At 45.9% G+C, this 63,169-nt stretch overlaps 2 protein-coding genes across 6 annotated transcripts; both read right to left on the reverse strand.

Annotated features, from left to right (window-relative positions):
• Positions 1 to 5,820: 5,820 nt before the first annotated feature.
• Positions 5,821 to 27,660, reverse strand: LOC134390215 (mitochondrial amidoxime-reducing component 1-like). The gene is made up of 8 exons (XM_063113448.1): positions 27,585 to 27,660; positions 27,032 to 27,500; positions 23,591 to 23,764; positions 22,323 to 22,339; positions 19,143 to 19,282; positions 12,683 to 12,744; positions 12,522 to 12,593; positions 5,821 to 5,947 (listed from the first exon to the last, which is right to left on the reverse strand). The coding sequence occupies exons 1-8, from the start codon at positions 27,658 to 27,660 to the stop codon at positions 5,821 to 5,823; spliced, it is 1,137 nt and encodes a 378-aa protein (XP_062969518.1).
• Positions 27,661 to 29,997: 2,337 nt separating this feature from the next.
• On the reverse strand, positions 29,998 to 60,168 carry MTARC2 (mitochondrial amidoxime reducing component 2). Of its 5 annotated transcripts, XM_063114288.1 has the most exons (9): positions 59,856 to 60,161; positions 54,699 to 54,872; positions 50,507 to 50,669; positions 49,939 to 49,956; positions 49,422 to 49,562; positions 35,473 to 35,534; positions 35,313 to 35,384; positions 33,940 to 34,087; positions 29,998 to 30,915 (listed from the first exon to the last, which is right to left on the reverse strand). In XM_063114288.1, exons 1-8 carry the CDS (start codon positions 60,125 to 60,127, stop codon positions 33,964 to 33,966), a joined length of 1,026 nt encoding a protein of 341 aa, XP_062970358.1. In that variant the 5' UTR covers positions 60,128 to 60,161; the 3' UTR covers positions 29,998 to 30,915; positions 33,940 to 33,963. The 5 variants fall into 5 exon arrangements, with proteins under 5 accessions (XP_062970358.1, XP_062970359.1, XP_062970360.1 ...); XM_063114289.1 differs by lacking the exon at positions 49,939 to 49,956 and having other exon boundaries at positions 59,856 to 60,160; XM_063114290.1 differs by lacking the exons at positions 29,998 to 30,915; positions 33,940 to 34,087 and adding an exon at positions 45,758 to 45,909 and having other exon boundaries at positions 59,856 to 60,168.
• Positions 60,169 to 63,169: the final 3,001 nt, after the last annotated feature.

Raw genomic sequence — 63,169 nt, forward strand, 5'->3', positions numbered from 1 at the left:
AAATAGAAAACAATCCAATCCCCAGTCACAGAGAAGTTATTCAGGCAAAATCACATTCCTAAAGTCCAGTACTCGGTGTTGCCAAAAACCATAGCAGATTCAGATGGGAAGTTCCTCTCAGAATAGTCTTCGAAGGAAAAAAAAGGAAAATGGTTTTAATTGAAGTGTTCATCATTTAATTCCAGGTGACCACAATCCATGAGGCACTTAATTATGGCATCATATTTACTGTAGCTGGGGGAGAGGAGCTCACCCCTGTAAACAGTCTGCTCTTTCAGAGAGTAGCATTTGAGACATTATTGTCTTAAACACTTTTCCATGGTTCAAACTAAAAACGTTATTAAGAGGTGTTTCTTAAGCAAGGATTTCATTTTCTGCAAGAGAAGCTTAAAATGTGGACACCGCTAATAAAGACCCACACTCCTGAGTGTGGCGTAACAAAGAGAAAAACAAAGGTGTTCATTCCATCTTGCAGATCATACCCAGAACATCGTCCGCCGGCACGCAGATTGCTGTCTGGAATAATGTAAAATGTCAGGCACACATCTGCAGAAAAGGCACTTGTCCCACAAGAAGCAAGATACTGGGGAGTGGGAAACTAACACAATTAAAAATGTAAAATACAGTATAACTCAGAAAAAATGTTAGTGGGACAGTGCCTTGCTAAGACTTGAAATCTTTCTTTTGCTTTCTTTTGAAAAGTCCCGTGAGCATAATGAGAAGCATACAGCTTTAAGAACTAAGATTCACCCCATCAGGCATTAAGGGTGTCCAGAAACTATGTGAACAATCTTACGAGACATCCCCAAGACGTTTATATCTGTCCAACTCAAAACCAGAGGGGGGAACATGTTAATTTTCTCAGCCTTTTGATAACACATATACAAGACCTCTCAGCCCCACAGAAAGCTCCAAATATATTCACTAGGACTTCAACTGCCTTAAAATATAGACTTGCATTTATCTTGGCCACATTAACGAGATCTGTTTGACCAATACATTTATATTTATGATGACTAAGGGCAGATTATGGTTGTTAAAATTTGTCCCTGGGACATGAAAACACTCCTCTGTCATTAATATATTTTGTAATATAAACTATGATGTCAGGTCAACGTAAAGGGTAAAAACGTTCCTAAAGTATGCACACATCATTTTTTAAAGCAATTGAGCCTAATGGAATAACAAAGGTCATCATAACAAACCATTACAGCCTTGGTCTTGGCAACTCTGGCCACAGAAGAACCTCCAAGAAACGATCATCATTCCTCCAATGTTATGGCATCCAGACGACAGGAATGGCTCGCAGATGAGTCATACGGGCTCAGATCCGCGGTAGCTGTGTGAGCGCTGGACAATCAATTATTCATGTGTTTACAAAGAGCTTTCCCCGTTGATGTTAACCAGAGCTGCTTGCAAAGAAGAGCTCTCCAGCTGTCCCCGGCCATCCTGGGCCCCCAGCTAACAAGCTGCTTTAATTGCTGAGCAAGTCATCTGGAAGGTGCTCCTCCCCAGACCAAGTAAACTCAAACTCTCTGAGACTTTATTAGGTGTAAAAATATCAGTCAAAAATAATTATGGCAACAATACTTTATTTACAGTACTCCCAGCAAACTCTAAAGAAGGAGAGAGAAGTTAAACTTGACTTAGATCTGCTAGGGCTCCACCAGGACTGGAGATGGGACTATTGAAGACACAGGCCAAGGACTGGTAGGAGCGTAAGGGAAAAGAACGGACAGGAAGGAACAGGGGCTGTGGGTTTCACCAGGGAGGTGTGAGGTGAACCATCTAGAATGCTCTGTGAAGGTAAGGGAGCATGACTGGGGACCACCCAGGGTGAATGCATCAGATTGGTCAATAGCCAAATGTGAGTGAACTTGACCCACCCATCAAAAATGGCCTTGGAAGAAGTTGGACGGGAAGTCGCTTCTCAGCCCGGTTTGTTACTTAACACAACCTACAGCCTGTCCAGAGACTACTAAAGTAATTAACGCAGGTCCCCTCTCTTAGCTGGGCACAGAGCCTGGGACCAGGTCCCCACCCCCAGCCCTCATCAGCTGTGTTTTGAGGGAGAGCAGGGTTATAGTCAAAGCTGCGGCCTGGGCCTCTTCCTCCAAGAGAGTACAGTCGGAGCAGACAAAGAGACACCTCGGGAACATTTTTATTACCCCAGCTCCCAGAGCGATGATGGTACTGAGCCAGATTCTTCCCCTTGTTTGAAACTGGGTAACGTTGGATACTGTAGCTCACTCGTCCATCTCTAAGAAAGTAAGAAAGTGACAGAAACAAACAATGTCTGTTTTTGCTGATATGAGAGCACAGTATAAAGTGCATAGGTATGTATGGTTGGGCAGTAGGACCCTGGGGTAATTCTGCTTCATGGGATGGGAGTTGCGGTAGAAAGGTCACGCCAGCAGACAGAAAGAGGGTGCCCTTTCCTGGTGCATGAAGCGTCCTGCAGCACTTTCATCACGTGGCATTGCTGTACATCCGGACTAGAGAGAGTCACCCTGGCCCACCCGACCCATCCATGAATGCGTGCCTGCGAAATGAGCCTGATGAAAGGGAACACTTCTCCCTAAGGCCTGCAGCAGGAGAGCTGGTCTAACACACCTCTGCCTGCCTCCTTTAACCTTTCAAGCCCCCGTCCCATCCTTATGCTCAGCTGAAGGGATGAGGGAGAAGACAAGATAGCATCTGAGAGAGGCCTCCTCCCTGGGGCACAGGGCACCCTTAACTTCTCCAGTCTTCCCACAAATGCACCACTCCTGCTAACTGGGATTCCTTGCCCTTGGATGGCATGCCATCTAGAGATCAGAGCAGCGTTAGCCAAAAGTTGGTCAAAAACAGACCCGAGGGAAGGGTGGTATTCAACACAAACAGAGGTCTGCATGCCAGTCTACCCAGAAACCTTCAAAGGGCTGTGCTGGCTTTGAAGAGGAGTGAGGCATGCAGGACTTCCCAAACTTAGTGGTTGGTGGAATTCTTTTTTAGGAGCATCCCTCCAGGCAAACTGTCATAATTCCATAGACCAATAAAACTTGGGGAAGTGCAGGGTTAGGGTGTGGTCTGGTCTGAAAGACACACTGCACCTTCCAGGGACTCAAATAGATCTGTTCTCTGCCATCATGGATTGCTTTCACCTGTCACACACCTGGAGTTCCGGGAGCACTTGCTTGGAGCTCCAGCCTACCACCACTGCTGGTGACAGCCTCCTAGATGGTTTCCCAATGTCACATTTGGCTAGTCTAGCTCTCCAGATCTGAACACATACTTTCACCAGATTGGCATCCCTCCTGCAAGCTCATCTCCTCCCTTGCCCCATCGTCAGTGAGGGCAGAAAGAGAACAAAGCATTTCTCATGGGTATTGCGTTATCGGACAACTGCCTGATTCCCGTCGGGCCCACCCTGATTTCTTTCTGCCCTTGTGTATGTAAGTTGCTGCTCTGATCTCCTGGTTGCCGATTTCAAGCTTTTTCTGTGGAATCGCCACGAAAGCAAGTCTTTAAGGCAGCCTCTCCTTCCCCCACCCCCCACCCCAACACACACCAAGTCTTCCCCAAGACCTTTCCAAGGTCTTTTCCAAGACCTCTGGCTCTGGGTTTGAAACTCTTCACTGTGGTCGCAGTATGAAGCTGCCACACAGAATGAAACGACCACTGGGAGTGGGAGCTCTGGCCTGACAGTGAATGTCCCACACCCGCTGTTGTAAGGAGATCTTTCTGAGGGTCTGTGATGGCCTGCATTCCTGACCCTATATTTCAAGGGCAATTGTGTGCAAATGTTCAGTATCCAAAATAAATGGGACATGAGCTTTGACTTTGGCATTAACCAACTCATTAAATATAAAATAAACACAAGTAAACGGCTTTTAAATCTCACTGACAGAAAGCTTGGCAACTACTCTAAGATTCTAGAGGTCATTGGAACCTCTCTGTTCAAACAGGAATCCTCCTCACACTCTGAGGAGCAGAAAAGACTCCCCACCCCTAAGTGAGAAGGGCATCTGGGTGTCCCCTTCCCTTGAGGGCTTCCCTGCAAGGGAGCAGCCTGAGGCCCTGTCCACAGAGAATGACAGGATCTGCCTGCCGTGTGGCTTTCGACACAGACTGGGCATGGAGAAGTGGATGCTACTTCTTACAAGTGGTTAGAAATTCAGGTCTAGGGCTTGCCAGTGATTATACATACCTAGGAATGGCCACCAAACCCAACCTGGAGTTTCTGATCGGTCCCTATTGGCTGTTCTCAAAGAGCCAATATTCACATGGCTTCTAAAATCCTGTGTGCATTCATTCTGCCACAGGTCCTGGAGGTCCCATAGGTAATGCCACTTGCCCAACCTTTCTTTTCATCTCAATCTATCTGTAGTTTCAGCATAAAGGAGCTTTACTGGGAAAGGTGATGGCCCAGGTTATCTGGATAATTATTTTGATTCTCCACTTTGTGCCAAGCGTGCAGAAAGCAAATCACAATAATTCACCAATCAGAAAGCACATGGACACGCACCTCTTACCTTCTAACCGCACCTTAGAGCTCAGCTAGGTTTCAGCGGCTACTGACCTCTTTTATAAAAACAAATTGAAAAGTGCACACAGACTTTAGTTTGAAAAAACATGTTTACTTGGCAGCCTTTCAAGATATGTATGCTTGTGGGATGCTGTGAGTGAGAGGGTCCATTTTGCAGGACCCCAGCTCTGGTCAGGCGTGAGGATTGTTGGCTCTGCGTATTCACCTCAGGCAGCTTTCAAAGTCTGACTTTGCGCCAAGAGTTAGTAAGATCTGAAACTAGTCAAAGTTGCTTCTGTTTATTTACAGTTTTTGAAACATTTTTTATGATTTAGTCAACTTCCTAATATAATCAAAGGACAAAACGGTGATGAAAGACAGATTTCATCAGATCTTAGAGTTACAGAATTCAATCAGTAGAAAAATTAGATATGGGATTTTAAACAAACTGACATGTTTTCCTCTTCTCCTTTTAAGGGTTTTCAGTGGTCTATTTCAAATCACACAGTCACTTTCCTCATCCTCCGTGGACTTCAGAACTTTTTCACCCTGAATTTGAGAAGCACCCTGTCACGAGTTGAGGGGACCAGCAAGGACCCAGGATGCCTCCGTGACTGCACAACCACCTTCCTGAGCGCTTTTAGGAAATCAAATGCCTATGGCAGAGAAGCAGAGAGAACCTGGAGACTGCCCGACTCCCTTTTAAAAGAAAATTTTCTGGGATAGAACTAAACCCACCCACAGTATTTTTTCCCAACAGCATGAGCTGAGCTGTCACCCAGCGCCACTGGGCAGCACCGTCTCTCTTCAGGACCATTTCCTCACGTGTTGACACTAAGAAGGGCACGAACACTTCCTTGAACAACATCAAGCAGCAGCTTAGACAACACTGCACCTGAATGTCCAATGCACAGGGGTAGTAAAAAATTCCAGAACATTCTTTTGGCTCACCCACTCTTCCTCTTCTCTTTCCCTGAAGAGTGGTAGTGAGATGATGAAGGTTAGCCCTCTGGGTGGGTGGATGGACAAAGAATTACTCTACTATCATAATTAAGCAGAGGTTTTCAGAGTCCTGCCTTGTCATTTAAGTGACTTATTGAAGTCCTACTAAGTTAGCAAGACCATATTTCTTTGCTTTGTTCACTGAGACCCTGAAAACATTGAGACACAAGAAGTCCCAGAGAGGAAAAGCTTAGAAATCACAGATCTAAAGAAAAGGCTGAGGTATCCATTCAGAAACACCATGCTTCAAGTGTTGTCATTTTTGTGGACATATTTCAAAGGCAACTGACATCCCAGGACATATGGTTCCATTACTGGCCCAGCAGGTACATGGGGTCTCCCACTTTCACTGTCTCTGGGCTTTCCAGAACAAAATACTGTCCAAAGAGAGGCGATTTGCCATACAACTTTTGCTCACAAGGGCCACACTGGAGATAACTGCAACAGGAGAAAGACTGTGATGAGTCACGGCCGAACAAGCAAGAGCTCAAACACCACAGGCAGGGCCACCATGTCACATACTTGAGGAGCATCATTCCCACCAAAGTCCAACAGAGCAACGCCTCCTGGAGCTGGGTAGGGAACAGCAGGAGCATGACCACAGCCGTGTCCCCACATCTCTTCGCTACATCAGTGTCCCCTTTCCTGCATTGAGAAATTAAATTTTCAACATATCTGGACATACTTGTCCCCTTCCTTTTCCCTAGGCACCTTTCCTCCCGACTCTTCCAGGCCTGTCATTTGAATGACCGTCCTACCAGCCCCTACCAGGGCTTGGAGCCCTGGAGTCCCCCTTCCCGCTTTCCTCCCCATCGTTCCGTCCGGAGGCTCCTCCTGTGCAGCATCACGTGACTGTAACGGCCTTCCCGCATTTCTGCTGTCAGAATCTTGCTTCCAGCATGCTCTGACCACTGCAATAACTCCATGACCAACCTCTCCCCCTCATTCTCCACCAGATAAATATATTGGTGGATGAAATCTTATACTAGAAACAGCATAAACATCTTGGTCAGGCAGAAAATTCGAGAAGCCTCAGGAAGAGCACACCTGAGCAGATGTGTTCGAATAACACAGCAAGATTCTGCCGCCCACCCCCCACCACCAGGAAAACGTTTTCCTTCAGTTTCTTATTTAAGGTAACCCCTATTTCACATCATTTTAAAATTTTAAACATTTTTTTAGAAAGCATTAATTTCATTCTGCCTTGCTTTAAAAAGATCTATGGCAACAACTTGGTTGTAATTTTGTTCTTCAAATCAGAAATGGCTAGTGGGAGAACAGAGACAGTCAAATCTAGAAACTCCTACTGGAGACGCTTAGCTCCTCATCCAGCCTGTAAACACCATGTTGGCAGGCCCTGCATCCAGCTGGTTCTCTGTTATGTCCCCACAGCCTGGCACAGTGCCTGGTACACTGTAGCCACTCTAAAACACGTTGATTGAACAACTGAATGAATAAATAAATAAATGAACACGGCGAGCTGCTTGTCCAAGTCACCTGCCTTGCCGAGAGCATTGCCTTAGTCCCTAATCAGGCTTCTGCAATGACCTTGGACCCATGAGCCCAGGCACCTCTCCTGGCCTGCCTCTCCTCTGTCAGCATGCAATACCAGGGACATTTGGGGATCTGTGTCTGTCGGAGGGTGGCCTCGTCAGGATCAGGCACCACCTTTATAGCTTGGGGTTTCTTGTTGCTGCCAAGCTCTGCCATCTGGGGTCCCGGCCTGCGATTATCTCAGGGAGGGAACTGAGAGTGGGACTTCCAAGCATGACACATCGACAGCACATAAAGAACTTCACACACGTTCTCTCTTAATCCTTACAACATGCGTATGCGGGAATTTGAATTATCCCCATTTCACAGGTGACTCTCAGAGGAGTAAGACGGCGCGCACTGTCACAGGTCTCAGCGGTCAGGCTGGGCGAGAGCCGGGTCTGGTGACTCCGGGTGAGGTCTCTTCCCAGCAGGATCATGTCCTCCTGAGTACAGCACAGGCTGAGAAGGACCGAGGGCTCTGACAGTGTATGTCTCCACGTAAAGGCTGAGCCACTCGGCAAACCCTGAGTCTCCTGCCCCTTCCCAGAAACCACATACACTGTCACTCCCCGCCAGGTGGCTGAGGAGTGGAGGACCCAGGACAGCAGCCGGCCCTCCCAGCCCAGCCCTGGAAGCTGCGCGGTCACCTGCCTCCCAGGTGGCAGTCCATTCTGCCGTCTAGGATGGGCAGAGCTAGGGGTGGAGAACTGGTTCCCGGCTGGCCTAGCCTGCCAGGGCGTCCCTGCTGCCAGCCCTCTCCAGCCCCCCTCCAGCCCCCCGCTCCCCTCCAGCGCTGCGAAAGCCGCCCTCGGGCTGTGCGGAGACTAAACGAGGTCACCAGCGACCCCTTGTGGGCATAAGGAGGGACTGCACGCGACCTATGAATGCATGTGCGCGCCAGTCTTTGTTCAACAGACTGAAAACACAGTATTGTCTCATACATGGATCTCCTATGACTTTTCCAAATATACACGTATATTTCCAAATACATATCTCCATATATTTCCAAATATATATCTCCATATATATCCAAATATATATTTTCATATATACACATATGTATCCAAATATATATATTTCCAAATATATGTAACTCCAAATATATATGTATTTCCAAATATATGCATTTTTTTTTCTGTTGGAATAAATTACAATATCATTTAACAATTCTTTTCTTAGTGCATTTTCTATTTCAATGAACACAAAACATACAATTGCTTTTGAGCAAGAAGCCCAAGACATTTATTCAGTGTAAATAGAGGTCTCCATAGTTACAGGGTGTAGTGTGAATGGAAGCTTTTGTTACCTGTTAAGTACTGTGCACCAGTGGGGGCTGCTCATTATTCACACTGCCTGGTTTATGCATGTATTGATCGATGTCCAGGCCATGCCTACAGGCAGGGTCTCTGGTCACTGCTCAGTCTCCACTGCTGGAGATCATGAGGCCACCCAGGGCCTAGGCCACTCCTGAAGCCTCACAACCTACTAACCCTATGGCCAGGTTAGGAATTAAACAGCATTGTGAAAGCCTGGAGAGGTGCCACATGGATACCAGCATCCCAGAGGCTGGCCGATGAGCAGGTTTAGGTTAGGTTTCATTTAAAACAGCCTCAGAGAATGGAAAGAAGTATCCCTGGCTTCTTGTCTCAGAAGGTGTGAAGTTTATAAACTGAGGCTATCAATGACCTTAGCTTACATGGTCATTGTGTACAGTATTTTCTCATCAACTTGAAAAAATCATACTTATTGCCTTATTCTGGTCCACCAGAAGAGGTATTTTAGGTCCAGTTTTTACAAATAAAGAACTGAGACCTCAAGAACCTAAGTGACTTGCCAATGTCTCACAAATAGTAGATGACAGAGCCAGATGGGGGGGGGGGAAGAAGTCTTCTCCTATGGAGTTTCCATCCTTCTGCCTTTAGCTCACGTAAGTCCAGCCTAACACAAGTGGCTAGTGCCAAGTATTCATGCATCCAGCAAAACTTTTTTCCAGCATCTATGCTGGAAAATGTTCTATATTCTTTCTATTAGGAGCAAGATGTTGTAGAAACCACAATGACTGACTCCAGCCACATCTTAAGCCGTGAGAATCAGCGTATGCATCACTCTCCCTTCAGAAAGAAGAGTAATTCCATCTTCATACGTTCCTGTGAGCAGACAGGCCTCCACTGCATTGCCTGCTGTGAGCATTTCACAGGCAAGGCTCCCCTGGGCCTCCGTCCTCCAGAGGTCCAGCAACGCTGGGTGTATTTCTCGTTTTTGTGTTGCTCTGTCACCCTGGCTCTGCCTGCGGGTGACAGGTATCAGCAGGAAAGGCCAGGTGCACAGAGAGGTCTCCCTGCGGAGCATTCCAGAAGCAAGCTGGCCCTTGGGTACCACAAGCAGGCAGAGACAGAAAGCAGCGTGGCTCCGAGCAGCCTGCCCAGGAGCAGAGAGGCCGTGTTGACCCCGCTGTGTGCTTCCTTCCCATGATTTATGTGATGCGGCCGGGCCTTTCTCTTCCCGATTTATGACCACCTGTCCTGGGAAGAACATGAATTACCACCTTCCTGGTAATTTAAACCTCAGTAAGAGATAGAAGAAGACACCTGGGCTGCTGCACTGTCTCCCGGGGTATTAGAAGCAATTAGGGCCAGATCGCTGGGCTGCACAAAGCCTGCAGACGACCGCCCTCTCACCTCCCTCTGTGTTGGGGTCCATTATCCTCCTTCTCTAAACACTGGCTCCCCGTGGAGGAGGGGGCGCTGGAGATTCAGAGAACCAGCCCAAACACACGGAGAGCTTTGAGGAGGTCATTTCTGCAAGCATGCAAACTTTCTAAATCCAGAAAGGATGTCCAACGCCAAGCACCATGCTGGGGGGAGAGAGAGAACAAGATGCGTAAGAAAGGATGACAGCCAGCTCCCCAGATCATGTGGCTGATTTGCACACAGCACCACCGGGAGGTGCCCGGTCCCCTCACTTGATAAGGAAGGAGGCGGGGCCTGAAGGAGGGACTTGCTGACGTCACAGCAGCTGGTGTGAGGCCTGGGCTCCGTCCCCTGCCCCCCCCCACCCCGCGGCCTTGCTCCTCCTTGCAGCTCCTCCTTGCAGCTCCTCCTTGCAGCTCCTCCTTGCAGCTCCTCCTTGCAGTTCCTCCTTGCAGCTAGCTCCTCCTTGCAGCTCCTCCTTGCAGCTCCTCCTTGCAGCTCCTCCTTGCAGCTCCTCGAGGCCCTGGACGACAGGAAGACTGCGCTCTGCCAGCAGTGAGCACGTGCACGGAACAGTGGCAGCCCACCCCTGCTGCTTCTCACAGGCCCACTCCTCTCACAGCGCCCCGTCACACACAGTGACATTCCCCAACGTTCCAGTATGAACATTCTCAAACAGGCAAACAAGGTAAAAGAATTGTACACCCATTTACCATCACTTGGCTTCTACACTTAACGCTGCCTTTATCACGTATTTATGCATCCACTAACCATTGTATTTTCTTTTTGTGTGCCTTTCCAAATATGAGGGTACTTCAAAAAGTTTGCAGGAAAATGGAATTGAAAGATAACACGAATCTTTAGACAAACTTTTTGAAGACCTCGCGTGACTTGCAGACATCCGGTACACTCCGCCTCTACACAGCTCCGCTTGCACGTTATTACCCAGTTAAAAATGTATTTTCTATTTTTAAAGTAAAATTTACATGGAGTGAAATGTACCCATCTTCAATGCCCCGCAGTATTAACTTTTCACAGAATAGTTAACTAACGATGTTTTGAGTGTTGAGAAATATGCAACATCCCTCAAAATGGTGAGATTCGCCTCGGGCTGGTCCTGAGAGATGGCCCACTCTTGGCATGTTCTGTAAACTCGCACCCAGTGGTCAGCAGCCTGTGCCTGTCACCTCAGGACTTCCTCTAGCTCCGTCAGCCTGCTTTACCTTTAACTCCGCCGACCCCCCCTTGTGTGACTTCACTTCTCTCCTCCAGGTGGCGCAGGCCTTGATCACCATCTGTCTGCCTCGCCACACCTGGCCTCACACTGGGACACACAGAGAGGCCCCGCCCAAAGCCTCCTGTTCAGGGGTCACACACCGGCTGGGACGACAGCGTTCCACCTGTCGGGCTCACTCAGAGAGGGGTTGGGGAGTAGCTCCTGGGACAGTAGAATGGGCAGGGAGGAATTGGAGCTGATCAAAGACCAAATTGTTGGCCCAAAAAGGCCAAAGCTGGGTGAGGGGTGGGAGGAAGGGCGGCCGCAGACCCACACTGCGGGGAACGAGCTCTGCCACACAGACCTAAGTGTGGCCTTCACCTAATGAGCTCTCACGACGGTTTGATGCCAGACGGCCCCTCTTCAACTACATTCCTTCCCCCATCTTCCAGGGCTTTGCCCAGAGCAGTCCCTGCCCTCTCCTCTACAAGTGACACAAGGGACGCCAAGTCAGCACCAAAACCCAGTGTCTCAGGGGCTGCAGAGATGACACGTGAAGCCCCGCCTGTGACTCTGCACTCACTGTCAAAGGACTGATTAAAATGAGCATCATTAGTTCATTTTCAGAGCTTTAGCAATTTCATGGGTCCAGATTTGGCAGATAAGAGCACTGAAGTGTACAGATCCTGAATTGTTACTGTTGCTATTTTAGGAAAAGTAATGCAGGTTAATTATAGAAAGTTTAGAGACCACATATAAGAATAAATATTTTCCACAACTCTATTAGCAAAAAAGTGCCTCCATTAACATCTTGATTTATATCCTTTCAGCTTTTTATTTACTCGTGTATATTTGTATATTTTTAAAAAATAAAATCAAATAAACAAAACAACAAGTAAATAGCATTTATGCTATTTTGTAATCACCTTTGTAAAATTAATGTTGTCTTGGCCATCTTTATATACAATTTAAAATTATTCTCTAAAATTGTCTTTCACTTTAAGTTTTTTCTTATGAAATTTTAAAGTAAACACAAAGTAGAAAGAAAACTGCAAAAAAAAACCCTACATAATTATCACCCAGATTCTATTTACCAAGATTTTCATGCATTTTTCCATGTATTCATGTATTCTTTTTTTTCCTAAATAATGTATGGCAGATCCCAGACATCATGTCACTTCCCTCCTACATACATACTTCAACAAGTTTCCCTAAAATATATTGACATTTCTTATATAATCACAATGCCATCCATCATACCTAGTACATTTTTTGATATCAGCTCAGTCCGTGATAAAATTTGCCAAGATATCTAAGCAATGTTTTGGGGTTTTTTAATTGGTTTATTCGGATAATGAATTCTAAATGAAGAATAAATTATCTGTGCAAACAGGAGTTCTGGTGACCACTGCACCCGGGAATGTTTCCTAAATCACCTAGTGATTAGGACCCCCTTCAGCACCAAGACTGCATGTGTGAGGCATTTTCACCGCTTCCTCTTATAAATATTAAATTGCTTCTGTCCCAGGGACCTCCATCCAAAGCTGCGACCCCACCTGGCTGGTCCTACCTCTTCAGTGTTTCCAGCGGCTCCTTCCTGCTCGTGATGCCGGTGTCCAGGTCCACTGTGGTAAAGATGCACCTGGGCACATACAAACAGCATCACACACGGGACAAAGCAGAGTGACTGTCGCCTTCCCTCACAGCAACAGGGACAGGAAAGAGCCTTGCCTGGAACAAGCCATCACCCTCTTCAGTCCCACATCCCCAATGAGAAGCTCGTCCCAAGAATCCTAGGGGACACAGCACAAATTCCTATGAGCCCCTTCGGGCCTTTGTCCTGACACACAAGTAGAGGGAGTTCCCACGAGTGACATCACTCACATGAAAGCTGGCAGACTTTAACCTCAGTCCTGAGAAACCACTGACACCCACGCAGCCTCATGCGCCCTCTCTCTCTGTCTTTGATATGTCCTTTGATCAGTGAGAGGAAATGGTCTCTCTCCTCTCACCTGTAAAACTGTCATGGAAACCCACCTCCTACAGGAAGCCACCCTGACTGATCCCACTTGACTCTGCGGGGGTGGGCTGAGGGGGTGGGTGAGAGGGAAGAGGTGGTACAGAGAGGGGATCACTCACTCCTCTAGGTGGTATCAGATCCCTTTGGTTACGTGGATTAAGATCCTTAGTCACTGCATATGTGTGTCGTGTATCTCCCTGGGCCGGACAGGAACAAATGAAGAACCTCACCCCTCCTGGCCGCTCTGCAGCATTTGCAAAGCTCCAGACTGGCAGCTCGTCGGGCATCCTCCTGTGCGCGGGGCCAGTGGAGCCCACTTTTCAAGCCAAGTCAAATCGGTGGGCTGAGCACCTCAAATGCAGCAGGGGAGATGGGACATACCTGCCCCAGAAGTACCACGACAGCACACCGAGCTCCGGGTCGACGGTGCCGGCAGAAATCCCCGGACCGCTAGAGGGCGCATCCTCAGGCCGGCCCGGCCCGGGGCGCTTCAGGAGCCGCTGAGACGTGAGCTGCGGGGCGCACGAGACGGACAGAGCCTCGAGGCAGAGGGGCAGCAGCCAGCAGGGAGGAGCCCGGGGAGGCAGAGGGCATCGACTGCGGTCCTGACCGTCTCACCCTCAGAAAGAGGCGCAGCCCGGCCCAGCGAGAGCCCGGGGCAACGATCTGTGCGCTACGGCCTTGCCCCGGCTGATCCCGAGCCGAGAGACGGAGTGTGTGTTATTCTCGATCCATGCATTGCAGGGGTTTTTTGTTGTTGTTGTTGTTTGAAGTCATAAAATGGGTCTCTTAACTGTATGATTCTCACTCAATAGTGCAGAAAACCGGGCACCGCGGATGGGAGCGGCCACCGCCCGGCCTGTGGACACTTCTGCAGCAGGGGGCACTGTGGTCATTGATGAAAATGTACGAAAGGAGAGAAACGAGGGTTCCGGTTAGGGAATTAATTTATTATTAATTAAAGAAATATTTCCAGAGCCCCTTCTATGTGCAATGAAAACTATTGAGTATGAGTCACAGATCAATAGGTAAAAAGGTCACCATAAAGAAAGTATCTATGTTGCAAAGAGTAGGAAAAGAAGAAACTACTTTGTAAACACACATCATGGGCCCACGACTGTGTTGCACACTCAAGAGGAGCTCGTTGATAGTCTCCCCACCAGGACACACTATCTGCAGGTGGTCAGTTTAAACAGGACAAGCCCCAGTGTGTGAGAGGTGTGCGGTGTGGCTTCAGAGAAGGGAGGAGGCGTTCTGGGTCTGGGATCAGAGCAGACTTCACCAGGGAGGTGGCTTTTATTCTGGGCTTTTAAAGAAGGTCAGGAGTTTTAAAGGGGCCAGAGGTGAGATTCTAGTTGACAAGGAGACAGAAGAATACATATTAGGTTTTTAGTCCAGTCTGTAATGTGGAGATTTTATTGAAAATAAAGACAGGGAAAGCAAATCGTGGCAAGATTACAGATGAACTTGAATGATGGAGTGGGAAGTTTGGATCTTTTGAGAAATGTGGAACCACTGCAGGCTTCTGAGCAAGGCAGCAACACTGAAGATTTGTCACAGCTTTCCAGTCGAAGAGATCATACTGGTGCCGTGGGAGGCGAAGCTGTGGCAGCGTCCAGGAAGTACCACTCAGTGGTCCAGGCTAGAGGTGACAAAGGACTGATGTATCTGGTGGCTGGGAACAGAAAGGGGAGCAGCTGGGGCTGGAGCTGGGAGGCACATGGCACAGGGAGGAGCCAGGGGCCACCCAAGCTCAGGAGTTGTGACGTCAGGAGGAGGGGTTTGGGGAGGTGGTAGGAGTCCAGGCTGGACCTGCACAAGGGTTCTAAATGGTGACACTGCAGGAGATGGTGTGATCACCAAGGAAGGTGGAGAGAGAAAAGGGTCAAGGCCAGAACTGCTTTGGGTAAGGAGTAAAAGGACAAACAGCACAGAAGCAAGAACAGCGCACCCAAGGGATAAAAGTTCCTACAAGTAGTATCCACCGGTCCAAAGGGCACGGTGACCACGGCTGAGAAAAGTTTGCTGAATGTGTACATATCCCTGCTGTGGTACTGGGTAGAAGTGAAGGTTTAAGAAATGAGGGTCAGGCATGCAGACGAGGTGAAGGGAGGCAGAGAGGGACCACAGGTACTGAGAAGGTAGGTTCCAAGATGGCAAGTGTGTCTGCCTTCCAGAAGCATCTATGCAGGGCCTCAGCCTTCTTACTGGCTGACCGTGCTAGCCTGCTGTCCCTGGATTCACCCTGGCCCCACCTGCTCTTATCCTTCTCCAGACTCCCGCCAGAGGCAAATGTGTACAATGCAAATTTGATTCCATCACTTCCTGACCCCCCAAAACCTGATACCAAGTACTTCTGCTCTTCTCTCCTGGATCCCAGCCTAGAGGATGGAAGTTCTCTTGTGCCTCCAATGCCCTGTTCATGTTCCTGTCCTTCAGTGCCTCCTCCTGCTGCTCCTGGCCAGCCTCTGCCCATTCCCTCACTTAGCAAATCATTACAGGGCACTTACTATGTGCCAGGTACTCTTCTAGGAGCTGGAAATACAGCAGTCCCTGTCAACAAGGAGCTCACATGGGGAACAGACAATAAACAAATACATGAGTAAACACAGTATGTTAGGGGGTGCGTGTGCTGGGGGTATGGGGCATTCAGCAAAGGCCTCAGCAGGGAGCAAGCCATGCAGGTGTGTGAGGAAAGATGTGCCAGGCAGAGGACCAGCAAGGGCAAAGGTCCTGGCATTGGAAGGAGATTAGTGTGGCCGGGAGCCCAAGTGGGAGAGGAGTGGAGGCCCAGGAACCAGATGGCACAGGACCATGCTGGGCCTTGCAGGTGGTCAGGAGGATCCCCTCTTTCACTTGAAGAGAGATGGAGAACCACCAGGTGCTGTGAGAAAAGAACAGCGTGATGTGGCTTATGTGTGCAGTATACAATATACGGGGCAGGGCAGGCTTTGGGGTGGAGATTCCACCCTCAATTTTGGACACCCTGAAGTTGCATTATACATCCAAGTGGAGACATGAGGAGGCAGTGGGGGAGTTCTGGTGTACAGATGTTGCTTTGCCTCCCACAGATTTATCACCTCTCTTCCCCTGGGTGACGGAGCCACAAAAAGGATTACTCAAAGCCCATCTCTTCCAAGCAGTAAGAGACCCCAAAGGGGTTAATTGCCTGGAACCCTCAAGAGAGAGGCCTTCCTTCCTTTGTAAATTAACCACAAAGTTGGGGTTCTTTCCCAGCATTTATTCTCCAGACCAGGAAGTTACAGGAAAAGAACATAGCCAGGGTTTAACAATAGAGGCGGTAATATCAGTGAAACAAGCAAAGTGACATTCCATAATGCAATTTGCAAAAGGTTAAGTGATCCACCAACAAAAGCTTGATCTTAGCAATCATTTTCCTTCCCTACAGCAATTTCCCCAGTATTTTTACATATCAATCAAGAAACTTGTCTGTCCTTGAGCCAGCAACTTTGCTGTGTTACAAAGTATTTAGCCTGAGGAAAGTTTCCTGTCTTTTGCAAGGTTTAACATTTCTGTATGTAATTCCAAAAGGTTAGGCTAAACCTGAGATCACAGGGCTTTGGAAAATAGGCCCTGTGAAATACATTTGCTTTAATGTTGGTTTACTCCACATACGGATATTAGTTAGGCGTCCTCAGTGTAGAGAGGTTTTGAAAAACATAGATGGGAAGGGTGAGCATAGACAGATGAGAAGCCTGTGCCCTGAGTGCCCCAACCGGTGCTCATACCTCTCTGTCTTTGTCCATGATGTGGTCGCCCACCACCATCCTGGCTTATCTCACTGGGTTGGAACTGTTTTGTTCACTACCAAGCTCCTGGACTCTGAGCTCCTTAGGAGAAACAGCAATGTGTCTTCAACGCTTGTGTCCCCACATTTCTAGCCACAGTGTGTGGAACATGGGGCACTAGCCCACCATGGGATGAGGGAATTACTAAAGCAAGGCCAACTCAGCCACCACTGTGTTAACCAATACAAAGGGTTCCCAATTAGAAAACACTCAGAGATAGAGAGAGAAAAAGGTTTCTAGAATAAGATTCAACTCAAAGAGACCTCCTAGATCTGAAGTCCTGCTCTGGTCATCTCCTCTCCTCTCATGTCATCCCACCTACATCTTGCTATCTCAGAACTCTGCAGTAGGAAATGTCTTTAACATAAACCATGGCACAAAGATCACATGGAAGAAGACAGCTTGAAGTGGGTCATAGCCAGGGAGAAAGTATAGAAATGGAATATTCCCTACCTCTCTATGGTACTTCATGTCTTGGAGCTTTTCCACAAGTCGTTATTGACTGTGATTCTCACAGCTCCCATCAGGGGAGGTGCCAGTTGAAATCACCCACACTTTACAACTACAAGTAGCAGCAGTCTCAAGGGGCTCAGGGGCCTGTCTGGGATTGTACAGCCATCTACTGAAGCAGGTGAATTAGAATCCAGGCGTTCAGACCCCATGCATGTCCCCTAGAATTCTCAGGTTCCTCTGGCCTTGTGGTACAATCTGGGTTCAAAGCCCAGCTCCTCCACGCCTGGCTGCACTATAGCTCCAGGTAAGCAAACTGGCCTACCTGGCCTCTCCCTTCTTCCTGTGAAATGGGAATAACTGTTACCCCATGGGGCTGCTGTGAAGAATAAATGAGATGACACAGGTAAAGCAAAGTATGAGCACTAGATAAAAACCCACCCTCATTCCTCTTTTCATGAGAAGGAAAACCCTCAGGAGATGCTGTCCCGGCCACAGCTGGAGCAAGATGAATATCAATGAGGTGGTCAAAGGAGACCAAACACTGTTTTTTCCTCTTGGATAAGTCAGACTGAACTATGGTGCGCATGAGCAAAGACACCTGCACTCTTAATCACAAAGGGACATTGAGGAACAGACCAGCCCAGGATCTTAGGGGATAATACACACAGTTCAGTCACCTCACACTACGAAATTCTCTGCCATCTTTAGAAAAAATGATATGCTTGGAAGTCTGGGACTGAGCAAAGAGTATTTTATATAGAACATTAAAGGTGGATTTGGAGATACTTCTATTACCCTCCATTGATTGATACTGCATTTATACTTTTCATTAATTACCTTATCCAAATCAATCATTCCACAAACTTACAAGGTAATCCAGGCAGAAACAGTCACCCTATTTTCCAGGCAAGGTCAGTGAGACTCGGGGCACTGTATGGAGCCACATGGAAGACAGCAAGACAGCCGAGAGCAGACCTCAGGTCCTTGGTCTGAACGTGGGAGTCAAGTCCCCAGGCTGCTTCACACTCAGCACATCTCACAGCCTCCCACAGCAAAACTGCAGGACAGAATGAACTCTCCTGAGTGTGAGGCATTAGCACTTGATTGTGTGGACTGAGTTTTCCCCATGACACAAGGAAATGGACAGAGGCAAGGATCACTTTCTTCTTCCCTTTACCTCCCTTCCCATACACTAACCTGGAGCATGACCAGAACTCCTGAGCTCCCATCTGAGGGCTAGTGCCCATCTGAGCACCCACAGCTGGTGGCCACTCGCCAAGCCTCCAGGCCCAGCCACTGCCTTCACAGTAGACGAGGGAGAGGGGCAAAGTAAACATCCAAAACTGTTACAAAGGCAAATCTGCCACCAGAGTCACGTGGAGCACTGGAGACCAAGCGTCAGGGCTCCTCATGCTAGTCTCAATGCAGACCGCTGAAGGTGGATTGAAGGTGGCACTGGAAGTGTTTTAGGGTGGTGCCATTAGCTCACAGGCAACAACCCCCCACCCAGCAGCCACGCTGTCTTCCACAAGGGAGTCATCTACTAAGCAGGAAGCCTATCTTCAACAAGACACGAGCATGTGCTTTCTTGTTCCATGGCCCACACAGATCATGTAGCCTATGTTAAGTATATCTGGCTCCGAAATGAATCTGCCGACTTAGGATTCTCCTTAGAAGCCTGGGATCCTGAATCGTCTCCTTGACAACAGCAACTCAGCCTGAGCCATATTTGTGTCCTCCACATAGAAGTCTGCACGTGTTAGGTGCTGAATAAATCTAAGCATTGAATTGTTGCATAGCAGTCAGTAAATAACGCACCCTTCAAAATAATCTAATCCAATGTTGAAGACTCTCATACCTTAAAAATAAGTTAACTCCAAGGAAAGAGGCAAGGAAGGCACAGTGCTACCTCTGCATAAACACCGCATCCTGAGATTAGAATATTGGGCCTGAAGTTAGCTGCTTCAACTTTCTTCTCCAGCCTGGAGTTGAGATCCGCCAGCGACGCCTCAGAAAGGATGGAGAATGGGCTGGCATCTGAGTGAGCATCTGACAGGGAAATAGAAATTGTTACAATACGTGGCACACGAACTTCTTGAGGTTATGTGTGTCTAGTTCTTGGAGACAACCTCACCCAACTCACACACTCTCTCCAAGTATTTCTCTAGTTCCCTTATAGAAAAGTCACTGTAGGACATTACCACTGTGGGTATTCAAGATAACTGTAGGTGGCACCTGGGTACAACATTAAATAATGGTGAATTCCACAGAGAGACAGTGATTCTCTTCAGTTTAGTGATAGTAAATCTTTAAATTTTTAGCAATATTTGATAATCACCTCTTTTAACAAGGAAAGAACAGACCTTAGGGACCAGAAGCCTCTCCAGGCAATAGTTTCTAGCTAGAATTTAGTAACATTTTACTTGTATCATATTTATTTTTTCAGTTACCTTCAACATCTGGCAAATTACATAGGTAGCCATATAAAGTTTCCTTTTTAGATGAATGTGTTTAAGGTTTTGTTCTTTAAGCTAAATTAATTTAAAGGAAAATATTAAGTAGCGTACACGTGGTTTGTGGTTTGGCCTAAATCAAACCACAAGTGCTATGCAAGTGCCTGCCGTTTGGAAAAGCGTGGGAGAGTCTAGGAGATCTACTTGTGTGTGCATCTGTTTCCACAGGTGATAAGCTCCACGACCTTGGTGATACTGTCTTTTCCTGAGACTCAGTTTCTTCATTTCTAAAATGGGGATAAAAGCATAACTATCTTGTGAGGATTAAGGACAAAAGTCCCCAAAACAGTTCTTAGGTTTGGGATGTGCTCAGTAGATGGTAGTAATTATCCTACAGATTTTTTCCCCAGTTATTTCAAGCTGTCTTTATATAGTTATTCCTTAAATCAAATATTTAATCAAACAAAAGCATCCATTCTCTAAAAGTAATGTATAAATGGATTTTTATGTTATAAGATATATCAAGAGTACAGTATACTATGTTTTTACACAATTTTACTTTACTGCTCTTTACATAAAATGAGAAATTATTACTAATGCCTGAGTTACGACACTAAGCAGTGACATTACTTGTACTCAAAGTGTTCGTGAACTTGTAAAAACCTTATTGAAGTACGAGTGTCATGCTAATGTTGAAAAGAGCACTGCCCTCCCACACGGCTGGCGGTGTGTTAACACACTCCCGTCCGGCCACTGTAACTGACCTCCTGAGAGCCGGAGGGCTGAGGTATGCACGCAAGGACTGTGAGGCATGAGGCCACTTTATCAACAAACACCAGGATCATCTGCCTTTCTCTATGCTGGACCAAGATGAAGAATAAATAAAATGAATAAAATAAGCATGCCAAAATTCACACGTCCAAGTGGGTATTACTGTCAAAGCAGTCACCTTAGGAAGTAAAATAATAATTCTAATCTAACATTAATCTTATCTACTTGTTAGTACTTTTGAGCCTAACCTCATTTTTAACCAAAAAATGGACCTACATAGATTGATCATCTCTTTATTCACTGGACTTAGCTCCAAATGATTCTTTGTTTTTTTCCAAAAATCAAATTCACCATAAGAGGGTGAAGATTTCCAGAACTGAGTGTGTGTGAGAAGGTTAGCGTGTGTGTGTGTGTGTGTGTGTGTGTGTGTGTGTGAAGTTTAATGTCTAAAATGTTAATTTCAGAAGCATCTTGAGCAATGGCAGCATTACCGAAATGTACGTATGGAGACGGCCTCGAAGGTCGTCTCCTTGTTAGATGCCTCTTTGCTGATGCCTGTGCAATAAAAACAAAGTCACCTCCTTTCCCCAGAGTCAAAACCTCACACCCGACAAAGGCCCCTCTCAGTCCTGCCATTCAGCAGCCCTGGCTTCTTAGTTGCATTTACAGGAGGCTGAAGGAACATGCGGTGGAGGAGATGGACAGGAAGGCTGCTTAGATTCCTAAAGGCTTCAGCTGGCAATAATTATCTTTACTGAGTTAAAGCAATAGCATCTACCTTGGGCCATTTAAACATCTGCCCTCTTAACTGACACTGATTTGCATTGCAACCTCTATGTGTAGATCCTGGGGTTCAGGTTCATAATCACCCCAAACGTTAGGCCTTTCCATAAGTGGCGTTAGTTCTCTGTCTTCCTCCTGCTCCTCCCACATTTCTCCTGTGTTCTGGGCAGCCTCCATCATGTCCTTGGGCCCAATATTTCACTTGCGTACTGTCCCAAGAGTCCAAGCAAAAAAAAAAAATTCTAAATGCTACTAAAACCTTTGACAAAGATAAGGTTGGCATGATTTCAAGACATTTGCCTGAATAATCCATATGAGGGTCCTAATTCTCTGTATCGATTAGTGGCAGGCATGGTTTGTGAGCAGATCAAGTAAAAACCTCACCCATGAAAACAGGTGTACTGGCTGTCATCATGACCTTTTGAAGGACCCCAAAAACTCATTGGAAATCATTAGGAAACTGTGAGCTGAAGTTACAACTCCTTCTCAAGAGAATGGCCTCGGCTGCCAAAGGAAACGGGAGCCCCAGATGGCCCTTGGGACCTTCTAGCAGTGTGCGTACTGCTGTAGAATGTCTAAGCCTTCAAATCTTGCAATTTTCAAATATGCCCTTGTTTAGTCTTTGAGGCATGGACCAAAAAGCCTATATGGAACTATGAAAAGTGTTTCCACACAATTCCAAATGAATTAAAAATAAAATGAAAAATAAATTTTAACTACAAGAAAATAAGAGAAATATCTAACCACGGCAAACAAACATGAACAAGGATATGGACAAACATTAAATACAAATTGCAATGGACGTATTAAAAAGTTTACCTCATACAATTGAAAATGCAAATCCAATTAAGAAGAAATTACCATTTTTGCGTGTAAAAAATGGCAAAACATTTTTGAACATAATAGTTAGAATTCAGTTAAACTGCTGGTGGCTAAATAAGCAAGTATAACCATTCTGAAAACAGTATGTGTCAAAAATCTGTAGGATCCATACTCTTATTTCAAACAAAACCACTGCTAGAATTTTTCCCTGAAGAAATAATTCCTTAGATATGAACAAAGATGTATGCCAAGATACTCACCACATTTGTCATTATATCTGGAAAAAACTGAAAACAATTCAAATGTTTAATTATGGGGGCATGTTAAAATGCATTAGAGAACACCCATGGAACAAAATATTATGCCAACATGGAAAATGGTACTTTTGAAGACTTTTTAACACTCAACACATCAGGTTAAGTTATATACAGTATTCAAGACCCTGTTTTTTGGTATTATTTCAATTTGGTTTTAAAAGTAGTAGACATACTAAGAGACAGAAAGAAAATATGCCAAAATATTAATTACCATTATCACAGATAGTTTTGTTTTGCTCTTTTTTTTATTTTACAGATTTTCAACAATGAATATGTACTACTTTTATAATCATAAAACCCACCAAATTAAAATAAAAACCTATTATTGTGTTTAAAACTCTAAGATATAGAAATCATATCGGTATTACTTTTTATAAATTTTTCAGGGTCTTCAGACATTTTTTAGGTAATTACAGTTTTTGATATGATGTTATTTTCTATGATAGGCTATACATTGCATTTTAATACAAAAATGCAGAAACTGTAACAAGAACATAATTGTACCAAAAGTTGATTTTCCCACAATGGGATGAGAAATCAACTGTAGACACGATTTCTTAGAGGCAAAGCTAGTTTTCCTGGAACAATTGCCTTCTTGCGGCCCTTCTGGCATGGAGAAAGAGCTTCTGTACGCCCCTGGGCTGACTCTCCACCCTTACTGTGACACTGACCATGGGGCAGGTGCAGGTCAAATCACTCTCCTGATTGCAGCTGTTCACTTCTGTTCTGGAACTTCCTTTCATTAGAACTGAATACGACGGGTCACATAGCCATTTGCAAGTCCTTTCCCAACTCAGACTTGGAAGGTTCCCAATTTTTCTAAGGTAGGGAAAGTCCTATGGTAGTACGCAGATCTACTCTCACCTCTTCCAGGACACTGTCCCCCACCGCTCCCACCCCATTTTTGTCCTTGTTCCTTTGGTAGTATTATTTTCTTCTTGCTGATGTGTCAATATGCTTTTGCTCCCATGGGTTTCTGCATATGACTTTTGTGTTTCATCCCACAACATGAGCTTCTGAAGCTGCTTCCTTGTTTCTCCTTCTTTTAGATACAGTATTTATGATGCTGAGGACCTGGCCCTACATATGGTACATTTGCAATCAATGGTTAATTACTGATAATGTTTTTTCAGGATTCCCTCTGTCATTCACATTTTCTCAAAATTGCATGAGTACTTATTCAAGCAAGGGCTAAGACCTGCCTTCCTTACCTGCACTTGCGCACTGCGTTCGTGGTGGGTGTTTTGATGGGCAGCTGCAGGTCCTTCGTGTAGGCTGCACTGAGAGTCAGGGCGTCACCATCACAGGTTAGGGAAATTAGGACCAGACAAGGTTCCTGGCAAGCAGTAACCACGTTCCCCTCCTTATTGATCACAAGCCAAAACCTGCCATCTTCAAAACACAGGATATGTGTGGGCCACTATGACAGGCAGCCAGTCTTTGTGGGAGCTTCAATTATACACCAACATCTTTGATTTCCTCCCTGTAAGCCTGGCGTGTGTGTCTGACTGTCCTAAACATCAGCAGCACAGCAAGACCCACTCTGTCAGTTCATTTCAGAGGGTTTAATAACCATTCAGCCATCCGACATATGATATCTGCAGAACATTTTGAGCTCCTTGATGGCAGAGAAATCAAAGAAGTTAATTATATTTTTATCTCAATTGCCAGAGAGCCTGATCATTTTCTTGAAACATGCCCCAAGGAGATGACAAGATCTATCTCATAGGAAGACTTGAGGGGCACAGGAAGCATGGTGCTCACCACCTAGAAGGCAATGGGCTCCTGTCGGTGGAAATAACGAGACTATTGCTCACACTGTTCACAGATGGTGGAGTTCGGCTGAGCAGCAAGCAGTGCCACTTACACCTTGACAATTCCACCCCCCACCTTTTAAAAAACTGTGTTTCAATTTGCAGTGTTATGAATTCTGCAATTTGCTAAAAGGTCTATTGTTAATCAGGACAATATTTTTTCTGGTTCAGTACTCCTGGTCTAGAGGTTCTCCCTAGGGGAAAAAAAATGGAAAAATAAGAGCAGCGAAAAGAATCATTTCCAGGAAATAAAGAAAAACAACACATTTGTATAGGTTACCTCTCAGCTACCAAGAAAGCAAATCATATGGGCACTTGGTCATGTCAGTACACACCGACCAAATGATAAAATTATAGAAGTGTGTGCTTTTGAGGACTGCCTTTTGTCAGCCCTTCATCCTGCACACAGATGCCCTAAATCTTCATCCTACCCTACCCTGCCCCAAATTCTTGGTACCAGCACATGAGTATTCTTTCTAGTAATTCTTCCTGGTAATAACAGTGGTCTGATCATCTCAAAATGCAGATCTGATCTTGTCATCACCTCATTCAAAATCTCTTTGTGGTTCCAGCTTTCAGATAAATCTCTAACTCTTAAGGAAGGCCTGCAAGGCCCTTTATAAGCCTTTTCCAGCAATTCTTACTCCCCATGCCTTCACACATGCCTGTCTTTAATGTACACACACACACACACACACACACACACACACACACACACACACACACACACACATATTGTTGTGATAAAATATATACAACATAAAATACAGGCATACTCCTAGGTATAGGGCCCAAAGAATTGAAAACAGGGACTCAGGCACATATCTTGTTTATTAATGCTCATTGCAGCCTTATTCATAGTGCCAAAAGGTGGAAACAACATAAGTGTCCATCAATAAAAATGGAATTTTAAAAATGTGATTTTAACCATTTTTATCATTTTAGCCATTTTGAAGTGCACAATCCAGTGGCATTAAGTACATTCACACTGTTGCGCAACCATCACCACTGTCTATTTCCAAAACCTTTTCACCATCCCATACAAACTCTTCACTTATTAAGCAATAACTCCTCATTACCCCCTCTCCTCAGCCTGTTAACCTCTAATCCACTTTCTGTCTCCGTGAATTTGTCTATTCCAGATATTTCACATAGTTGGAACCGTGCAATATTTGTTGTTTTGTGTCTGGCTTATTTCAATTAGCATTATGTTTTCAATGTCCATTCATGTTGCAGCATGAGTCAGAACTTCATTCTTTTTTATGGCTGAATAATATTCCATTGTGTGTATGTATATACCCAATTTTAATTTTGTTTCTCCGTTCATCTGTCGTTGTATATTTGGGTTGTTTCCACCTTTTGGCTATTGCGAATAAGGCTGCAGTAAACACTCAACATTCAATGCTGCAAAGAACATGCATCATATTCAAGTCCCTGCTTTCAATTTCTTTTGGCAAATACGTCAGAGTATGCCAGGCTTCCCCCCAGCATACCCTATCCTCTCAAGCCCAGTGTCTTTGCCCAGCTTATTCCCTCTCACTCCAAACACTTGGCTGGAAGGTTCGTAATCATTTTCCAATTTCAGCTCAAGCTGTTTCTTCTTCTGTGAAGTCCTTTCTGACCACCCCAGAAAGGAGCTTCCAGCTCCTTTCTCTGTGCTCCCTGGCACTTGTCACAACCTCCATCGACTGGGTTATCACCCAAGACCGTAAGCCTCTGTTGGCTACTCTTGATCATACTTTCTGGGAGTGTGTGCTGACAAAAACAGAATTTACCATAGGTCTGCTACAAATGCCAGCTCCTAACTGCCATCTGTTGCAATATGAGCTCAATGAATGCTTTTTGAATCGATATAGCAAAGTTGCTATGCCTTTTGCCTCTGAGCCTACAAAAACAGATGAACTCAATAAATCCCACCATCTTTCAGAGCCCACTACACAAACCAGGGAATATTTAGGATTCCTGGCTTCCTGCCTGAAGCAAAGGTGCAAAGCTCCCCTTTAACTATGTCATGAGATGCCCTCTACCTGGGGAGCTGCTGGGGGAAAAGTCTCAGCCATCAGGCCCGCGCCACTTGCTGAGGCTGTGAGGGCTGCTTTGGGTTAGCGCTGCCTTACAATGAGGCCCAGAGTGGTCAGAAGCCAAGCCCAGAAGAGGACAGAGCCGCTAGCTCCGGGATTTTGCAACTTTCGCTGACCCCCCCGGAATCCACACAGCTCCTCACTACCCAGCTGGGACACTAATAAAATCACTATTTACAAAGCTTCAATGTGCCAAAGAAAACGAGAGTCCTGGTTTCTCTGCCGTGCGGCACTGAACCTCAGGTAATTTACCGCAGAAGAACGCTGAAGAGAATTAGTGAAAACAACACATGCAATAGCACTTTTTAAGCTGTAAGAAAGTATCATTATTGTTATGTGCTCCGCCTTGGCGCGCTCTTTCAGTGCTGGGTTCTAACGCGCCAACTTTCTCCAAGATCTCTCGAGAAACCACTAAAAATAAAGCGATGGGGACCCATCCCTTGAAGCTCACCCCCTCCGCTTGCACACCGGCAGACACCTGGGGACAGCCACCACACCTTATCGGGAGCACTTGAGAGCTCGAGCCAGTGGGAAGTGGAAATACGCCCATCTCGGGAAAGCGAGTCGGGACGGAGAGGTTCAGAGTCCCAGGCCCCAGGGTCTGCTGTTGGGGGCTGAAGGTCACTTTTTCTCTTCTTCCTTGTCCCACCCGTTCCCAGTTTCTTTGCAAGGGTAGGCAGGACCTGTTAGCAGACTCTGCAGACCTCCCCCGCTCTAACCCCACCCCGCGCTGCCCCGCGCCCAGGCTCGGCCGTACCTGTCCCGCAGGTGGCCGCTGAGCAGCCCCAGGGGCGTGCACTCCGCCGCGCTCACCGGCACCCCCTTGCAGGACTTGACCGGGTAGATCCAGAGCCGCGCCACGGTGCCCACCTGCTGCAGCCGCCGGCGCCGCCCGGGCCGCGCGCGTCGCCACGCGACCTCCCCCAGCGCGGCCACCCCGAGCGACCCGGGCCGGGGCCGCCCGCGGAGGCCGAGGCGGGCCAGCGCCAACGAGCCTGCGGATGGCGCCGGCGGCGGCGTCGGGGCTGGAGCGCGAAGACCGCCCCGGGCGCGGGGGAGGCGCGGCCTTCGGCCCGGAGAGCAGAGGCGGGAAGCTGCTGATCCCAGTCGGCTCCGCGCCCTGCGCCCGGCTGTGGCCCCGCACGCCGGGGACCGGAGGTGGTGGCACAGACTGCGCACTGTCTTCGCCCGCTGCCTCCGCCTCCGCGGCTGCAAGGCCCGGTGCCCTCCCCCGCGATCGCTGCAGGGGCCGGTTTGTTTACGTGTTTGTGGGGTTGTTTATTGAACCTTAAATACAAGATTTGCAGTACCAAGCGCGATTTTGAAATCAGAAATCAGGCAGTAGGCAGCAGCCTCTCTTGAGGACAGAGGGGAGCGCGTCAGCATGGCCTGGACTGTGCGGCGTGTCCCCTGTCCTCCGCCGCAGGCTGCTCGGGGCGAAGAAGCTTTCGGATCTGAAGGTGGAGGGTGCGACCAGGCCCCGGGCCGGCTGCAGCGCGCCGTCGCGGGAGTGCTCCCGGCCGCGGCTCGGGCGGCGGTGGACCGGAGAGCGCCCTCTGCAGGCTCGGCCGCTCCACTCCTCCTGGCGGCTGTGCAGGGCCCTGGTCCGTGGTACCGCACGAGGTCCCTGGGCGGCTTCAGGACAGGATAGAATGTCGCCCGACCTGCAGACACTGACCTCAGTCATTCGTCACTTCCTAATCACGTCGTCGTATTTCACACAAGGTCAGCCACCACGGTCAGGGTGGTTTAGGAGCCAAGCCCTTAGCCCTTATTCAAGACTATCGCAGTAGGAGAGAGAGATGGGTTTAACTCCGTATGGCAGCTGGGGATTTATAGCCGTAGAGCAGGGTGAGCGGCTCAGTGAATGGAAAATGACTAAGAGGACACATAGAGGGTAGGGGAATCCTTGCTAAACCACGTAGTCAGGATTCCTGCAGAAGGCAAGGCAAGGACTAACACATCAGAGGGAGAGAGGAGGAGCCTGAGCAGGTATCAAGGATAAGCAGAGGACGATCAGGGTGGGGGAATTCTTTCTAAACCGACAGCAGGGTTCTTGCTAAAACTGGGCTGGGGAGGTTGGGAGCAAGGTTCAGGCCTAGTCAAGAAGAGGGCTCAGAGGAGCCTGGCTGAAGTTTGGTCAAGGAAAGTCTGTCAGGCCCAGCTGAGCCACGGGTCACACTGACCAGGAGTGTACATTTCAGGACTCAGACATACTGTCCACACAGGCGGAGGGTGTCTTGGATCAAAGAAGGGAGAGTCCCAAAAGGGAGAGCCTCTTTCCCCAGCTGGCACCTCACTACAGGGCTCTTCAGCACTCAGGAAGGATCTGCCATTCTAGAATGCTGTTCCTCATCATAAATGTTTAGGTTTGAACAATTACCTGTCCTATTCTTTTCAGTCCTAACGTCTTATTTCATCCCATCTTATCTTTTTTTCTTTTCCGACCACAGGTCACCCTCACCCTCTCCCCACTCCTGTGAAATCCAGCTGTGTTCTCAGTACAGAGGTCAGTATTTCTCCTGCTGTGGGAGTACATCAGGGAGCCAACTCTTCCAGCAACAGGCTCTGGGGAGAAGGGCTTGGGCAAAGCTGGCTTCCCTTGTAGAGTATGCATAAAGCAAATGTACTTCACAGGGCCTGGTTTTCCAAAGCCTTGCAGTTTCAAATATTGACCTTACAAAAAACAGGAAATTCTCCCCAGGCTATATAGTCTCTGTTGTAGGATAAAGAGTTGTAACACAGCAAGATTGCTGGCTCAAAGACAGGCAGGTTACTGATTGATATGTAAAGATACTGGGAAATTGCTGTAAGAAGACAATGTTTGCTAAAATCAAGCTTTTGTTAGTGGATTGACTTAATTATGTATTACCAGCTTCTATTGTTAAACTTGTTAAACGGTACTTAGCAAAAACCCCACCTGTGTTCTCTTCTTGTAACTTCCTGGTCTGAAGAATAAATGCAGGAAGAGAACCCCAATTCGTGGTTAATTTCCCAAATGGAATGAATGCCTCGCTCTGGAGAGTTTGGGGAGATTAACCCCTTTTTGGGTCATCTCACTGCTCAGAAGAGATGGGCTTTGAGTAATCTTTGGCGGCTCTGTCACCCAGGGGAAAAGGAGTGACAAATCCGTGGGAGGCAAAGCAACATTCCCTGAAGAAGTGCTGGCTGCTGCATGGTGAAGTGTGCTTTAGAGAACATGGTACAGCACACATCTCAGAGTGACTAGGACGTGGGCTCTGTATTCTCCAAGGAAGACAGCTCAGAGGCACTCAACATTGTGCACTTCTGTTTATCTCCTTCCCTAATTTCTCTTTGGAAATTTAAAAGGACAACATGTCTTCTGCATTTTAATAGTCGACCTTAAAGTTAGCAGGATTTTTCTACTTCATCACTTCCAAAATTTACCCAGGGATACAGCTCACTTGCCACTTCTACTTCACAGGGTGCTGCTGGGGATGGAGGTTCATTTCAGTCCCAGAACCAGCAAAGGGAAATGGAGAACACCTGCACCTCACTGAGGGTGAGGAAGTCTGCTCCCAGCGTGCCTGCGGTTCATGATGTCCCGCACACTGCCAGCGACAGGAGGGAATGTGTGTAGAGACAGATTGTGTCCCTGGAGGTAATCAGAAAGGTAAAGAAAAATGAATGGCAGTCACTGAGGTTCTAAAATAAAATGAGAAAAGCCCTGGATACAGACTCATAAATACCAAAGACAAAGGAGGCTTGAGATTCACATTTATTAATGATAAAGAAACCACAAAATCGTAAGTGGGTTAGTTCATTCACATATTACTTCAGTATTTTTGCTTAGTCATACCAACAATTATGTCCACCTAAAACATATGTCCCTGCTTTTTTCTTCCCACTCCTGTTCTCTTTTAAACTCCATTCTCTTTTAAATTCCTTTCTCTTTCAAATTCCTTTCTCTGTTTTAAACTCCATTCTCTATTTTGTCTCACTTGGAATTCCAGGTGGTGTATCCAGCAGTTACACACAACAAATTACTTTAATAGAGGCTAATAGAGGCATAATAGAATATAAAAACAAGGCCGATAAAATAACTTCCATAGTCAAGTACAGCCCTGATGTAATGGTAGGGTAAAAACACATGAGCCAGCAGGAGCCAACAGCCATGTGAATACCAATGAACAGCATGTGTGAATGTGCTGACACGCACAGGCACATCAGGAAACTATGGCTTGTTTTCCATTTCTCCTAAAACACAGAATAATAGGTAATAAAATGTATGCATTTAAAAATTGTCTTGGAGCTTTTAAGCTGAACTTTAAACTTTCTTTACTCATCTCTATTAAAGTCAGGGACTGGAAAAGAGACATAGCTACAGTAACATTCAAAATAATTTTAAAGGCAATTTTATTCATTTTAAAAGTCTTCATTACCTAAAATTTATATAATTACAAATTACATTTATGAAATTATAAGTTTATATAATGTTGTATTCCCAAGTCACCTCTAATACTTTCCCTGCGTTAACATGGAGCACACACAACTCCGAAAAGTAAGAAATGGAGGTCGTTTCTAGAGTAAAGATGGTCAAAGGCTTGGTAATAAGGATTCACCGAGGTATCGTTGCTGCTGTTGTTAAAACCCCGATCAGTGCCTCCTGGATGCTGAAACCTGAATAAATAATAAGAATCTGATTATCCAATTATTTGTATTACTGGTCATAAATAATTCAAACACCGACAAAACAGTTACTTATTGAGGCTAAAATGCAGGCATTGCAAACTATGTCCTGCCCCCCAGTTACCTTAATGGAAAAAAGCAGCCTGTTAAGACTGAGTCCTGGCCAAGGGGTCTTTCTCACATGACACGTGTGAGTGCCAACGGGAACAAACTTTTGAGAACAATTGGTCAAGATGCTAAAAAATATGCCTATACCCCACGGGTTAACAATTCCACTTTTAGGAACCTAACTTACAGAAAACTCCTTAATTTAAAAATGGTCCGCATACAAAGATATATACTACAATATTTATAACAAAATTGGATACAATCAAGTGTCAGATACAGTAAAAATGGTGTTAAAAATGTCATATGCTTATACAATGTAATGTTATGAAGCCACCAAAAATGATATTTGAATAGACTGGAGAGCTATGATATGTGTGTGTGTGTGTGTGTGTGTGTGTGTGTGTGTGTGTGTGCGCGTGTGTGTGTATATATACACTGGAGAGCTATGATATATTGTGTATGTGTGTGTGTATCATGTCTCATACGATGTATATTGTATATCATACAGATATAGATATCTGTGTAGATATACATACCTATATATGTAGATATAGATATATATCATATAGATAACAGCTATGTTAAACAAACAAAAATACCAACCAGAATAAAAATTTATAAACATGACAATAAGTGATTTCTTTCTTCTAGTTTTCTGGCATTTTCTAAATTTGCCTTGGTGAACATGTATTGCATTTATAATAAAACACAAGCTTTTGTATAATTAAACTAAAGGGGATAAATAAATAACTCAAGCAAACTTGGTGCAAGTGTTAACTACTTTTCCTCTTTTTAAGGGCTTTAATCTGTCCTTTAACCTTTCCTGTAAAGGAGGGTCTCCAAAATGTAGAGATCTTAATGGGCTCACCTTAAAAATAGTAACACTGCTTTTATTTTTAAAGCCCTAACAGAAGTGCATGACCAGAGAGGAAAGCTCTTGGTGATTCTGGGGGGCGGGCTGTAGGGAAGGCTTCCCACAGAGTTCGCCAGGTGGGACTCTGCGGTGCATGGAGGAGAAGCACGTTCAGAGCAGAGAAGCCCGAGAGGCTTAGTGCAAAATGGCAAACAGCACCCATGCTATGCTGAGGAGCTGGGCATTCACACCTCCCTCTCCTCCCCACCCTACTTAAACAACAAGCCCTCACTCCCACCTGACATGCCTCTTGTCTCCCTCCAGTCCATCCCACATGTGGCTCTCAGGACCAAATCCCACAAGCACAGCTTTGGTCATGATTTGGGTTTAATGATGCTCCACAGCTACCTTTATCTGTAAACTAACTTTCAAGAACCTACCATATCTGGCTTTGTCCCTCCTCTCCATCCTCATCTCCCCTCTCCCCTGCCCCAGCATCCTCCTAGATCCCTACCATAGGTTGGACCTTCTAGAGGCTTCCATCACATTGGACCCCCGGAGCACTCTCCTGACCTTCCTTCCTCAGCAAGTTCAGGATCAGTTTCACTCAAGCTAGATGGCTCAGGCCTGGTCCACTCTCCCCAGATGAGGGCTTGTAGAAATAGCAAGCACTTAGGAACTTCACAGTTTTCTTTCTAGTACTTACTATATTTCACCAAATCCAAGATACACCAATTGTAAGATGTACTATTATTCTATGCATCAGTAAGATTTTTTAAAAAGGTATCCTGAATGTTCTAAGAAGCTCTCTGATTTCAGAGATGTTAAAATGTGGGAAAAATAGGCATCTTCCAACTGACTGAAATATGGTTATGGTTATGGTTATGTAAATGCCTGGTCATAACAGGCAGCCAATAGAAGTTTATTTCCTTTTTGCCCACCTCAGTGGCAAAGTCTGTCTTATCCTTATACCCACCATGGCACCCAAGACTGGGCTCTGTTTGGAGCAGTAGTTGCAATGATGACAGTAAGAATCACAGTTAATATTTACCGAGCAATTTCTGTGTTTCCGTTGCAGTGCTGCAACTCTGTATGAACTCAGCACACAAAGTAACTTTTACTGGTTGTTCTGGTGAGCACTACCATTACTCCCACTTTTCAGAAAAAGGTAACGAGACAGAGAGAGGTGTAGGAACTCAACCAAGTCAGGAAGATGCTAGGACTATGAGCTCAGGTCTACCTAATGCTAGACCTAGGCTGTCTGACCCACTACCCTCCAGTGTCCTCTATGGCCAGGCTTGTGGGTGTCAAGGCTACAAGGGCAGGTAATCACAGCTGAGAAGCTCAGGCCTCTTCCCTCTGAAAGAGTGGTGAAGAGGTTTTGGAGATAGGGTGATTTTCAGAACTGGCTATGGATTTTATGAGAAGAGTTACATAAAAACTTCAACTTGACGTCTTCCAGCTGACTTCCTCGTTCGTGTGACTTGGGGGTTAGGCATGTGCCCCAGTAGTCGGGTTTTATGTGCCCAGTGCAATCAGTGTATGAACATTACTTCTACCTCATGATTCAGGATCCAGTTGCCTTGATGCACTGATTTTTTTCAAACTGAGATTACATTTTAAAAATACACTTGATAAAAAGCATTTGACTTAAACATTTTTCCCAAGTTGGTTTTGAATAACTTAAATATTTCCCTTTCACTCTTCTATAGAGACAGAAAAAATAAAGACATAACTCTTGAGAATTGCTCACTTTCATCTCCCTATCCCTTAATGATACTCCTTACTGGACTGGGACATATGCCTGCCTTTCTGCTGAGGCTCCTCCGTCAGCATTTTATAACTGATTGGGAAAATGGAGAAGGCTGGGTGGAAGTACACAGATTACCAAAGGGAATAGAAATAAAGCACATTTTCCAACTCCAAAGATCAAAATACAAAACGGCTCATTCTCTCAAGTAGTAAAACAGCAAAGTGTAAAAAATATCTTAACACAAGAAAATGTGGCCGTGGTTTCCAGGTACTGTATTCCAGAAGCAAAGCTGCCCCTTTACCATATCACTCTGGTGGGTCTGTCACTACACCATCTGATACACAGGGTCACCAACTCTCAGGCTTCCAATTTTTTCCACCGAACAATAGATCCCAAAAAGTGGGGACGACTTGTATATCTGCTTCTCAGAAGGATCGCACAGGCGGTAGCTGAAAGAAGCAAAAATTTATCATCGGGCACAAAAAGGAAATCACAATCTAAGTGCTCTACATAGAACTCAAGTTTTCATTCTCAGGTTATTTATAAATAAATAGTAGCCTTTTCTAAAATGTTGACAGAGACAACTGTGGACAATCAGTCGAACTGCAAATAATCCTGGTTTTTCGAGAAGTATCCTGAGAGTCTAAACAATTTTTAGATGGCTTCGGTTTGAGGCCAAAAAAAACCCCACTTAGACGTGTAAGTGTAAAACACTTTGTTGACGTGAGTAGCTCAGCTTCACAACTCACTGAAACAAATGTCATGAAATCTCAAAACAGAACTGCCCTGAGCTCTCCAAACTTCTTGTTTAATGCATGTAAGTGCTTTGCTTTCAACACCTTCCAAGCTTGTAAGCCCAAAGCTGTGGTTTGTTGGTGAACAAAAATTAAGACAGAGATGCAGTTGACAGGTCAGTCTGGACTATTGAAGCTAATTTTTTTTTTTTCCCAAGGGCCTGTCTGAAGAAAAAAAAATTAACTTCACTGTATCTTAAAAATCAAAAACCAAAACCAAAACAACTATAAATTTGAAGGCTTGAAGAAATAACCTCTTCTCTAACCGAAAGCCGGTAAAGACAAACAAAACAGAAGAAAGGGAAACAAAACAGAATTAAGCTCCAAAAAATGTTAATTTAGGTCGAAAAACACATTTTACATTAAGAACTAAAGTCATCCAAAATTCTTTAAAGAACAAAACAAAAGAAAAAAAAACCTGGCATAAAAGAAACTCCCAGATAAACTCTGACAACTCATTACATTCCTTTTTTTTCTAATATTTTATTATGCAATTCCAATTATTCTCCTTTCCCTTGATATTGATTCTAATAAAGGAATTTGAGCTGCAATGAACATAATTAAACAAAGTATTCGGGCCTTAATTTGGAAATGTCCGTGTAAATATTATTAAAAATCGATATGAGAGACATAATATTATACAATTAATAATTTATAAAAAGCACTAAAGGATCCATCCAGAAAAAAAAGAGGAGGCAACAGGTAATCACTCACATTCACTGACAGACACAAACCAACCAGAAGGCAGGTGGAAGGTGCCCCGGATAACAAGGTCACATGCACCTTCTTAAAGCATAAGCTCAGACATAGCACCTAAACCCACAAGTAGCTCTGGGATAGGGACATTATTAAAAATACAATAGACACATTAGTGTTCTACCTCTTCAGGGTTTCCAGTGGCTCCTTCCTGTCTATGACTCCAGTATCTGGGTCCACCGTGGTCAAAATGCACCTGTCACACAATAACCAAGGGTTAGGTGACAGCTAAGAACAAAGGAGCACGCCACACCCCTGAGGTCAAGTCTAGTGAGAATCCTTACCTGGAGCAAGCCAATACCTTTTTCATTTCTACACCACCAATTAGGAGTTCATCCCAGGTGTCCTAGCAGAAAAGGGAAAGTTACCTTTTTAATTAAGTCCTGTAAGCCTGTAAGTCCATTTATTTCTTGGCTGGTACTAACTACGAAACTAGCAGAAGTAAGCAGCATGAGAAGACACCAAGAAATAGGCCCCAAAAGGGCTCAAAGGGAGGTAACATGTTGGTGAACCCAGGTCCACCTCCTGACTCACAGCCTCGAAGCCCTCATTCTGTCAGCACAGCACGAACAGACCTTCTATGACGCAGTTTGCCATCAAAATCATAAATTAACTAGAAGGCCCATATACTGGTGTCCAATAAGAAATGTATAGCTTACAAGACAAGCCCCTCTTTCCTTAGAGCTAAGCCATGATGGAAGCCAAGTTAAAATCTGAAGATCCTTTGATGAGTGGAACATCAATCACCCAAGGGAAGTTGGTGACAATTGACACATTCAACACTGCCACCCCCACAAAGAAGCCTGCATCCCGAGGTCACTGACAGTGGTCTGTCTTCCCACCTTGAACATGGGCACTGCCAATGTTTGCCTCAGGGCTCCAAGCAATCCTCACAACTTTGAGGGCAGTGCTACTATGATAATCTCCACTTTACCCAAAGAAAGAGGCCTAGAGAGGGTGAGAAATTTTCTCAGGATCACAGCAGAAGGATGTAGGACGGCTAGGTTTGAAAATCTTTCTGATGGCAGGACTTTTAATCACCCAGCGTTTAACCATATGTGCACACACACACACACACAGATACATACATACATACATAGTTATACATACACATATATGAAGGTTATAGATATTATATGCATATATAATATGATTTGTGTTATATGTACCCCCACATACACATACATATATATATATACACACATATAAGAGTGCTTCAAATAAGTTCTGGAAAAAATAGAATTGAAAGATAATACAAATCTTTCCATGAATTTTTTGAAGTACCCTCATGTAAAAGTTATATGGACTATATCGTAGGGAAGGCAAAATATTACCTCTACCCTCTGAGGGTTTTTTTGGCTGGGCCTTAGAATTCAATTGACATAAGACAGGACAAAAGCATACAAAGTTACTCAATGTAAGTTTTGCATGGCACGGGTGTGGCTGGGGTTGAGTGCATGCATGCTGAAGCGAGTTAGGGAGAGGTGACAGGCAGAGGGGCTTGTGCTAGGGTAGTTAATCAGGTAGAGAACTGACTAGGAAGATAAGGGTTAGTTTAACCAGGTTTGTTTGTGAAGATTTCCCTCAGCTTCAGCTTCTGGACCTTGATGATAAGAAGGACACTTTCCCTCAGGTACAGGGAGGGCAGCTTTCACAGGGGCAGTCCAACTCCTGCTTTTAAGAAACAGAAGGAAGGTCAGAGTGATCTTGCACTTGCTGGTTTTTCAAGTGCCTTTAACTCAAAATAGTCAATATGCCAGAGTGTCATATTGTGGGCTGGCATGTTCAATATTATTACATATACACACATAATATGATATATATATATCAGATGGTCTGAGACGTACAATGGCTCGACTCATGATTTGTTGACTTTAGAATCAGTTTATCTGGACGTAACTGGTTTGTAAGTCGAGGAGCATCTGTATTCGGGAGGCGGGTACATAGAGCTATGTAAAGACTGCAGGTGCCTCTTGCTAATAGGGGAGCCATCTGTGTTTATCTTTCAGGTACCTATGCCTGCCTCTGCTGAGACCTACCGATTAAAGTTTGAATAGCACAGGGTAATCCTCTGTCCGGGTCTCAGGGGGAGAGGTGGGAGGCATGGGGAGATGGGGCCTCACTACAGGCTCCATAAACCAGCAACAGAGTCTATAGTCACATGCAGAGTGTCCCTTGACAAACCGTTTCTTTCTTTTTTTTTTTTTTTTTTATTTACATGCCCTTTATTTAATATCTTGGTAATTTAACCAAACAGTTAATTAGTGAAAGCTTCTTTTATAGAAATATCCTAGATAACATAAGAAAATAAGGTATAGAACTAAAATATAAACATCTTTCAATTCCTAATGAGTTAATTGTTCCAGACAATGATCATCAATGGTCGATACAGCAAAAAGTGATAGACATGTACTTCCTGATGAACTCTGCAATAACACTTATAAAATACAAAATTGAAATGGAATCTCATTAAAACTCTTTATTTCACTTCCAATTTATTTTCTAGTACTAAGAGGGATAGAGAAATACACGAAAAAAAATTGTGAGGTTATAATAGGCACAATTCAGATCGTGGAACTTGTACATTACAAATAATTGAATTTCTTTAACAATGACAACATTGCAGGGAAAAAAAGATGGAGAAAGGCAGAACCTAAAGATTGAAAGAGATTTTTGAGAGAAATCAACAAATTATAATATATGGATCTTATTTGAATCTTAATTCAAGCAAATGGTGAAAATCAACCAATCAAAAAAAAAGAGAGAATATTTATAGAAAAATTGGATAATTACAAACATTGATCATAATTATAAAAATTTATGTCATTATTCCAGAACATAAAGGGATAATTTATTTTGATATGATAATGGCATTGTGGATAAACTGTTTCTTGATCTCAATCCAGGCAAAGTTTTTGGAGACCAGGAGTCTAGGGATTTGGCAAGAAATCAGAAAATGAGGAAATCTATGCCTGCACATCTGGCTGCTTCCCTTCCCCTCAGGGGCACGGGAGAGAACTGAAGCCTCTCTGGAGGAGGCAGAGCAGAGCAGAGCAGAGCAGAGCAGGGGGTAGGGACTAAGACCACAGCCTTTCCACTTCTGCTGCTGATGATCAACAGGTCAAGCTTGGGTCGTCTTTCAGGAGTAAACTAACCACCCCACCCCACCCACCACCAGGCCTGTAGGGGTGATTCAGCAAACGCATAAAAGGGTCTCCAGTACATAACTGGGTCTTCAGAACTCAGACATTCCCTACCAGTTATGACCACAGCTACAAACTGAGTTGAGGAGGTCTCCATGGTGCCCTGGGTTCCCAACTATCCTTTAGGAAACTGTTTTTGTGTGGAAATAAACTCCATATTCCAAACAATCAGTTGATGGGTGTTGGGAAAATGGAACAGTTTGATCAGGCTCCCCTCGCCTCGGAACCAGTTCAGGGTCGTTCGGTAAGCATTGTGTGTGGGTGGAGTAAGTGTGCCTGCATGGTGGCGCCACTTTGACTGGTGTTTACTGCCTCTGGTGCCCGCCCTGCGTGGTCATGTTTTTCCAGACCTGCAGCTTCCAAGGACCGTGTGGCCAGTTGCCTAGCTCATAGACCTGCGTGAAGAGGTCTGGTGACCCAGCCTGGCATGAAGGGGTCTGGTGACCCAACCGGGCGTGTGAAGGATTTGCGACCCATCTGTGAATGGGCTTGAGGGGTCTGGGAGCTCCAGACCCAGCCCTAGCTCAACCATCGGCCCAGTTGGTGCAGGATTACTGGTAGGTAGAAGAGCCGCGACAACTAGCATGGTCGCCTAGCTTTACAATTGGGCATCATGAACAGGATTAAGAGCTAGACAATTGGCGCTGTGAGGATTCCAAGCCTCACAGTAGCCTTAGCAGTAGCAAGACAATGGGTGAACTAGGTAACCTTTGTAAAAGTCAAGGACACTCCATGTAGTGAATGGAATCTTCATCTCCTAGCCAGATCTTATTATAAGCACTCTCCAAACAGCAAACTGCAAGACAACCATAGCACATGGCAAACCCCCTGGTGGAAAGTGACCTCTGATGGATGGGGTATGACCCAGAAATACAGCTCCTGTACAGGGAAGGGATGGGTGGTGGCCCTGGCATTTCACTGCACAAGGGCACTGAGGCCACAGGCATGAGAGGCGATCTGGCAGCCCTGTACAGAACGAACCCCGCACTCTCCAAGTACCTTCATTCAATTTCCTTTTTCCAAGTGATGATGAATGTCATATTTCAAGGCCACATATCTGAGTTAATTCTGCATCATGAATATGATAGAAAGCAAGCAAGTCTGAAAAGTTCAATTAGGTTTCCTAGCTCAACAAGACAGATTTTAGTGATCTGCTCTTACACTGTTAAACATCTGGAGGAGCCAGTTTAGAATAGCAAATTATCTGGATTCATAGGAGTTGTCAGCAGCACCCCCCAATGCCAGCTCTAATTACCTCTAAAATACTAATCACATCATATAATCATGTCACCCACCCTAATCTGATCATTGTCAGCATTTTGGTTAAAGCATTATTCACAATAACAACATATTAAGCAAACTAAGTTTAAATATACTTATTAATCCAGTTATTACAGGAAAATAATAATAAATTTTAAATTATTGAAAAATGAGTTCAAATTAATATCGCATGAAATTAAAATTTCCATTACATTCTACTGGACATACACCACTTAGTGACATACACTATTCAGCAAAATTCCAACGTCTTCCCTAAACATAAAAGCAGCTCTAAGAGCTTGGTGCGCCCCCTGCTGGGGATCATCCTCTCTGCAGCCTGACAAAATCTAGGTCCCTGGGACGTTTTAGAGTGGAAGGATAAAACCATTGAGTTTTTGAGATGGAAGAAGTAAAGAAAGGACACGAAAAAGGTAAGGAGAAAGGCGCAAGTACTATACGCAATGGGCTGAGCTCTTTGGAAATAATCCTGAGAATTTGCTGTTAATTTGCACACATCTTGTAAATACTAAATTAAGACTACACGGTTTTCCATCACAAGCAGCACCCAGCAGAAGAGGTAGAAGAAGGAGATGTTGCTGACACACAGAACAGCACAGGTGAGGGTGCTTGTTTACCTGAGACCTTCACTAGAATCCACATCGGCATTTGTCAAGCAAAAAAATTAAACGTATGAAACAAAATATGGCTAGTGTAGAAGGTTCTCCCCCTTTATCTGCCCCTCTCTATATATACACATATGTATATACACAGACACATATGACCACACACACACACACACACACGAGGGTACTTCAAAAATTTCATGGAAAGATTCATGTTATCTTCTGATTTTTATATTTTTGAAGGACCCTATATATCTGTATACAGGGAATATAGATATAGAGAGAAAGTATACCCATATCTATATTCTATCTCTATTTATGCAAATATAGGTGTGTGTGTCTGTGTGTGTAGCCAGAGAGAGAGCACACCCAGGTGAGTATGGAGACCAAGGTGAGCTCTCATACACCAAGTAACCACAGAAGGGCGAGCAGACATCTGAGAGTAAGATGGAAGGAAGGACAGAAAAAGCCTGAGTGGCCTGCTGTGGCAGTGGGCTCTGACAGGAGTTATCTTGAAGTGCACAGGTTAGGACAGCTGCAGAGCCTTTGGGAACCTATTCCCCAGGCCCCAGCTGCAGCCACTGTGCTCGCCCCTCATCTCCCCAATCTCAGCCACAGGACGGGGCGGGGGGGTCCCCTTTCCCTGCTCCTGGTTTTCTAATGGCAACTCATAAGTTTATTATATTGTGTTGTACATACAATTGTTAGAAGCAATTTTAAAGTATTTGGGGATAAACTGACGAAATGAGTAAGTGAATAAACCAACAAAATTGTTCTGTTCTGAAATCCATAGCAATCTTTCTGATTTGGCATCAATGCCCTTACACAACCATAGCAAACTTGGAAAGTCATCTTCTAGAGTCTGGCTAAATGCATACAGAGTGTATATGCAATGATTACTATTCAGCATGAGAAAAGAGGATGTGAATTTGTATTTATTAACACTGAATAATGTTCAACATGTTGCCGAGTGAAAAAGCAATCGTATGTAGAATATACAGAATGATTTCATGGACATCAAAAAAATCTTTATATATAGCTATGTTTATACATTTATAGAGATATACACGGAAGGCTCCTCACCAAGATTTAAACATTATTTGTTTTTTATAATAAATCTTAATTTTCTTCTTTTCTTTTTTTTGTCTTATTTTCTATAAGAAGCATTAAAATCCCAACAACGCCTTTTAAAAATCATTTTACTCTAGGTAGAATTCTCAGATGCTTTCTGACACCAAACACACGATGTCTTTTCCAGCAACAATTCTGCAATTTTCTGACACCAACTGGGTGTCCAACAATTCAATTCAGTTCTGACACTAACTACCAGAAGTTAGTGCAGACCCCAGAGGTGAAGGGCTCTGTCTCACAAGACTGCCCCCAATTGGCTATAAATCAGGAGTTCCCACAAGCCCCTCCTGAGATTTGACAATTCACCAGAATGACTCCCAGAACTCAGGAAAGTGCTTTACTGTGACTGGTTTATTTTTAAGGGTGCAACTCAGGAACAGCCAAATGGGAAAGATGCACAGGACAAGGTATGGGGATGGAGGTTTTCAAAACTTCCATGCCCTTTCCGGGTGCACACCCTCCCAACATCTCCATGTGTTCATCAGCTTGACAGCTCTCCAAACCCCATCTTTTACGGGTCTTTATGGAGGTGTCAGTTCCTGGGCACAATTTATGAAATCATTGGCCATTGGTGATTATCTCAACCTCTAGCCCCTCTCCCTTCCCCCAAAGTCAGGGGGTGGGGCTGAAAGTCCCAACCCTCTAATCATGGCCCCATCCTAAAGCTGTCTAGGGACATCCCCCCTGCCCCAAGAGTCACCTCATTAGCATAAACTCAGATATGATTGAAAGGTGCTTGTTACGAATAGCAAAAGATGTTTCTCTCACCCCTGTCACTCAGGAAATTCCAAGGCTTTAGGAGCTACGTGCCAGGAACCAGGGACAAAGACCAAATATATACTTCCCATTACACCACACAGTTAAACTATCTCAAAACAAAAATTATTTCTCTAGTCTTAAGATATACAAGCAAATGCATATTCCTAAATGCTCTAATTTAAAATTGAATCACTCTCCCTATAAGGAAACCCCGTGGCATTCTTCCTACAACTGGATCCAGTTCACATCAAGCAAGTCTTCAGCACACCCCAACCCCCACACTCATTTCCTGCCTGAGGGCTCCCTTCTCAGGCACTCCCTGAAGTGTGATTACCTTATCTCAGCTGCAACCCTCTGTCTACTGATGCCTTGATCTGCTTGGTCCTGAGACCCTTGCAGGCAGACACAATGAGCTCACTTCTGCCATCTTAGCATCTATCTCAGAGATTGGCACCCAGTAAGCCTTCAATAAATATTTGCTGCAAACATGAATTTTTCAGAATCGTGGGCCATGGTATGAACTTGCAGGAAATAAGCTTCCATAGCTGAAGGAAAACTATTTCATGACAAATTTCCTTCAGAGACTGACAGGATGCCACACACTAAGAATTACCAATTTAAATGAGACGTTACTTTTCACTCATCAAATTGGTAAAGATTACAGATTACAATCTTTAAAAGACTATACATAGCAATGCTGGAATGGTAAATGAAAGGGCATGCTTACATTCAGCTTTGGGAGGAGGAACCGGTAGGAGGTTTCTGGAAAGCAATTTGGCAATATATATGGAGAGTTTTTAAAGTGCTGATGTGACATTTCCTAATAATAAATTCAGAAATGTAGATAAAGACTATTTTATGAAGCTGTTCATTATTTATGTAAGAGAAAATAGCAAACAACCTAAATGTCCAATGATAAGGAGTTTAAAGAAGTTACTGCAGAGTCATGTGATAGACTGAGATGGAGCCACTGAAACCACACTAAGGAGGGATTCGTAAACACGCAGGTGCTTGCCATACCCATTAAGTGAAAGGGGTGGAATCCAGTCCTACCTATAAATATCATGCAAACGATATGGAAACACCACAAAATGTTGTCACAGGCTACCTTTTGACAGTAGAATGGGGAGGAATTTTTATTCTTTTCTTTGAACTTTATTGCATTTTTTCAAACTGTATTCCTTAGGATGCGTTACCTTAAAAAAAAACTACTTTTATAATCATAAAAAAATTAACTTTATCTGAAAAAGCTTCCTGAGCTGAATCATGACAATGCTTGCATATGGCCCTGGTTCCAGACCCCCAAGGCTTCCTCTCGACCCCATGTCTGAGCAGCACCGTGTAGACAGGCAATACTCAGGTACCTTACCCTTGAAGTACCAGCATCTGCACGCTACACAGTGGCTGGTGTGTGCTCCTACAGAATCGCATGAGACACCCTGCTACAATCTAATCGTGCGACAAAACGTGCCAAGAGGAATTTGCTATTTGGGACACTTGGATCTAGAAAATCCTGGCATAAGGGAAGGACAGAAGCCTGAGGCTTTCTTCAAAGTGGGCTTCCTTTCCCTGGAGACCACCTACTTTTAGGAACACCAGAAACAGGCTGCAAAAAGGGGGAAAAAAAAGATTTTGAGATGCGGCTGCTTATCTCTGGTGTGTATTCGCTGATTTGGATACTTTGTGTGGCTGATGTGACTGTGTGTGTCCTACCCGTACATCAGGCTACTCTCAGGAGGTTAGAGGCATGAAGACTTCAATGCCTGATGAACATAAGACATCTAGTGTCCCCCTCTCCTGACTGTCTGAGATGCTGAGTGGTCCCACACCACCAACAGCACAGTCCGGGAGAGGCAGCTACCAACCCAATCCCCAAAGGCAGCAGTCTGGGCTAATCTGGGCTGCTCTTCAGCACCCTTGGTGCAGGCCATGACTCACTGCCCTCCAGAGGACATGGAGAGAGAGGTGTGGGTGGTGGGTCGCCCAGACGGCTCCTACAGACCACCATTCTTCCATCTCTACCTCAACATCTGTACCTGATGAGCCTGTCTCTTGTGGAGCTTTGGAACACAAATGACCAGCTCCTGCTTGTAATTTATAAACATTTGTTTTCATGTATCCTGCTTGCTAAAGGGAACACCTACGTACTATTGGTGAACACCGTGCACTATTACTTCCTCCTTGACCTGAAATATAACATATTTAGAGGCGGGCGAGGTATGATCAACATAATTCAGTGGCCACATCCCTGCCTCTAATTCAGTTCCACAAGGTCTCACATAAAGTCTTACTCACTCGGGCCAGGGATAAACTAGAAAATGGATGGTGAAGGAAATCTTGGGAAATGGACTTCAAGTGATTTTTTAAAAAATTAATTGAGTTCACTTATTAAAAAGCTGGAACATAGTACATGCGATATGAATGTTGGTTAACAAAAAAAGTCAACAAAGAGGTTGTGTCATGGAGTGGGTCTGAGAGACATTTATATTGAAGTGCCTCTGCTGACAACACATACTCAGACACATTAACAGAGAGAAGAAAAACTCCTAGGGAATTATGCAATCTTAGGGTTGCAAAGAACCTTTAAAATCCCTTAGTAGAATCTGCTAACTTTAGAATCACTAAACAGTGCTCAGGGAGGTTAAGTCTAAGCTCACAACAACCAAAGGACCACCTGGTCTCCAGGCCTAGGCAGCTCTTGCTGATCATGATCTTGCTGCTAAGGAAGACCTTAGGCCGCAGGCACTCACCCCTGGCTGCACGATAAAATCACCTGGAAGATTTACAAGCTCCTCTGTCCATGCTGCGCCTGGGACAGCGGCATTGGTGTCACTTACAGCTCCCAGTGACTTGAAGGCAGCCAGCGTGCTCTCGCCCCATTCCCTGTCGCTCTGCCTTCCACTTTCCGTCCTGGTCCCAGCATTCTGGGGCACCTGGTGCAGTGGCAAAGCTGCGGGGACTGTGACAGGCTGGAGCTCCAGAGGGGCCTCTGCTGCCACCACCTTGCTGCCAGCCCCAAGAGCCCCTGGCAAAAACTTCACGTCCCAGAGATGTGAACAGGAAAAGCAGATGGAGAGGGACATCTCCTTAAGGAAAGGAATTCTGTCGGCAAACTCTTTAGGAATGTGACTCTACCCCTACTCCTCCACCCTGGCCCTCAGCCCCTGTTCTCACCATTTCAGCTTCTCTAAATCAGGACAAGCCTACCCAAGACCCTTGCTGGAGGTCCCTAACAAAACAGAGCCATCAGAGAGCTCCCCAGATGGCACCATGAGACCCCCCAGGTTGAAGGGCACAGATGTCATGAGGCCCGCTGGTGGGGCGAGGGCGCGGGCACCACATGCATTCCCAGGGCTCTCTGTGGCTCTTTCGCCACCTCAGAAAGGAAAGTCACTCTTAGGTGCTTTCAGCCTGCTTCTAACAGAGCCGAGAAACAAGGCACTCAGGCTGTCATCGTGCAGAGCCCACACTGCTCCTCCGCCCCATTCCTTACTGACCTCAACTGTCCTGCTTCTTCCAGGGGCAGCCCCTGATCCCCCAATCCCTAGCCCACCCACAGTGAGTGGGGGATCACTGCAGTTTTGCTAAATGACCTGGCAATGGCTTTTAAAAGGCAGAGTTGTGAAGGCAGCTGATACTCATGGACTTCTGACAGCCAGCCAGAGCACAAGTCCTCACTTGGCCACACGCTGGCGGTGTGACCTTGGGCAAGTGGCTCAGCTTCTCTGAGTCTTGGTTTCCTCATCTGAAAAAGAATGAAAACACTACCCACCTCAATGGCTAGCAAACATTTTCCACCACGACTCAAAGTAAACATTACATTTTACATTGTTTCCTAGTAATCTCTCATGCACACAGCCTCACATATAACAAAAGATTTACTAAACAGTTCTTAACTCTTCTACTTATAGTTTACTCTGACATTTTTTATTCAGTTATTTTCTTTTCTTTTAATGTTGGTAAGGACTCACTAAGCTGATATTATAACCCTATAATGAACTGTGGCCCACAGTCTGGAAAGGGTCACTAGGAGGATTAAGCAAGAAAGCACATGCAAAGGTTTTGGCTCGGCACCTGCTACCTAGTGTTCAATAATTGTGAGCAAAGTTGTTGCTATTTTTAAAATACATTGTTATTATTACTGCTACCTCTGAAATCCCTGAAGGTAGAGATTGCTATTCTTACACCAGGACAGAGAGTTTTTATCTAAGCACCCAAATAAAATCGTAACTCTTTGCAACTCAGGTCATTGGGTACTGAAAAGCCTGGTAATGATGACTTGCAAAACTTTTGTTTTTCAACAGCTGGAAAGCATAGGACTGGAAGGACCCAATTCTTATAGCCAGTGAGTAGTGGGGCTGGGATTCAAACGACAGCTGTCTGGCTTTAAAATCTCCCTCTAGAAGTTTCTCAGAGAAGCACTTCTCAAGTGACAGAGAACACACTGAGTTTTCTGCAAGCTTCACAGTTCTTTCAGAACGCGGAATGAAGACTGATAGAAACACGATATTCCATAAAACCTGTTAAGTCCAGCTCACCAGGGCAGTGAGCAAAGTCCAGGAACCACTGACCCCTACATGCTCAACTACAGAGAGGAGAAGCATTGGTCCACTTTACTATTTTTGAACTTCATTTTTCTGCATTCCCAGAACCAAACACACCATGTTGGCCCACGGAAAGCAGCCTTTTAAAATTTATTTAATATTCTGAGTTACATGGAAAACGTACCAATGGGCCACAAAGAATAACTATCACACAATGCATTCTCCTGCTGCTCTGTATTTTGCAATGAATAATATCCTGAATTTTTGTATCACGCTTAGGATTGCTATTATTTTTATTATTAGTTGGCTTATTAAATATTTATGTGCATTAGCATTTTACATTAATATTTTACAGAGTCCCACTAACTGAAAAGGCTATAGTTTTGTGACAGCACCAGGTAGACAGGTTAATGCATTGGTTCTTACTGACTGGGCTTCCTAATTTAAGGCAGAATAAATCAGCAACACTAGCATTATTTCATATAAAAGATTTTTTAAATGTGCATGGCTGGAAGACTCATCAAGAGAAATAAAAGAGTTCTTACCTTATGTATTATTTCTGTAAACTCAAACCAATGCAGGAATAAAGCAACACATGGACTTAAGAGCACTGATTAATTTCACATTTTATTATTAAGAGAAAAAAAAAAAGACTCTACCACTCAAATTGCCTAAGAGGGCAGAGTTAGGCTTACAAACTTAGGTTAAGTTTGACAAGTCATAGAAGAGCAAAAATCATCAGTTGGCAAGTTACAGGAAAGCAAACATTTTTCAGCCAGGGATGAGAGCATCTTTTATTTCTATTTCCTTGGCTCGAGATCTTAAACTAAAATTAATATCAAAACAATTTTCCCATCAGAGGAGGCAAATCAAAAAAAATTTTATTCCTTAAATGAAAGTTTCTTAGAAAATAAAGAACAAATTATGGGGTTCCTGTGAAAGAACCTTTGCTTCACAGGCTAATTTCTAACTCAATCTGTAGTAACCTGCATTCTTCACACTGGACACTAATTTCACTGGATGTTTAACAAGCGTTTAATGACCCCATTCTCACGTACACTCTGGTAGGCAATGCAGGAAATGGAACTGTGAGAAACAGGCAGGTTTGCTGGGATCGAATGGGGCTGGAGCCTCTGGCCCCCCATTTGTGTCAGATCTTTCAAGGTCCTGTATCTGATTTTGTTTTTGCTACTTTCTGTTTCTTAAAGAGGCCTCCAAATTCACCTGGGAAGACACTGCCAATGCAGAGTCCCGGGCCTTCTCGCCAGGCTGATTAGGTTGCAGGTAAGGCCTGCTAGTCTGTACATTAGAAAGAAGATCCTCTTGTGCCTAAGCACTGGTATTTCTGTCTCAGGCCTCCCTACCTTTCAATGCATGTTCTAGTGACTCGCCAGAATAATCTGCTACTGGCACCCTGTAGGTATTCAGTAGGTATATGATAGATGAACGCAAATCCTAATTATTTCCTTGTTCAGAACCATCACCAGTTCCTCACTATCCACAGTATAAAAGGATAACAGGATAACACAGGAGAACATCAACGAGTAGACAACTTCCGAATACACTGCATTCTCCAAATTATTATAATATGGAGTGCCTATATGTCCAGTGACTTACACTAGGCTCTGTGCAAAGGTTTATCCTAAAGGACCATGTTTACCAACAAACAAGGGCATGTTTTACTCACACAAAGGAAGTGTGGTCATCAAGGGAGCAAAGACTTGAGAGGGTGTTTAAGAGCATCTTCTTCAGTGTCAACTACTTTAAATTGGAACCGATAACCCAACACCACAGAAGCTGGACTTTCAAGTCTTGGGCTCTAATGCCAGCATCATCATTTCTGTGCTGGACAAAGTTGTGCAACACCTCAGAGCCTCAGTTTCCTTATAAAAAGGGGACAATACAGACTTCACAGTGTTGTCCTGAGGATCAAATAATTTATATGAAGTGATTAATTAGTTCAGTGCCTAGCACCCAGTAAACACCCAATAAATGGTATTTGTTGCTGTTACTTCCAGTGCTCAGAAAGTTTAGCCCACCCCACGATGCTTAATATGACTATGATGCTTCTTGTTACTGAACCACACCCAGCTATGTGTATTCCACGTGCACATCTCAGGGATCACTGGGTTCCGATGTGGTTGTCCCTTTTAGGCCACAAGGGTGTGTCCTTGAAGAGGGTAGAAATTTCTGGTGTCAGTCACATGGGAGAGCATGTGGGTTCTCTGGAAGAGAACTCAGGCTACATACAGCACAGCATGTCTCCCAGGGTGCCATTTATGGGCAGATTTCCTGTATCCTTTTTGACTTCCACTTTGGATCCGGGGCTTCTAGGAGTCTTAAATCTTTGACAGCACTCCAGGGTGGTACAGAAAAGGGGAACGTGGCTGTTCCCTTTATCTTTATTTCTCTTTAGTTACCGCTGAGCTATGATTATGTATTCCTGCCTCAGATTTGCTACAATTTGGAGTCTTGAGTGTTTGCTTTGGGGCCTGAGCATTAACGGGTGAGTAGCGCCCCCCTGAGGCCAGCGAGGTGATGGCGGCACCTATAAGTGAACACCTGCCCAAGGTTAAGGTGAATCTTGGGGAAGGGGGCCTCCCCATTGCCAAACTTGAAGGATGTGAGTGGACGTTCCTAGATGAGAGAGCAGCTCCCTTAGCACTTTGAGCAGCACATCTGAGCTTGGCATACAAAAGCAGTGGCCACTTACCTCCTCAAAAGCATCGCAGCCTGTCACCACGATATTTGGTCTGAAATTCTCCATTTTCACTTTCTTCTCCAGCCTGGTATTCAAATCTGCCAGGGAGGCTTCCGAGAGGATCATGACTGGGCTGCTGTCCGGATAGGCCACCTGTGCCAAGAACACAGTATAGTCAGGCCTCACCACCCCAGGAAATTGCTTAGACCAACTGCCAAGCTAAGCAAAGTCTAGAAGCACAATCACCAAGGTGCAGAAGAAAGGAGTGGTATTCAGGAAGAAGAGCGGACTTCAAGCTCAGAAACAGCCAAGTCAGCACCGAAGCACAGGTCTTGTCCACACACAGGGATGAGGCAGCGGCCAGGGCTGGCTCCGGACCAGTGGTACCTGGTAGGCCTCACTCCCACCCCCAGCAGTGACTCTCTTCCCACATCATCATCAAACAGAGAAGGGTCTGCTGCCAAGCAGATGCACGTAGTCACAACTCAACAACACCCATTCACTCAGCAAGCGTTTATTGAGCACCTACCAGGCTCCAGGCGCTTTTCTAGGTTGGGAAATAGAGGTGAATGAAGCAGATAAAACCCTGCTCTCGTGGGGCTTGCAGTTCAGCAGCTGTGGGGAGAAACTCCCTGACCTACTTGTATTTTCAACCTTAGCTCACTGCAGATCAACTGAGATTTTGGTCTTTGTGCTGTGACTGGCAGAGAGGACAGTTTTCCTTAGGAGGAGGTACCTTCCCAGCACCTGAAATCACCATACCACACAGACTGTGGAGGCAGGGCCTGCAGAAAGTCTGCTTCTGTAATTTCAGGAAACTTAGATTTAGTCCCAAAAAACCTCTCACTTTTGCTTCTCTCACCAGTTTTCTCCTGAGTCTCCATCTACCTGGAAGTCACCCCAGCTCCTCCCACCACACACCCCCAAGATCCCACTTTTCTTTCCATCTCTGCCCACATTGTGCCCTCATTACTAGTCACGTGGGCCATTACCACATTTCCTAACTGGAGTCCCAAGAGAGGCCCTTTGCAGCCAAGAAGGAAGGCAGAAAGTGCAGGGTCACTGGTAGAAGTGAGGTAGATTCTCTGAAAGCTCACCTGGTAATTTTGCACAAAAGCAGGGAAAATTTTCCTTGATTCTCTTCCTTTCATGTCCATTTCAAATTGAACCAACCTCAATGTTTCTGTTTTCAAGAATTTGTTGAACCACTGAGCTGCCTCATCACCACAGTCCCTGCCATTAATGTCAAGACCAAATACCCTAGAAGGGACACAAGAGAACACCAGGTTACTTACTTAAAGCAACACACTGGGAGATGGGGTCAAAGACGGAACAACTGGACTATTGGGACTTGACCATCACAGAGAGCTATTAAGTGGCCCTTGGGTTACATCTGGGCAGAGCAGGTGGGAAAGGGAGTAGACTGTTCTCTATGGAAAAGCTTCCCAGACCCTAATGTGCATGCGAGTCATCCAGGATTTTGTTCAAATGCAGATTCTAGTTCAGTAGATCTAGGTTGGAGCCTGAGATTCTGCATTCCTACAAGCTTCCAGATGACTCAGCTGCTGGTCCATGGACCACACTTTGAATAGCAAGGATTTAGGCTACTTTCAGAAGAGGAGAGGGGCTGCCATGTAGCAGATACACCTTGAGCTTGGATTCTAACAGATCTGGTTCAAATTGGAACTCTGCCATTCTCTAGTTCCATGACCTTAAGCAAATCGTTTCACTCCTTTTGTTAATGGATGGCAGTTCCAGGTTCTTGGTCAAACCGTGAAGAAAATTCTTTCATTGGACCAAGTGGAGTCCTTATCTCCATGAGCACCTGCTCAGTGAAAGAAAAAGACAGACAGACAGAGGAACCCTCAAACAATAGGGCTTTATTACAAAGTGAAAGTACATGCAGAAGTACGTGTAGGCATCACCCACAAGTGAGAAGCACCCCTGGATTCTTAGAGGGAGAGCTTATATGCTGTTTGGGGACAGGGGTGTTTCTCTATCCTAAGTAAGAGGAGGAATATTCAGCTGTGGGGGAGGATCTAGGGTAATTATGGCCTAGTAGGCCAATGCAAGGTTGCATCAGCTTCCTGTCATGCATCCCTGAGTTTCTGAAGGTTTTGGTCATGCACAGGGTCCTTTCCGGTCAAGTGTCACAAGTGGAAGGACAAATAGTGGTCATCGGCACTTTTGTTCCTTCTAGTGCGTAGGTGTGGCAGTATTTGTAATCTGCAAACTTCCAGGTGCAGCATGCTGATTGGTAGGGTGGTTAAGCCGTTGTCAGCTCATTATGGGTTTATTAACTGCTAGTGCGGATCCAGTCTGAATATTTATGAGCAGCCTCCTTGGGGCGTGTCCCTATTCTGTCCTACCTCACTCTCACCTTCTGTCTCCAGTTGTAAATTGGAGATAATAATATTCTACCTACCTACCCCACATGGTAGGCACTGATAATGTTATATGTAGTGGTCTTCATGGTTTTTTTGCTTGATTCCCCTAAAGGAATTTGAGAAAGCTATATACCCTTAACAGAACTGTAAGTTGACTTGCCATCTGTTATGGGCTAAATGTCTGTGTTTCCCCAGAATTCATGCTGACACTCTAACCCCCAATGTAATGGTATCTGGAGGTGGGATCTTTGGGAGGTGACTAGGTTTAGACGAGATCATCATGGCTTTGCCCTTATAAGGATTATAAGGATTAGTGTCTTTAAAAGAACAGGAAGAGACACCAGAGCTCACTCCCTTTCTGTTTCTCTCTCTCTCTCTCTCTCTGTTCACGCACGGACCAGAAAGGTCACATGAAGACATAAAGAGAAGGTGGCCATCAGCAACCCAGAAAGCAGGTCCTCATCAGGCACCAAATCTACCAGCACTGCGATCCTGGACTTCTCAGCCTCTCAAACTACGAGAAATAACTATCTATGTTTGTTTGTTTGTTTGTTTTGTTTTTTGGTTTTTTTTTACTTATTTTTTTATTTTATTTTGTCGATATACATTGTGGCTGATTATTGCTCCCCATCACCAAAACCTCCCTCCCTTCTGCCTCCCCCCCCACAACAATGTCCTTTCTGTTTGCTTGTCGTATCAACTTCAAATAATTGTGGTTCTTATATCTTCTTCCCCCCCCACCCGGTGTGTGTGTGTGTGTGTGTGTGTGTGTGTGTGTGTGTGTGTGGTGTGAATTTATATATTAATTTTTAGCTCCCACCAATAAGTGAGAACATGTGGTATTTCTCTTTCTGTGCCTGACTTGTTTCACTTAATATAATTCTCTCAAGGTCCATCCATGTTGTTGCAAATGGCAGTATTTCATTCGTTTTTATAGCTGAGTAGTATTCCATTGTGTAGATGTACCACATTTTCCGTATCCACTCATCTGATGATGGGCATTTGGGCTGGTTCCAACTCTTGGCTATTGTAAAGAGTGCTGCGATGAACATTGGGGAACAGGTATAATAACTATCTATGTTTAAGCCACCGATAGCAGCTGGAGCTAAGGCACCCTCTACTTTATATCATTTCTTCAGTTTTTAGCAGCTCCCATGGCAACCAATCCATTAAAAATAGCTTATAAATGCAGGCCGAACTAGTTAGCACCTCTAACTAGCTGCAGAGGGCAGTGTGCTGGCGACATCTCTGTGTCAATCCCAAACGCACAGCTCTCAGTGGTTGGTTTTACCAAACTACCAGGGTTCCAGGCTTTCTCCTCCCCTCATCCAGGAATACAATTTATGTGTGGAACAGAATTCCATAAGAACAGGCTTCACCTGGTGCCTTGGTCAGACCCTCCTCCCCCTCCCCCAACAAGGTCCTCCTCTCTGTCTTCCCATCCAGGGATGGTTGGTGTCTCCCTAGAGTTCTGTCTGGAGGGGGAAACGTGTTAAATCCCAACTCTGCCTTTGTGGTGACAATGATCTGAGTCTTGGTTTCCTCGTTTGTAAAGTAGAATTAATGATATCCATCTCACAGGCTTACTAAGATAATTAACTGCAATATTGTATTCAATGATTTATTGCTTCAAACTTTTGAAAACTGGGAACCATGAGAGATGAATTTCAGTTCAGACACTTTGCTTGAAAAAGCATAAGATGAGGCTCTCCTCTGAAGCCTGGGACCTTCGGACGACACTGATTTTCACACACTTAATAAGCTCAGTTGGTTACAAAGGGATCCAGAACGTCCCGTGACAGACATTTATGTCTCTAGAACTTCCTAATATCAGAAGGCAAGACTCCAGCAAGCCATGGAACTTGACAGCCCAGCAGGGTCCCCTAGACTGAAAGGAAGCCAAGGCCTGAGGTGGGTCTCTGGCCAGAGGTGGAAATCCCTCACATCCAGCTCCTGCCAGAGGTGCCTTAGTCTCTCCTGCAGCCCTCAGAGGCTGAGATGCCTTGAGAAGCTCCAGCATCCCCATCACCCAGCCCCAAGATGCATCTGGTCAAGTCTTCACTAGCTCCTTTGTCTGTCTGGCTAGAGGGCTGACAATTCTCAGTAAAGGGCCATCCAACTTGAATAAAAGGAAACAAGCCTTAAAGATTGGCACGTTGTACCCTCTTTGTACCTGTATTGATCATACTTTTAATTTTCTGTATTTTTGATGCTTTCACATCTTGAGGCCTTGCTGGTGCAAAAGGGACTGCCCCTTCCAGATGAGTCACCTGCAAGCGTGCCTTTCATATGAACACCAACCCATCCAGAGCCCACACGCCCAACCTCCTCCTTTATTGGGTTTTTACACACTGGGCCACTATTCTCTTGCCCTAATCACCCATGGGTAGGTGCCAGACAACTAGAGAAAACCCCTGGGCCCCAGAACCTGCTACGATCATTCCAACCAGCCAGTCCTACACCTGCCTGCCTGCCTTGCCTTGCCTTTCCTGCAGAAACCACAGTGAAGGCTCTTGCCCACGTTTTATCCCCATTCCCTCTGCCTTCTGACGACCCCTGTGCTTCCCCGTGTGACCCTGGGTGGTGTGCCATGCCTCCTGTTTTAGGGATCTCTGAGTACAGGTTTAAAAATTTCTTTTTTCATGGCAGCCATTTCCATGTCTGTGTGTCTTACCACACCTGATTAAACAAATCCTAAGCACCCTGGAAACAATACTCTACTCAGCACTGCCCAGTCACACCTGAGCACTTGCCCAATCCCAACCCAGACTACACTTCTCTTAAACATTCTCTTCACCAATTTCATTGTCTACTGTATGAACTGTAGCAGGACAGAACGCAGCGACAAGCCTGAAGGAAAACAGGTCTGACGCAGTTCCCTGGGTGCCCCCAAGCAGAATACCTGCAGTTGTGGAGTTTGTTTGAGGAAGGCAACTTGTTAGGCAAAACCAGCTCATCCATGCTTGGAGCCCTGAGGACCAGGCAGTTGTTCCCATGGGAGACAGAGACCAGCACCAGGTGCGGCTCCTGCCGGGCAGTGACCATGTGTCCATCCTCCTTGATAACCATCCAAAACCTGTAGAGAAACAAACAAGGGCACACTCAGAACATTTCTGTCCTCTCAATAGCTTCCCCAGCTCTCTATTTCCTCACCCACCTGACTTGGAACCCAACTATTATTTTCTAGACAATTATTCAGGTCCAGCCAAATTCTTTAGGTCTAAAAGTTGGTGCTCCCAACAGAATAGCAGAAATGGTTCTGAGAGAGAGAGAGCCTGGCCACTGCATGAAAAATCACCAGTTTCAAAAACCAGAAAAGGAGGCTGAGTTAGGGGCCTTCCTAACTCTTTAGGCAACACTGTTGCTTATTTGGGGACCCTGCCTTGGTCAGAAGCTTCCCCGGGCCTGTTACATGTCTCTCTGGGACCCCAGGAGAAGCGAAATGTCTTCCAGGTTGTTTTGCTGTAGAACAAGAGCAGGGTTGGCCTAAACTGCTGGCCCAAGTGAGCTGGAACCCTAGGCAAAGGTCTTGTAATGTTGCTGCCCCAAGAGAACGCAGGCTGGCCTCTACTCTGTTTACCCTGCCATGGCATGTGGGTCCTACATCAGGAAACTTCCTACACAGCGTTTCCTCTTCATGCACACATTCTGATGCAGAGAATGAAGATTCATGAAAGTCATGCGTTAGGTAAGAACTCCTCATCTCCTACTCACTGTTCTAGTCTTGGTTTTCAAACCTTCCTACGTTTGAACATGTCTCCCAAAAGTTGTGTTGGAAACTTAATCTCCAATGCAACAGTACTGGGAGGTGGGGCCTAATAAGAGGTGACCGGGTCATGCAGGCAGAGCCCTCATTAATGGACTGATGTTGTTATCACAAGAATGTGTTGTTATAAAGTGAGTCTGGCCCCTGGGGCCTCTCTCTGTCTTGCTTGCCCTTCCACCTTCCACAAGGGCATGACGCAGCACAAAGGCCCTCACCAGATGCTGGTCCATGCTCTTGGACTTCCCAGGCTCCAGAACCATGAGCTGAATAAACTTCTGTTCATTATAAATTACCCAGTCTCAGGCATTCTGTTATAGCAGCAGAAAATGCACTAAGACAAACTTTCTGTTTCTATGGGATGGGCTGAAGAGCAGGCAAAAAAGTGTTCAGGCCCCAGGGAAAATAATTTTCAATATCACTATTTTAGACAGAACATGAAATCTGCAGACAAGGGAAGTGGGTGAGGAGCTCTGCAGGCGCAGAGGACTGGGCAGCCACTGAGGGCCCAAGGCTTTCCAAATGGCAGCAAGATAAAAAAGACAGCCCCTTCTGGAATGAGGGGCAGCTCCCTGCAGGGAGACATTTCAAAATATGACTGGAGCCAAATGGGAATGTCTGAGGTAACCTTACAAGGACATCTAATATCAGAGCACAGGGAGCTCGGTCTCTGCCCTCTCCTGACCCTGGCAGAGAGTCTCGCATCTGCAACTTCCCTACCAGCAGAGTCCTTTCCAGGTGCTGGCTAAACTGACCCTTCCCTGCAAGCCAACCAGCAGACAGTGGCTGGCAGCCTGTGCCCTGCTAACTGGCATGTGTGATGGTGCAAGGGTGCGGCAGTGCAAGTGCATTTAGGAATTGACTTGGCCGCTCCCTTCTCAAGAGCTGATGATGCAGGGCAGTAGCAGGTCCCCACCCCCCGGAGGAGGCCTCCTTTTTCTTTCTAGATGTCTCTGTCTTAACCCGGGCAACTCCTGCCTATTTCATTACAGCCCTATTCCCTCGGGGCTGGGCTCTATTTCTTACTCCCAGCCTCATCCTTGGGTGCAGAGTCCTGGGTGACCCTGCTTTGGTTAACCTCACCGAAGCCCGCACCTTTAACTTCTAACATAACCCCATCCCTGGATAAGACTTCCTCTGAGATCTGCACACGACCAGATTCATGTCCAAACAGTATTGACACCCCAGTTTGGACATCATTTCTGACAGTCAGCCCCTCCCTGGCCGAGTCTCCTCATCTCCCGTCCTCCCTGACAACCTCAGCCCCTCGCTGTGGCTCCCGGCCCACCGTCACCTGCTGTACAATAACATGGGAGTTAACGGTTAGCATGATATGGAGAAGTGCTGGCTAGAGGTTTCTTGCTCATCACTGCAATTGAAAAAGCAAGTGGCAACTTGCAGGGAGTCCAACACGGGTATAGAACCAAGAATAAAAGGTAAAAAGTTGCCATCTGTAACATGCTCCAACCACCTTATTACCCTGTGAACCTGGGTAATGATACTTTCCACCTCTTGACCACAAACAATGCAGAGCGAGTGAATAACAAGCTCGGTTCTGCTGGATCTGAAAGAAAGAAGTCTGGAGTGTGGAATTTTTCATGACCAAGTTATGTCAACCTAGTCTGCAATACGAGGTATCCTAATTTTACAGGTAAAACCTGAGTAGGTGGTAGAGGAATCAGTGTAGGAGCTCAGAGCTCAGATTCCCCAAAAGAACAACAGTGCCTTGAGCGACCAACAGGGATGGGGAGGTGGAGCCCGTGACAAGTATAAAATCTCATTTCTTAAGTTACAAAGCAGCCTAGGAAGCAGGAAGATTGAGGCGGAAAGTGGGGAAAGCAGGAACCCCACCACGAGGGGTGAGAAGGGAACGACACACCAGACAATAAATTTAGGGAATTCCTTCCTCCAAGAGACAATGGTTTGTGAAGAAGAAATAAAGGTCTGGTTTCAGAAAGGGCTTGGACAGAAAGAAGGACAGTCATAGGTGGCTGCTAAGGAGAGCAGGGATTTATTTACAAAGTCAGGGAAGCCAGCCCGCCCTCCCAGCATCTGCGCCAGCCAGCCAGTGCCATTCAGTTGGACAGACTTTAAACAACTCGAAGCTCAGGGTGCTCGAGCCAAGTGTACACAAATATGCTATGAACTTTGAACCAAATACCTCTAGAAATTTGAGGCACAGAGCACTTACAGAGGAGAATCTCAGCTTCTTCAAAAAGTTGCAACGACACAGGTTCAGAATGGAATTAAATAAATTAGGCCTTTTCCTGTGTTCTAGGAATATTCGCAGTTGTGTTATTGTAATCTCACAACAGCAGCCATCAAGCAGAGTTCTTTCTAGCAAGCTTGCTTTTGAATTTTCAATTATCCTTCCATAAATAAAATCTAGTTAAGATAGGGTCTTAGAGACTATCAAGTTCAACCTGTTTCTTTTGCAAATGAAAAAAGTGAGGCTCAAGAAAGTTTAGATGACTTTGCTCAAGGTCCCCTGATCCTTGGTGCAATCTTTATACTTCTCTATCACACACTGGTGTCACAGAAAGAGCATGAGTTCCAGACCCACACAGATCTGAGTTCAAATCACCAGCACGTATCGATTTTGTGAGCTTGGGTGAGATACACATCTTTCTGATACTGTTTCCTTATTTGCAAAATGGAAATAATAATATCCAGCCCACAAGATTGCCAGGAGCTTAAAGATGAAGGATTTAGCTGTGTCTGCTGCATATGAAGCACTGAATATGTTCATTTTATTGCTCTTCCGTCCTTCCAAGTCTTCAAACCATTCCACCCCATCCCAAGCATGTATTTTTCAAAACAAGGGAAAGGCGATACAGTTCTATTTATCTTAGGTTGCCAAGCAAACAGAAAAGCACAGGCAAAGGACACATTTTCTTGCCATAGCAAGTAGCAGCAGTCAACAAGTAAAGTAGCGACAATGAGAAGCGGGAAAGCAAAAGTTACTCTGACAATCAAAAGAAACACAGATAAGAACCGGAAATCTGTGAATCTTATCTGTGAAATAACCAATCCTTCAAGTGAGGAAAGAACACAACTCCATTTCCTCTAGATACGTATCACTAGAACTTGATTCTCCCAGTTTTGGGGGGGTGTTCAGTAATGCTCTGCCTGAAGTCTTTCCAGCATTAAAAAGACTGTTCTAATCCTTCACATTTAATAAACTCTAAACACCATCCTCATCTTAATGGTCCCAAATAAAACCTTTCAATTACAGCATCAGATCACCTGGGGGAGATAGACACTCTGTACTAGTTGGCTCCACTCTTGGTGATTCTGATTCAGTAGGCCAGGGATGGGAATCTAAGGAAATTACAGTTTTAAAAATCTCTCCAGGATTAGAAAACTGGGGTAGGATTAAGGGTGGGAATGGGAATATCCCCCATGAGTTATATGCTCTGCGTACACAACACTTCTCTAAAACAAGTTGCAGTTTTCTAATTCAGTGGGAGCCCACATTTCTTTAAGAGGGCAGCAGTTGTCAGAGAACAGTACATACGTGTGTCCCGGAGTGAACACACAGCTGTGGATGGCCCTCTGCTAGAAGGCTCCTTGAGTGATCAACCTGCAAACCTCCCTCCCTTCAGGCACAGGACCACAGCTAAACCATCCCAGCCAGACAAGAAGGCATCTTAATCCTAAGAATGAAATTTCTATGTGCCAGGCCCTATGTGGGTAGGGACTTTGCCCAAAGTTCTTCTCTGAGGACCACTGTGCCTCTGGGAGAAGGGGACACACTATGCCCTTGATGGTAAGTATCACACCCCTGCCTGAGTATAACTAGCTCCCCCTCACAGTCCTCCTGCCAGATCCCTTCCAACAGAAGACTCCACTCTGCTCATTACTCCTTAAAGTGGGTCAGGCCACCCAGGCGCAGTTTTAAGAGTGGAGAAGGGTTAGGCCCCAGCAAGGCCTAACCCAGTGTCCTTGAACAACACTTGATTCCTGCGTTGCTCCTGTCCAAGTGCCAATGGCATTGTATTTTTCTACTACTGTGCTATACGGTAAGACAGAGTCAGAAACTTTACAACTAGCAGGTCTTACAGATCACCGGGTCAGAGCCTCTCCTGTTAAGGAGGAAGAATTGCCCATCCAGAGAGGTAGGCCTCACTTCTACCTACTTGACCAAATCTGAATCAGACTTGACCTGGACCCTCCCAGCTAAAGGAGCAAAGGTCCAAAGGTCACTCCAGGAAACCCCGGCGGCAAACCTCTATTCTCCCTCCCCGATCCTGGCAGTCAGTCCCCGCGCTGCCCCGCGCCCAGGCTCGGCCGTACCTGTCCCGCAGGTGGCCGCTGAGCAGCCCCAGGGGCGTGCACTCCGCCGCGCTCACCGGCACCCCCTTGCAGGACTTGACCGGGTAGATCCAGAGCCGCGCCACGGTGCCCACCTGCTGCAGCCGCCGGCGCCGCCCGGGCCGCGCGCGGCGCCACGCGACCGCCCCCAGCGCCACCGCGGCCAGTCCCAGCGCGGCCACCCCGAGCCACCCGGGCCGGGGCCGCGCGGGGAGGCCGAGGCGGGCCAGCGCCGACGAGCCTGCGGCGCCCATGGCCCAGCGACGGCTGACGGGCCTGCACAGAGCGGGCGGCGACTGCGGCCGGGCGGGAGGAGGGGCCGTGGCGGCTCCGCCACCGCCGCGCACCCCTCGCCGCCCACCAGGAGGCGGGCCGGCGACACGCAGGGGGCGGGGAGAGCCTACGCGGCGCCGGGGTCTGAGCCCGCGGTCCGCCCAGTCTCTCCGGGAGGTCACCTCGCTTTACTGCGCCCTCTCCCCAGTCCCTGCCACGCGACAGTCACCCGCCCACACTCTACTCCCCCTTCTCTTCTAATACCGCGCACCGAGTAGCTCCGTAAGGGCTCCCCAAAACGTGACGGAGGGTTGCAGCGCCGAAGGCTTGAAACCATTTGGGAACGGCTTTTCCCGGCAGGTCGCTGCGACAATGCAGAACTTTCTGCACGGGAGGGCGCGATCCAAACCTGCACCGGGGGACGACCAAACGCCAGCCTTGCTTCTAAGAGCCCCGTGACCCGAGGCCGCCGGGCTCCGCCGTAAAACGTCTGCCTGAGAACGCTCCAGGATGCCTGGAGAATTTCCTGTTGGTTCTGTTCTAGCCAACACCTGATCCTGGGCCCGCACCTCCCTTTCTGAGAGCATTTGCTTACAATTGTGAAATCCCTCTGTATCTCCCACGACTCAGAAGTGTCTTTCTCCAGGGCCTGAGAATCACTCCTTTGAAATGTAATCACCAGGGAGGAAGGGGCCCTCCCAGTCTCTGTGGGACGACAGAACCCCGACCCCCATAAATGCCCGCCAGCAGACGCAGCTGCCCGTCGCAGCGACACTGACACCCCTTTGCAATTTTTCCCCTGAGCCCGCGCTGGCTCCCCCTCCCTGGCCTCTCTCTCTCCCTTGAAAACACCCGGTCACCTCTGCACAAATCTGAACGGGGCTCAGTTGTTACCGAATAAACTCCTCTTCACGCTTTGACTAATGTCCTGCTTCGTCTGTCTTTAACAGCTCCATTCAGGCAAGCTATTGGGATAACAGTGGATTTCCTTAGACAAGTTAAAGTTGGAGGACCTTCTACACCACTCCCGCTCCCAGAAGACTGTCCCTTAAACTGTGGCAGTTCTGGGAGTGCCTAAGGAGGCCAACTAGTGGGCCACCTCCCAGATCCAGATTGGCCGCCCTCTGGAGAAGAGGCCCCCTCTCGGGTGTGGGAAGAGACCCCGGGAGGCATGGAGAACCAGGCGAGCCACGTTCCCTTCCTTTGTCCCTTGTGAAAAGTGAAAGACAAAAAAGCAGTTCCCAATTCTGCTCTCCCCCGTCCCGGAAAATAACAGACACTGTTTGAAATGCCAGGCCAGCAGAGTCAGCCTCTTCAACCCCTACACATTCTCACGATGCTCGGCAGCCAAGACTTTCGGATTTGTTCTTTAAGCGTGGTGTCATGTGAGAGGTATGTGTAAACTGGCACCTGATTCCTTCACCTCTCCAGACTCTCAAGGAGGGCCAGAGCACTTGCTACCACAAGCCCGCTGTCACAGCAAGGTGCTTGTGAAGCCATCACCCTCACTGGACATGAGCTCCGAGACAGGGCAAATGCCTTATTGTTCCTTTCAACAAATATGTATTGGTCATTCACCAGGCTTTGCCCAAGATTGGCACCTGGGGGTTATAGTTTAGAAGAAATTGCCCCTCCATCGAGGAGTTCGCTGAGTCCCCAGAAGACTGACGAGCCCAGAGGATGACGCCAGAGTGGAAGCATGGTCAAGATACGGTTGGAGGTAGAGACCAGAAAGCAGCTGAATCTCAAGACTGTGCTGTTTTCAGAGGAGGGGCTTTGGGGCTGAGACTTGAACATGATCAGGGACGTGGGAAGGGGCAAAGGAGGGAATCTGCACAAAAGGAGCAGCATGTGCAATTGAGACGGGATAGGACTAGGACTGTAAACCAAACTGACCCCATTTTCCCTGTAGAAGACACTTTGTTACTTTTCCACTCCTCAGTCATGAGACCGCCCAAAGTGCACGATCACCCCATAGCCCAGCCTGATAAACTGAGATAAGAGGGAACAGACATTCACTGAGTTGCAAAACCACTCTCCAAGGCTTGTTTCCCATAATTGTTAAGTTAAAGAGTAACTTTAAGACCCCTCTAAGAATTCCTGCACAAACACAGGGCTTCAAGGTGACCGCTACAGTGACCCTCCTGGTGTGCCAATAATGAACAACACCATCTTGAACCCACTGAGCAGGCACAAGAACCAAAACTGTACTGAGCATGTGCCCATGATGCAACCAGGAAGAACAGAATGGACCACCTCCAGAGGCACAGAATGATGATGCTGGCCTGCTCCCCTCACCCCCTTGCCCTGTAAAGGACCATGAACAGCTCCTCTTAGAGGACTGACTTTCCTGTAGCTACCTCCCTTATGCATAAGTCTATCTCCTCTTTTAATAAGGTGTTGCTTGCTTTACTACTGGGTGCATTGTTCATTTCTATGACTTTGGGATCCAAGAGCCTAATTTGGTAACACAATGGCCTGAAGACATGGAAGGAACAAGAGGGTGTGGCATGTTTGGGCAACCAGCAGCAGTTCAGCTTTATTAGAACATACGTGTGCGTGTGGCAGGCAGTGGAAGCTGAGGCAGCACAGGTGGGCAGGAGCCAAGTCAAGATGTGCTTGTCTACTTAATGTGGTGACACCTCGGAATTCTGAAGAACAGTGAGGGGTGATTAGACTAGGGTGTCATGCTGGCTGCTCCAGGAAGGTATAACAACACCATGGGTGGTTAGAAGAGATGCAGATGCCCTAGTTCAGGCTGAAGTAATCCCAAGTCAGGGAAAAATAACAACAGAGATGGAGATGGACATATGGATAGGAGAGGTCATTAGGACACAGAATTACCATGAGCCAGTGAAGATGGAACACGGACAGAGGGAAAGGAGCCCACAGGAACACCCAGCTCTCTAGCACAGAAGTCTGTGGGGGGCATTGTTTGAGATTAGGAATTCAAGAGAAGAAGCTGGTCTGGAGAGAGATGATGAGCCCTGTTGTGGACGTTGACTGTGAGGTATTTGTGGAAC

This window comes from Cynocephalus volans, chromosome 11, assembly GCF_027409185.1.
Source record: "Cynocephalus volans isolate mCynVol1 chromosome 11, mCynVol1.pri, whole genome shotgun sequence".
NCBI classification, from domain to species: domain Eukaryota; kingdom Metazoa; phylum Chordata; class Mammalia; order Dermoptera; family Cynocephalidae; genus Cynocephalus; species Cynocephalus volans.

What these genes read in the sequence shown, in the direction of transcription:
- LOC134390215 (XM_063113448.1), bottom strand. Translation starts at nt 27,660, where the DNA reads ATGCTGACGCGCTCCCCTCTGTCCTCAAGAGAGGCTGCTGCCTACTGC. An exon ending in TGATTTCAAAATCGCGCTTG is followed by an intron (nt 27,501 to 27,584) that starts GTACTGCAAATC and finishes ATCGCGGGGGAG; the next exon opens with GGCACCGGGCCTTGCAGCCG. An exon ending in AGGGTGATGGCTTGTTCCAG is followed by an intron (nt 12,594 to 12,682) that starts GCAAGGCTCTTT and finishes GTATGTGCCCAG; the next exon opens with GTGCATCTTTACCACAGTGG.
- MTARC2 (XM_063114288.1), bottom strand. Translation starts at nt 60,127, where the DNA reads ATGGGCGCCGCAGGCTCGTCGGCGCTGGCCCGCCTCGGCCTCCCCGCG. An exon ending in AGCGGCCACCTGCGGGACAG is followed by an intron (nt 54,873 to 59,855) that starts GTACGGCCGAGC and finishes GTTTCTCTACAG; the next exon opens with GTTTTGGATGGTTATCAAGG. An exon ending in GCTGCGATGCTTTTGAGGAG is followed by an intron (nt 35,535 to 49,421) that starts GTAAGTGGCCAC and finishes CTTTTCTGCTAG; the next exon opens with GACACCTGGGATGAACTCCT.